Source organism: Benincasa hispida, chromosome 12 (assembly GCF_009727055.1).
Source record: "Benincasa hispida cultivar B227 chromosome 12, ASM972705v1, whole genome shotgun sequence".
NCBI lineage: Eukaryota > Viridiplantae > Streptophyta > Magnoliopsida > Cucurbitales > Cucurbitaceae > Benincasa > Benincasa hispida.
In genome coordinates, this window is record NC_052360.1 from 75851994 (window position 1) to 75921066 (window position 69073).

Below are 69073 nucleotides of genomic sequence, written 5' to 3' on the forward strand. Positions count from 1 at the left end.
TCCCGACAAAAATGACTTTAAAGATTAAAAAATGCTCCTGAACAATTTGTTTGGAATTTTTTAAGTTCCAAAAGAATCAATATTCAATTAAATTATATAGTTATCCTTTTTTTTATACAGATATTCACATATTTCTCTTAATTTTTCAATTCTTAGCTTACATCAATATTCTCGATAACTAAAATTTTAAGTTAAATCATAAAATACCACGAAAGTTCACAAAATCCAAAATCAAAATCTCCTATTGAAACCTACCAAAACGATAAATAGTCAAATAAAAAATGAATCAGTCTAAATCATGTTGATTGTTAGAAATTTAATCTTTATTTTAGATCTTAGATAGGTTATTGAGCAAAAGAAGTCGTCGAGACGTTCTGAATACAATTCGGGCTTAAATGGAGCAATTAACAAGCAACGAGAGGCAGAATGGTGAAATCATGCAAGAGATGCGATGACACTTGTGCCTTGTACCATTCACAGGGACAGTGTGCTAGGCAAACGTTGCAATGTTGTCCTGTGGTGTTGTAGCACTCTCCATTTGATATGCACGCACGAAGAGGCACTTCTTCCAATTTGCTCTCCAAGGCGCTTCGTGAGGGAGCTTTCAGCGATGCAACATTTTAGTATGGTTTGGTTATTGAGAAAATTTGTGAAAATTAAGAATTAGAAAATTAAAAGAAATATGAAAGTTCTATATATACGATAAATAGTCAAATACTTTTTTTATTTGACTATTTATGTTTTTGGTATGTTTCAAGAGGAGATTCTAATTTTAGAGTTTTGTGAAATTTTGTGGTATTATATGTTTTAACTTAAAATTTTAGTTTTTATTTTAGTTGTTGAGAAAATTGGTGTAAGCCTAGAATTGAAAAATTAAGAGAAATATGAGAGTATCTATATGTAAAAAATGAGGATATCTATATAATTTATTTTAAAATTAGTTCTTTTCGAACTTAAAAAAATTTCAAACAAATTGCTCAGTAGGAGCACTTTTTAAAAAATTTTAAAGTCACTTGTGTCACAAGGAATTAACGGTTTTTATTCAAATACTAACGGTGAAGGTATTTTTTAACTTTTATTAAGTTAATGGTATTTTTTAAACATTTTGAAAGTTCAGGAGTGTTTTTTATACAAAACTTTTATGATTTTCATTTAAAACTAAAGGCAAGAGTATTTTTTGAACTTTTTTTTTTAAAAAAAAAAAATTAAGGGTATTTTTGAAACTTTTGAAACTTCAAGGACATTTTTGACACAAAGTTTAAAGTACAGAGGCATTTTTTTATTATTTAACCTTAATTTTATATCAATTTTACTGCTAAAATGCTTTTAACTTTTTACCTAGGTGCCTATGTCAGGGGAAGACTTTTGAATTGTGTGATATGATTTACACCCGATCATTGTCAACTTTAAGGGAAATCAAGTTTCAATCTACTTGTGCTCTATTATGGGTGAATAGGACTTGAATAAATTGGCCAAAGGCCTAAAAAAGATCGAAGAAGATAAATTTAAAATAAAATGGACTTGGGATCAAGTAAGTCCAGATGATATAAGCAAATCAATCATAACTTATGTAGGATAAGAAAAGATCCATCTTATCATCTAAACATAAGAGGAAAAGGTAAACTTAAAGTTATTTTCTCCATAAATACGTTATTATAACTTCATATAAGGGATATAGAAGTTAAACTAATTGTAACTTTTTCTCCACTCTATAATTTTCCTATCTTTGACTTAGGCAACGAAGCCCTTTTTCTTTGTTTTACATATCATCTCTTCTCCAAACTACAATTTTACCATTGTTGTCTAGTAAGGTCAAGTGCATTTTTCCCTGTACAGATTTTGGCATCAACACATTTGATTCTTTGTGGCTTCATCAAACACATTAGGTCGGGTACTTTCATCCTCAATTGAACTTAACTCATGCAAAACTAAACTTTATTCGGCCATAAACATTACTTGTACGCATATTTTCCCTTATATGCGACTCTAGCTTACTTGCCTCTACTTTAAGCCAAGTCCCATGACTAAACTCATATACTAGGTTAAAGACATTACAATGCAACGTCACATCTCCCTTCATTATCTTTGTTTCTAAAAACACGATCCCCATGCTTTTACTTTGCATCAAAACTTCATTGAGATGAGTTTAGACTCTTCATTGGATCAAAATAGGCTTATAATACTTTACCAAGGTTTTATTGAGTGATTCAAGCACTTATTGGGACTTATGGGGGCATAATAATGCTTACTGAGCTAAATCGACTTACTTTGATGCCTACCACGCTTTACCAAGTCATTACAATACTTATTGATACAACTCGAGCAACTACCATGATAATTGGAAACTTTCGAGTCTTAGCTGATATTTTTGGATGCAATCTCCAACATCGAGATGTCATCTGCTTTCTCACTCTTACTCAAGCACGCTTATTGAGAATAAAATCATGAGCAATTTTCCAACTTGAGGTTTCCCGAAACATCAATCCATCTAGACATGTCAAGCCATGAACTACTCTCGTGTCCATGTGGAGTCATTACTGTATACTAGGTGCTAGCTCGTAGAATGATAAAACCTTTGGCCTAAGGGAAAGGTTGCCATTTTGTCCGACATCGTCAATGAGATCCAATTCTCGATGGACGATGCCTAAGACACTTGTCATACAACACTCGGCCACGCTATGACATACACATGTGCCATGAGATAGCTCGTTTGGGCCATGGGCATAAGGTTGGTGGTGGGCTGACACCATGTCTCCCCCCGTAATACATTATGAGTAATCTTCCATCTGTAACCTCTGCATTTGAAATTGGCAAGGATCACTTACTAGTGTAAAGCGCTCGTCTGATCTCAAATTGACACAAAACTTGACGTGCTTACATATCTCATCAATATGCATCTATCTCTAGAACCGATAGTGAAAACTCTCGAAGGAACTTTTCAACTTATCTACTCGTGGCTCGGGGTCTCATTTTGGCTCACACTGAGATTGTCACTGACACCACCGCTGACATTGTTGCTTATCTTCTTACTTGTCACTCAGCTTGACTTATTTGTACACTCATCTTGGTGTAATGGATGATGCATCGTCCTTCTCGATTGCATCCAACACCTCCAATGAAATGGTCACTGGTACATTAAAGTCACAATCTACTATCCGCAGGATCAGTATGAAAATACTAGAGGGAGAGTGAATAGGGTTTAATCAAACTAATTAAAACGTTTACTAATGTGAGCCCAATTAAACAAATTAACAAACTTTTTTGCTAACAAGTAATTTAAACAATAAATTTATATAAATAATTTCACTTTGAATTAAACAAAAAATTAACCATAACACTTTAAAGCACAATTTTTAAATTTAATAAAAGGATTGGTAAAGGATATATAAATTTGAGAACTACCAATCAAAGTAAACATATATGAGCAATTAAATGTAAGAACAAAAATTGCAAATAATTTCAAGCAATAAAATTTAAGAACAAATTAATTGCAAAATTAAATAGTTGACAGATAGAGAATTTGACACCGAGAATTTTAGAGTAGTTCGGCACAATTGGCCTACAACCCCTTCTCAAGGTCTTCTTGGGTTTGTAACTAAAACTTGACTCTGTCCACGGCTTAGAGTCGAACCATTACAACATGTTTTTTTCGGACGCAAGAACAAATTCAATCCTTTCCATGGTTGAAGATCAAATTGTTACAACTTTTTTTTCGGGATCAAGAGCAACCCTCACAATGAATTTGAAATGAAGCACAATATGAGGAAAACTCTCTCAAGAAGTAGAATTACAAATTAAAGCACTCAACAAATCAAGAGTTACAAATTAAAGCACTCAACAAATCGATCCTCACACACATATAATATCTATCTCAAGAAGAAGATGAAAAAAAGAAAAATTAAAATTAGAGAGCAATAATGGAAGCTTTGTATTTTGGAGAGGATTGAAAATTATGAAAATTGATTTGGAGAAAAATATGAGTTTAAATAAAGAGAAAAAATTGTTGGAAACCACGTTTAATTTGGGTCATTGGATCTTTGAAAAAGAAAATTAAATATTGAAAATTTAAACCCCCCACACACACACATATATAAATCATTTTCTTTTATGTTCCAAGTGGCACCTTTTAATTGGTCCATTTCGATGAAAAAAAATATGTCACAACTCGAGATTTTTCGTTAGACTTATTGTGCTATATCTTATTCGTTTGAGTTCTGATTTTGGCCATTCAAAATTGCATTGTAATCATTATTTCGAGTTCTATGCAATAGACACTTCAAAACTCTCAAATAGTCAATAAAAGCAAGCATGTTTGTTATCATAAAAAAATTAATTATATTAATTAATTTGAAATGAACTAATTTGAGATTAAAGGCAAAAAAAAATTGATACTATCTTCAAGTACAATTATGACTCCCTCCATGAATAAAAGAGTTCATATGTAAGTCAACTTTGATTTGATATGTACTAAAAAAACAAATGCTTAGAACGCTACTTTACTAAGGTACATATTAAACACTACTTTTAAACTGTTAAAAATCTATTAATCACAATTCTAAAAGTTCATAAACATGATGGAACCAAGATTAGAACTTAGTCATAGTTAGAAAAGGTAAGATATTGTGTGGGAATATATAAAAATAAAAAAGAAGAAGGGCAAAAGAGAAATTATTGGAATTTGGTGGAATCTTTTTTTTTTATTATTTTTTTTATTTGTGTGTGTGTTTTGGTTAATTCAAGTTTTGGTCTGAAAAGTTGGGTACAAAAGTTTCTGACACCATGAGCTTCTCCCTGTTTCTGCACTAATATTCCCCTGTCTCTTATACACATCTAGATGTGTATAAGAGACAGCCCCAACCCCAACCCCAGCACCTTTTTTTTCTTTCATTTTCCCATTCACGTGTAATTTTTCTTCTTCTCACTACTTTTTTCTTCTTTTTATCCAATAAATCAGATTTACCAAACACAATATTGTATTTTATGGACTATATTTATATTTTAATCTTTTCTTTTTTTTTTTTTTTTAAAAAAAGCAAATTTTATTTGGTTTCTTATTACATTTCAACCACACATCAACTTTTTAATCTTTTTCACACCCCTTTCTTGTACATTTCATCTCTTCTTGTTTTTGTTCATCACAAAATTAGGTTTTTATATAATATTTAACGCATTGTTTGATTATTTTCTGTTTTAGGATCCTTTTTCCTACTTTGTGTCTTGAAAACTAGGTATATGTAGAAAAATAACAAAAAAGAATAAAAGAATAAAAGAATAAAATTAGAAATACAAGAATTATCATAAAAAAAAACTTCAAACCGAATAAAAAACTATGGACCGAAAAATTCTAGGAGGATTTTCAGAAAGAGAAAAATAAGGGAAATTATTTACATAAAATAACAAAATTTTAATCTTCTTTAATAGAGGCTGATAGAAGTCTATCAATGTCTGTCTGCCATTGATAGACATTGATAAAAGTCTATCCATGTCTACTTCGATGTCTATCAGTATTTTTTTTTTGTTATTTTTATAAATAGTTTGAATTTTTTTTTTCTATTTGTGAAAATTTCTCAAAATTTTACTATTAGAAAAATTCTTTCTTCTGATCTCGATTACAAAAGCGATCTCTCAAAATTTTTATATTACTCATACCTTTTCCCATTCTCAAACTAGTGAATACAAAAAGAGAACTTAACTAAAATTAGTACGCCTATGCTTCAGTGTTTCTAACTAGAATAAATTGAAATGAAAGACGACTTTTTTTTATCGTGTTTGGAGTTTACTATTTTCTTGAACTTTTTTTACTTGGGATGGTACAATTCTAATATTTTGCTAAAATCCAACTAGATCTTCCATTTTCTCATTCAAATGCGTGTAATAAATAGTAACTAAATATTGTAACAATTATAGATTTGAAATAGTGATACTGTAAACACCAACCATTATAATCGAAATCGCAAGCATGAAGTAGGCTATAATAATTTCCTCCACACCGAATAACTTTGTGTACTAATATTAAACTGTTTTTTTCACTCCCATTTATCTCTTGTGAAATTTAAAAAATAGAAGGATAAAAGTTTCCAACTTCACCCCCCGTAGTTTGGGACAAAAGACTGCCCCAAGAATCTTCATCTTTCTATATGACTTTATTCGTAAGAATCTTTACTGAACTACGCTCTCCACCAAACATATATATGTAGATAGTATTTCCACATTATTATGCCTTACTTTACTCTGCTTTAGGGTAACATTTATGTCATACTATAAGTTTCAAAACGTTGTAGTTTTATTACATTTTTAAACTCGACTTTTTTTACTATTACTAAATTTTAGTTTTTTTTATATTAATATCTATTAATTAGTTTAAAATCATTGTGAAATGGAATTTTAGAATTAATATTAATAATGATGAAAAGATAGTGAAATTTAATTAATCATAATTCTTTAAAATTAATTAATAGACATTAATACTAAAGACTAAAAGTGAGGATTTGATGAAAAATGGAAGACTAAAACGAAATCAAACTCAAAACTGAAGTTTTAGAAGTCTATCATTTTGTAACCTAAGGATCAAATGAAAGCTAGACTAAAAACCTTAAGAATCAAAAAGATTTTTTTTCCATACTTTCTTTTACCTTCTAATATTTAAACGTCTTTTTTTTTCTAAAAAAAAAAAAAAAGAATATTTAACTGTTTTGTTTAGATAATTCATACACACTGCTTCTAAATTTTAACGTAAGTTTCTATTGTATTTTCAAACTTTCAAATGTTTCATTTTTAATTTGTACTTTAAAATCTATTCCAAAAAATATTTATGGAGATTTTTTTTTTCTATTATTAAAATAATATGAAAATTAACCGAACAATTAATGTGTTAGAATTGAAAGATATGTGTGACATAATATCATTCAGATAAATTAAGATGTCTTTTGTGATGAAATAAATTGTAAATAATATCATATACACTTTCTAATTTTTATACATCAATTATAACGTCAGTTTTTTTTTTATTTTATAAAAAAAATTAGAACAATTTCAAAGTTCAAAATTTATTTCTTTTGAATTTATTTGGAATTTCAAAGATAAAACTAAAACTTCCTAACTAAAATCTATTCCAAAGTTTCTGGATATTTTTTTTGTATAAGTTAGCCTTTTTGTACCTAATATTTAAAAAGGTTTCTCTTTTTTCCTGACGTTTTTTTCTCTTCTAACATTTTTTTTTTAAATTATACTCTTTAGTTAGTAAGTACGAAATGATAGGTTTACATATGATGTTATGGTATTTAGTTAGTGGATAGAATTTAGTGGAAAAATATGCCCACGTGAAAGAGGAAAACTATATTACCTCTCGATTTACTAGAAGTTGGTAGAAATTTCAATTTATTAAAATTCTCTTAGATTAGCCTAATTTACCTTCTAATTTTGTGTCAACTGATGTCATGTAAGGTTATCGTTAACCAATTTTAACATGTGTCAACGTGCCATAGGTATTATACAATTGAAACATTCTAAATAATGTTAGATTATTTCTTTTATTGTGAAATTTTATATTGTACTTATTGTATTGTATTTGTTGTATTTTATTCTTTCTTTATTTGTAATTGGATATTTCTTGTATTTAAAAAACTCTCTCCTCCTAAGATTAATAAGAGAAAGAATAATGGTTTTTAGCATGGTATCAAAGCAACAAAATTTTTGAAACCCTAAACCCCCTACCCCACAAAAAAATAAACCCTACTTTTTTCTTTTTAGAACCCTAGAAAAAACCCAGCCTTCTGCCAACCAGTTGCCACTGTTCGCCAGCTATAATTTTCCTCGTTGCTGGTTCGGTTAAGCCTTTGTGTTGTTTTTTTTTTTTTTCCAGATCTACTGATTTTGTATTTTGGGTTTCCTTTTTTCAACGATATGTCAGACACTAAGGTAGTCATCATTCGAGTTTGCGATAATCGTGGTTATTCAACCGGTCCCACTGTTCAAATAACTACCATTCGACTCAATGGAGATAATTTTCTTCGTTGGTCCCAAAGTGTTTGGATGTATATTCGTAGACAAGGGAAGATTGGTAACATCATAGGAGAAAAAACCATTCCTAGTCCAGATGACTCTTCATTCGCCGGATGAGACGCTGAAAACTCCATGGTTATGACTTGGCTTGTCAATTCCATGGTCGAAGACATTAGTTGTAACTACATGTGTTACTCTACTGCCAATGAATTATGGGATAGTGTAACTCAGATGTATTCTAATTTGTGCAACCAGTCACAAGTATTTGAGTTGAACTTAAAATTGAGTGATATAAGACAAGGAACTAGCTTTGTTGCATAATACTTTCACTCATTAAAAAAGATTTGGCAAGACTTTGACCTCTTTGATACGTATGAGTGGAAGTCTACAGAGGACCAAAAGCACTATACGAAAATTGTTGAAGATGGTCATATTTACAAATTCCTTGTTGGCCTCAATGTTGAATTCGATGAAGTTAAAGGTAGAATACTTGGAAAAACTACTTTTCCAACTATTAATGATGTTTTTTCTGAAGTTCGCAGGGAAAAAAGCCACAGGAATGTTATGATTTGCAAAATACCTATTGACTCAATTGAATGCTCTGCATTGATGATTGAAAATACTTCAATGAAGGCTTATAATCAATCCAATAAGCTACATGAAAAGCCTCGTGTTTGGTGCGTCCATTGCAATAAACCTCGACATACACATGAAGCTTGTTGGAAACTTCATGGAAAACCTGTGAATTAGAAAAGTTTTAAGCAACATGCCTCTAATGCTAATGTTGTTGACTCTAGCCCGTTTAATAAAGAGCAAATTGATCAAATTCTAAAGCTGCTACAGACCAATTCATCATCTGGTAATCCTAGTATTTCCTTGGTACAATACTTGTCCTCAAGCTCTCTCTTGCCTTAATTCATCTCCATGGATTATAGACTCTAGAGCTTATGATCATATGACCAGTTCCTCTTGTTTATCTGAATCATATTCTCCTGTGTATTGCAATGAAAAAATTTGCATTGCCGATGACAACTTCACCTCTATTGCAGGAAAAGGAACTATTCCTTTTACTACAAAACTTATATTACGTTCTGTCCTTCATGTTCCAAAATTAGCCTGTAACTTGTTGTCTGTTAGTAAATTCTCTAAGGATGCTAACCGTCGTGTTATCTTTTGTGAAACTCATTGTATCTTTTAGGATCAAGAAATGAGGGAGTGGACAATTGAACGTGCTAGGATGATTGATGGTCTCTATTACTTAGATGAAGTTTCTGCTAGTCATAAAAAAGTTTTGGGTTTGAGTAGTGTTTGTTCTCCTTCTGTTAAAGAAACTATCATGCTTTGGCATCGTAGATTAGGGCATCCAAATTCCTTTTATTTAAAGTATCTGTTTTCCGATTTATTTAAAGAATTTGATTGTTCAGTTTTTCAATATGAAAGTTGCATTTTTACCAAACATCATCGATCTACCTATTTGCCTAAACCGTACAAGGTTTCATCACCTTTTTCCTTAATTCATAATGATGTTTGAGGTCCGTCTAAAGTCTTAACTCATGGTGGTAAGTGGGTTTGTTACCTTTATAGATGACTACACTCGTTTAATTTGGCTTTATTTGTTGGCAAAAAAGTCATAGGTAAAAGAGGTTTTTGTTCGATTTTACAATATGATAGAGACTCAATTTCAAATTAAAATTAAAATTCTTCACTCTGACAATGGCATTTAATATTTCAAGGAACAATTAACCAATTTTTTGCAAGAAAAGGGCATTTTTCATCAAGCTACGTGTTGTGACACGCCTCAGCAAAATGACATTGCTGAGCAAAAGAATAGACACTTACTTGAAGTTGCTTGTGCCCTTATGTTCTCTATGAATGTTCCAAAATATTTATGGAGTGATGCCATTCTTATAGCTACATATCTGATCAATCGAATTTCGTCTAAGGTTTTGAATTTTAAAACTCCTCTTAATCACTTCAATGAGTTTTTTTCCTAATAACCAGTTGTCTTCTGATTTACCAATTAAATTGTTTGGGTGTACTGCATGCTTATGTCCATACTTCTCCTCTTTCTCGAACTAAGCTTGATTCTCGAGCTACTAAATGCATTTTTGTAGGCTATGTTTCTCATAAGAAAGCTTGCAAATGTTTTAATCCTTTGACCCACAAGTATTTTGAGAGTATGGAGGTGTCTTTTTTGGAAAATCAACCTTTTTTTTTGCCCAAATTTTCTTCAGGGGGAGCTATCTAACCTTGAAGATAATTATTGAGATATTTTATCTCTCCCAAACATCAGTGGTTCTGCAATTATGAGCTCTAGTCCTTCGATACCAAGTATGGAGAGTTCTTCTTTAGGGGGAGAAACACTGCAAAATGACTTTACAAGGCAAAATCCTGAACTTTAAGTTTATACTAGAAGAAACTTGACTGAAAGAGTCCGAGCTCAGACAATTGACTTATCACAGGACCAATCAAATACTCTGATGAATGATCCTGAAGATCCAAATATTAGACACTCTACTCCTAGTTCTCCTAGTTCTTCATCTCCTTCGAAGATTGTCTCTGATCTTGATATTCCAATTGTCCATAGGAAAGGTACTCGTAAATGCACCAAATATCCCATTAAAAACTATCTTTCTTATCATAGATTGTCTGACTACCATAAAGCCTTCACATCCAAAATAACCAATCTATTTGTTCCAAAGAATATACAGAAAGCCCTAAATGATTTGAATTGGAAATTAGCAGTGATGGAAAAGTTCAATGCACTAAAACAAAATTGCACATGGAACATAGTCGAACTACCAAAAGATAAGAAGACGGTGGATGCAAATGGGTGTTCACTGTAAAATGTAAAACTGATGGTAGTATTGAAAGGTACAAAACCAGATTGGTTGCCAAGGGGTTCACTCAGACATATAGCATTGATTATGAAGAAACATTTGCTTAATACAATAAGACAATAGTACATCACATGCATGCCACATGTTTGATGGCACATTTGGGATGATATTGTTAAAGTCACTTTTATCATTTTCAAAATCACTAAAAAAAAATAATGTTTTTAATGATTCAATTAATAGTATGAAAAATGCGTTTAAAAGTATCATATTAAATATTGAATTGATTTTGATTGATTAAAGGTTTGTTTCAAGAAAGTTGTTGATGCCAAAATTTAGTAAAAAGAGTTACGTTGTTTATGAGCAACCATTTAGAAGGAAATCTAGTAAATTAATGGTTGGATTTCCAGTTATCAAATTCAAATGTTGAAATCTGGAATAATGATTATGGATGAATAAGTAAGCAGCTGCATCCAAAGAATAAGCAAGCAACTGACTCGTTGAGATACGCAACGACGCGCATAGGCATGAAGTGAGGATTTACATAAGCAAAAATAGTTGTCGGGTAAGGTTTGCTCGACGTGAGTCATGTGACTACACGAAAAGGAGTAGTAGTAGCCGAGGCGCACTAAGTAAGACTCGTAGTGGATGTTCATCACATAGGCAGGGTGGCGTGTCTTCATGACTTTTTAGCACTTGTAATCGAGGGTTGTTATTCTTCAGCCAAGTCAAAGGACAGACACAATTAGGAGATATTTACAGACCCTTGGATAAGTAGCTTAGGACTGTGAGTGACATGTTTTATAAATGATTTCTAATGAGTAGTTTTATAAATGATTTTCAGTGCATAGCTAGTATAACATATTTTATACTGTGATGCATGCTTTTAATATATGTTGATCGCATGATGCATAGTTTTAAAGAGAGATTTTATATGAGAACTAGCATGCGTTTTCAGTAAACTCATGCCCATGTTATGAAATGTGATGATTTTCTACAAAAAAAATTTATAAGCATGATAAAAGTTTACAAGGCACTATGTGATGACATGCAAATTATGAAGTTTGATCATTTTACATGAGAATGCTGATTTATGTTTATGAAATGTTTGAATGTTTTGTGCCTTGTACAATACTCCAATGTTTTGTGCCTCCACAGCTTTTCATCTTTCTCACTCACACATCTTGATATATTTTATACAAATCCATCAGAAAATTTGACTGATTTCATCCACTTACATAATGCAACCTTGTTACTAATAGTCAATGTATATACAACATGTGGCTTTACAAATTTATCCCATATCTTTGGCAAATGTAGTTCTTTCGTATATTTAGATCTTCTAAATCCAAACGAGCATTAGTTGTATCCTTATTCTTTCCCTCAATATTTAACAATGTGCCTATCAAATTATTACAAATATTCTTTTCGGTATGCATGACATCCAATTTATGTCTCAATAAAAGTTTCAACCATATGGAAATTGAAAAATATACTTTTTTATTCCAATTTAAACTTTTTTTTCCACTTTTTATCACGTTTCTCTACATGTTTGCTAAGCATGGAAAAGTTTAACAAGTTCACCTCTCGTAAGATATTTTGTCCATCCATGAAAATAGGAGGAGGTCTACGTTCCATTTTTCCATCATTTTGTTTGCTCTTGCGCAAACTAGGATTATTTGGAAGCTAACGTTGATGCCTCATAAAACATTGCTTTCCTCTTAGCCTTAATAATGATGTATCCTCTTTACAAATAGGGCATGCTTGGTAACCTTTGGTACTCCATCCAGATAGGTCACCATATGCAGGAAAGTCATTAATGTCCATAATAAGCTCGTGGTAGTTAAAAGTATTCACTGCTAACACAATCATAAGTGTGTACACCATCATTCCATAACTCCTTTAACTCTTCAATCAATGGTTGTAAGTAAATGTCAACTTCTTTTCCAAGAGAAATCGGCCCGGGTATAAGAAGGGAGACAATGAAATTTGTCCCTTTCATGAATTTTCAATGTGGAAAATTGTAAGGAATGAGCACCACTAGCCACATACTATACGAAGTACTCATATTCCTGAACGGATTGAAGCCATCTGAAGCTAGTCCTAAATGACCATTTTATGGGTCTGAAGCAAACTGAGGAAACTCACAATCAAAATGCTTCCACCATTCAGCGTCAGCTAGATGTTGTAACACTCCATTAGTTTCAACACGTTTATCTTTGTGCCACCACATTATAGGTGCAATATGTTTAGATGCAAATAGTTGCTTTAATCTTGTTATTAAAAGAAAATGTCGTAAAATTTTATGTGGAATCTTTTTACTTTTTCCATTTTCAACTTTGTACCGAGACTAGCCATATACTGGACACTGTTGCCAATCAATAAATTCTTTCCAATATAGGATGCAATCGTATTTGCAAGCATGAATAGACTTATAACCTAGCCCTAAGTCACGTAATTTTCTTTTAGTTTCATAAATGAACTAGGTATAGATAGGGGTGTTCAAAAAACCCGATGACCCGAAAAAATCGATCATGGGTTGGGTTGGATTCAAATAAATGAAAATAAATGAAAATTTTAAGGGTTGGGTTTACTATATAAATTGAAATTGAGTTGTTAATCTTAATTCAATATATGAAAATAATTAAATTAGATTCTTACATATTTACATTTTGTTTCTTTTTAGAAAAAAAATTTAAATAAATGATCCGATTAACCCGAACCAACCCAACCCAAATATTTCATGGTTGGGTTGGGTTGGGTTATTTTTTAATAAGGGTTATTTGGGTTGAAAAAATTTGCAACCCGAACAATTGGGTTGGGTCTAAAAAGTCTTTCAACCCAACCCAATCCAATCCATAAACACCCCTAGGTATAAATGCTCCAATGGGAAATGCTTCTTTTAACAATTCAAGTAACAAATCAAATTATTTGTTAGTCCAACCATTAAGAAACTTGATATGCATCAACTTCACCAAGAACAACAATGAAGAGAATTTTGTACAGTCAGGGTACAACTGGTTACATGCTTCATTTATTAAGTATTCAAATAAGCTTGAATTGTTATCTCTTTCTTGGGCATTGGTGTGCATCTCATTCTCGTTATCTTCTTCATTTACATCAATAATTGGACATGGTACGTAGATCATTTGTAATATTTAAATTTTCATTTTCTTCATCTATAACATTCATCTCTATCGTACTTAATCCATCATCATATATCGATTAAGAAGTGTGAATCTAGTATCCTCTAGACAAGTCGACTGGGTCTTCATGATATACTCATTGGTGATACGATGGAGAAATTCTATTCATGAATCAATATCATTCAACTTCATCTATTGACTCCCACATTGCATTCATACATTTTCTGCATGGATATCTTGTTTTTTCCGAGTTATTAACATGAAGTTTTGCAACTTTAAAGAATCGGTATACTCCTTCTACATACTCAGTTGATAACTTGTTCCTAATCTTAATCCGCTTGTTATCCATTCTTAATAATACATGTGATAAGTTGAACATGTATGATTTAGACAATTAGTTGTATTAGAACACATAGTTTCAATTTCTAAGTATTAATTTTTTGTTAGAAGAGATGTTTTCTTTAAGAATAATATTCTTTCTTGATTGTGTTTCTTTTTTTGGTGAATTTCCCCAGTTGACCTTCAAAATAAAATTTTCTTTTAAGATTCTCTTTCTTTTATTACAAGGGATTGTCATTTCCTTGACAATCCTTTATAATCCAATCAAACAAAAAAGGTTAAAATGAAATAGAAAAGGATGATACAAGAAGTAGCCGAAGTAAGAAACTTCCAAGTGTTTGGGCAATAAACAAGTTCGCAACTATTAATGAATTCAGACAAAAAGGTAATATAAACAAATGTGGAGTTATTGAACTTAAATCTGAATTTAAACTTAAACTTAAACATAACTATGCATTTACCTTTAACTCTAATGTTATGCTTTCCCATAGACTTGTACACATTCTTCCTTTCTAATGAGTATTAGACTTTAATTAATTGCAACCTTAACAATCATCTCAATGTGATAATTACAATGTCAGCTCAAAAAAAATAATATCAAACCATTCTCCAATGTCATAGGAAATAATAATAAATACAAGCTAGATGTTTTCTAAATATTATATAATTAATATAAATTAGTCCCCATAAACACACATAAATCATACCCATAAAGCTTTTTGCTCGATAATAAACCATTAAAATCAATACAATAAACCAGATAAAACATAGTTGATTCATAAAAAAGATACATTCCAAAAATAATAGTTTTCCAAACCAGATCGTATGTGTGTGTATACATATATATATATATCACTCACAGATTTAAGCCAACTCCAGTTGGACCATAACTAATCAACTTTTCTTAAATACCTAAATAACTACTTAACTTCAAATAATTCTTAAATAGTCTATTGTTCCAATTGAAATCACCTTAACTTCAATTATCATAAAACATCCTTAACTTAGGGTTCTTACCATTTAATCCCAAATTATCCAAATTTATCCTATACATATCAACTTTTTCTTAACCTATATTTTCAAAGTCGTGAAATCCAAGCTGCACCAAGCACCATCTTTATGAATCAAAGATAGTTAGGTTATTATGGAGTTCAACTGAAAGTAGGAGTTAACCGACTTAAACCTATGACGAAAATTTATAACTAAGACCAAACCAATGTAACTTATAATTATCAACAACCACATCCTTTATCGGCATCAACATCTATGAGTTCATCAACCAAATAACTTCCAACAACAAATCAGCAACCAAAAGTGAAGAAAAAACATAAAACTCATTCCTTCCAGGTATATGGGATATTCATTCCAAATATTGCAGTCACTTAAGAATAAATAGACAAACAAACAGTCCTAGAGCTCAAAAAAAGTTCAAGCAGCCACAGAACATTACATTATGATAATGAAAAAGAAAACCATGATATAGTTCTTAAAGTCGTTCAATTGTGAATTAAAATAATCACTTAAAGACATGTTAGCATAAGTAAATACGAACCATTTTATTTTTATTATTTTTCAACAAAATGGTTTCAAAACTGTGTTTCTTATTTTATAGAAAGTAAAAAAAAAAAAAAAGGTGTAAATAATGATTTTACAGAAACTATTAACCATCCATAAACCATCCAAAATAATTATCGAGTCATATTTTTCAAAAACAATAATTATCTCCATAAGTTTTAACTTTTGAACAGTCGCTTCAAACCTATACTACTTATGAATAATAAAATTACTGCAGTAAATTAGGTCCAAATTCTTGTTCTCTTGTTTGTTTCAACCTAAGAAAAATTAGTGGAATTGAGTTAAAATTAAACTATGTATAATGTGTAGTTCGTAGTTGTTCTTTTGTTGCTTCAAGCTGATATATTTGTTTTTTTGTTACAATAAATAAAGTTGTGGAAGTGAATCAAATGTGGAGAGTTCGTTCAGCATGACATTCCCAATAGTTCAAGCCCAACTAATACAAATTGCACGACACTCTTTAATTCCTTTTATAATTTGAGAGAAGGAAATCTAAAATGTTCAATTTATCGTATTTAAATTATAAAACTTATATTAAATTTCAAACATACCCTATTTATAGTTCATATTTTGAAAAATTAAAAAAAATATATGTATTAAAAGGAAAATATATGAAAGGTTGAAAGTAACAGAGAGAGATAGAGACAAAGTAAGGCAATTGTCAAAGTGATGGAAGGAACCAAGAAAATCCCAAAACAAATTGGAAAAATACTTACCCACTGCACAAATGGCAGAGACAAGCGGCAACTAGTGGTAAACAGCGGTTGTCGACGGCAGTGGCAGCTCGATCTGTGACGAAAGGGAAAAACGGGTGTGAGGGGAGGAGAGAAGAGAAATCGAGGGTTAGAGAGGGAGAGAAGCTACAGAGGCAGTGGGGAAAATGAGGGTTTTAATTGACCCTCTCCTAACGCTCTAAAAAACCATTGGGCTAAGTAGGTTCTCCCGACGATCATTTGGACAACCATCGGGAGAACTCTAATAAAAATTTCTCAACATTATTTTTTTAAAAAAATTGACCCTCTCCCAACACTCGTAAAATCATCGGGCTAAGTAGGTTCTCTCAACGGTCGTTTGAACCACTGTCGAGATAACTTTAATAAAATTTTGGCAACCCTTTTATTTAAATTGATCATCTCTCGAACCTTGCAAAACCGTCAGGCTAAGTATATTCTCCCAACCCTAGTTTGAACCACCGTCAAGATAACTCTAATAAAAATTTTCCAACCTTTTTTTTTATATTAACCCTCTCCCGACGCTTGTACAACCGTTGGACGAAGTATATAATCCCGACGGTAGTTTGACCCATTGTCGAGATGACTTTAATAAAAGTTTCCCAACCTTTTTTTAAATCTAACACCTCGTCTATACCATCAAGATAAGTACTATCTCCCGACCCAACAATTTTAGCATCGGGAGAAGCAAACAAATTTTTTTTCTAACGTGGTTTATGCTGACGGTCCAAGAGAACAGTGTCGAGAGAGTTGACTTAGCTAGACGTTATTCAAATTTTCGTCAGGAGATTATTTTTTCCCAACGCCACAAAAAAAAAGTCGGGAAAAATTAGCTTTCTCAATGCTTTTTTTGGCGTCTGGAAAAACCATCCTTGTAGTGGCTGCAGGAGTCCCTATATCTTAATAGTGTATATTAATTGTCAAAAGTTCTCATGAACTCCCGATGCAAAGGCTATATGCATCAGGAGTTGATTCCCCGACTATTCTCTGAACGACGTTAACAACATCAGGAAATGATCTTCTTATGGGTTTTTAGTTAATTTCTAACGATTTTAGGCGTCGAAAAACTATTGATTTCTTATAATGTGCCCTAGGTTAGGATTTCACAATAAATACATCATTATGACTTCAGAGGAAGGAAGTCCATTCTAATATGAAACTATCTACTTTCTACACAGTTACACTTTCTAACTTAAGTATCGAATTCTGTGTAACATGCACCACACCGGTGTGCAAATCTTTACATCTTACAAGTCATGTTCTTCCCTAAATTATAAATTTACTGTTGTCACATGAAAGTTGAGGGTATTTTCTCCATTCCAAATTTTGGCATCAACAACTTTTTTGAAACAAACCTTTAATCAATCAAAATCGATTCAATGTTTAATATGATACTTTTAAACGCATTTTTCATACTATTAATTGAATCATTAAAAACATTATTTTTTTTAGTGATTTTGAAAATGATAAAAGTGACTTTTACAATATCACTCCAAATATGCCATCAAACATGTGGCATGCATGTGATGTACTATCGTCTTATTGTATATATATATTGGGGAAAGAAAATTTTGTAAGAACACATATGATTGTGTTATGGACTGTTTTAATTTCTTGTTACGTGTCTTGTCTCCTTTTGTACCGTCTTATCCTATGATATTATGCTTTTGAACAAAAACAAAAAATCAAAGAACATTAAAATGTAGACTCCCCCTCGAATCTTTTAAGATATATTGTCAACAAAAACTCTTAGATGTGAAGACATATCTTATAGAAAAAAAATGTATATAGAAAAGATAAAAGGAACTCTAGGCGTATGGTCATCCCTTTTGGAAAAAAATTATCTAAAAGGTACTTTTAAATAATGTGTTTTTAGAAATTTCTAATATTGATTATATGGTTATACTGTGTTTTGGTCCAATGCTGATTTAATATTGTGTCATAGTAAGAGATCTTATCTTCGAATTACTGTAATGTAATTTTCTTTCCAATTACTAGTGATGAGAAATGTTGAAATATTTTTTTAAATGAGTGTTGAAACATTGATATAACTAATTTTAGTAACTCATCAACTCAAATTTTTAAATTTAGCAGTAATTCAACATAGTATCAAAGTAATAAGTTGTGTGACATTAACGAGATATTTTGAAATATTTAAAAGAGGTTTTAAATTCATTGAAAAATACTTTTTATAATAACAAAAGTCACATCAAACTCATTCTTGCTAAATGCCCACTTTTCTTCCTCATTTGTCTATTTTCATAGTTTTTTTTTTCTTCTTGCCACTTTTTTTAACCACCATCTAAGATGAGAGGTTGAAATATTTTATCTGTTTAAGCTCATGTTGGTATATTTCAATTAATTTACGCTTTTTAAGAGAGATACTTTAACTCATATATATAAAAAAGAAAAAAAAAAGAAAAAGAAAAAAAAAACTTGGACAGAGTCTTGACTGCAATCCTCTTTTGTATAGCGAAGTTGCACCCAATAAAAATATGTCATGTGATAAATTTTTTTTTATTTTAATTTTATAATGTTAAAAATAGAGGAACATTGGATTAAGTGCAACATAAATCATTGCTATGTATAATAATAATTTATATCACATAAATTGTAATTTTATATATAGTTAAAATGATTAAAGATAAATGTCGTGATCTCGAAAGTTGGTAGTACAAATTTATGCTGAAAATAAATAGAATAACAAAAATAATATTATATTAATTAAGAAGATTACAAAAGTGGTTTATATAGAAACTGAAGAATAGCAAAAGGTAAGATACATGTCAGCTCACCACATAACAAACTGTGATGGAAATAAATATAATAACAAAAAAAAAATAACGAAGCAAACAAATCCAAAATACCTATGTTGTCGTAGACGCAAGGACATCATATTCTGCTTCAATGAAACTTCAACATGTTGATGCCCAACTATTCTAATTGTTGGTATATTTCAATTATGTAATTGTATAGAAAATCGATATCAAATATGTATTTGAGATACATACGTTCACATATGTGACCATATTCTATATGTAATTTGAAGTATTTGTTTTTTTTTTTTTTTTAGATACGTGTATATTCTTTGGGATAGGGATATGTTTGGGTTTTTTTTTTTTTAAATTTAAGCCCAACTACTTAAAAAAAGAAACCCACAACCTATTTTATTTAAAAATCCACTTAAATCTAGCCATCCAAAACAAAATAGATTAAATAAAAATAATAAAAATAGAAAAAGGTGAAAGAAAATACTTAATGGTAGTTAAATCTTTGTTCTTTTTTTTTTCTCTCACCATCTAAATCATGATTCACACCTCCTCTCCCTTCATCCTCAACTTCATTCTTCAATCTTCATCTCCTACCTCACGATACTAGATTGTTTTCCCATTCTCTTCTTAAATCCACTTTAATCTAACTTAAAATGAGTATTATAATAATTAATTGGGCATTATCATTAAAAAAAATATATATGCATATAAAAGATAATAAATTTGTATCTTAGTTTTTTAAAAATTTGCGTATCATATCCGTATCTTGTATTTATATGTGTGTCTGTACTTAGTTTGCATTCCAAGAAAAAAAACAACAAAAATCCAGTTGTAGAATGTGGATGTTTATTATTACGAGTCCAATGGAAATCATAATAAGGAATAAAGATTCAATGAAGATTCTTAATCTACAAAAAAACATACTAGAATTTTTCAACGAGGCTCAAGAACAGAGTGTGGAAGGCCCTCCAAGGGTGGAAGTCAAAACGCATAAGACATTCCGAGTACCCCACAGGCGAATGCGCCCCAGATGATGAGATTGTGTGGAGTTTGGATTCAAAAGGCAATGTCTGTCAAAAGTATCTACCAACTCGCTTGCAACCTTCATTCATTTATGAAGCCTTCAAATTTTTATTCTATTATTACAAACACCCCAATCCGTGGATTGCTAGCAATTGGATGCAATTGAAATATAATTTATTTGTCTCTTAAATATATATTTGAAGAGAATGCTTGAAGAAGAAAAATAGGAACAAAATTTGAAATCGTAAAATACAACTATCATAATAACTTCTCCAAGAAGAAGGAGAGAGAAAGTGTGGTTTTTAGAAGCCGCCCTCGTAGATATGTCTTACGGTAGTGTTGTTGGAATTAATTTAATAATTAGATCATTCATAGGCAGCAAATTAAACAACAATGTTCAACGTAGAATCAACGGTTGACGGAGGATCGTTTGGTAACAATAATCCGATGATTGACATTGAACAATATACGATTTTAGTAGCAAGTGGTGAACCCTGTGTCAAACGTAACAAGAGGAAGCGTATTGAAAAATTAATGGTAGGGACCATCGTTGTTAAAGGGATTCGATTTCCTACACGGAAGCGAGTGGTCGCTTGTCTTTGAAATCGTTTTATAGAACTTAATGAAACGGAGGAAAATGGAAACTACTGATAACATCCAACCTTAAGCATATTTCTAAGAAAACAGAGAGGTATAAAGGAAGAAATTAAACTTACCCTTGAAGACGAACAGTGAAAGTCTCCTCCTACTTGATCCCGAACATCAAAATTTAATTGTATTACATTTATATAATTAAATACCATATATTATATCTTATATAATATATAACCTATAGTTTATTATATAACACATAATATAAGCTATGGTTTATAATTTTCTCATATAACTATACTATTAATATGAATCATATTCACATTAATATTAACATATAGTTGTTATATGAAGCTCATTCATGTAATAAATACTTGAATCATATTCAAATACTTATCTTTTTTATATAATGTATCAACATACATTACATTTTATAATATATCAATATACAGTATAGTGTATCAACATACATTATATTAATTGTATCTTATACAATTAGTTCTCTTTAATTAATTTGAACAATTTAAATTAAACTAAAATTAAGTTGATTCTCTTTAGCCCTTATTAAGCTAACAAGGAGACCTTATGAACCTATAAATTGAAGTTTTAATAATACGAGATTAATTGATTAAACTCTTTAATCAAATTAATCAACATTCATTAACTGTCGGCCACTTCACTAAATATTGACAGGTACGCTCTTTGCACTGTAGATATATTACTGTGTCCATTAGATATAACCAATCAACAGTGTGTTGACCCTTCACAAATTGCTCGTAAGTATAACTTGATCAAAATTATAGTTTTACCCCTGTAGTTACATCTAACTCTTCCTTAAGTACCACTTATTCATTTAATGAACAATTAGTCATAGTCCCGCTATAACTATAAAGAAATTGAATTCCCGCAGAAACATGTGAACACCTTGCATTTAGATATTCGTTTTTATAAAAACAAAAAAAATTAAAATAAAACATGCATTTATAGGATAAACATTCAAACAAAACATAAGCATGCTAGGAAAGAGGAAGAAAAGGAGAAATGAAAACTCGCCTTTGTAGATTCCTCTAGCTTTCCTCTTCCATTGTTATCTGCGATCTAGCTTTCCTCTAGAATTCCAAAGAACTTGGAAGAGTGATTTCCAAGAACTTTTGAGAGGAAAAAGGGAAGAGAATTTATAGAAAGAAGTTAGAGAGAAGGTAGAGGCTTGAAGACTAGGAATTTTTTGTGTAATAAAATCCCTTACCCTAAATGGGCTATAAGGATATATTTATATGGAAACGGTTAATCCTTCTCCAAGTATTTTCCTTTATACCTTTAGTGCTAATTAATCAAATAACCCTTATTTAATTAACTGGCACATTAATTAAATAACCATATGTTAAATCCTATTTAATATATACATAATTAATTCTCATAATTATTTTATATTTATACTAACCTCCAATCCTCGTTATATTTCTTAATCAATTAATTAACCATTAATTAATCAATTAAATAACTATATTAAATAATATTTAATATGAAGTTAATTAACATATAAATATCACATATTTATATGTATACATCTCTTTATGGATCCAATTCATATAAATCTAATATTTGAATATTATTCAAATATCTCTCTCACATAATTTAGATTATAGATAATATCTATAATTAACCATTCTATATTAATCTCATTGATGTTAAATTCCCTCGTTTCATTTGAACAATTTAAATCATTCCTCATTACTATCCTTTTGTGAACTAACAATGGACCTTATGGACCTACAGATTAAAAGCTCCAATGATATGAGATTAATTGAATAAACTCTTTTAGTCCAATAATCAATATTCATTAACTACTGATCACTCCACTAAAGACTGATAGTTGCATTGTTGGAACTGCAAATATATTTCTGTGTCCATAAATATAACCAATCAATAAAGCGATGACCCTTCACAAATGTTAATAACTACAGCTAGGTCAAAATACCGTTTTACCCTACAGTTACATCTAACTTCTTAAGTACCATTGGTTCCTCTGATGAACAAACAGTTTATAGTCCAAATATAAACTAACACCTCTCGGGCCAGTGAGAAGTTGAGGATTATTGTTCAGAACCCGGAACTAGCTATTAAGGGAGTAATTTATCTACTTTTCCAATGAATGGGAATGAGTTAATTTCATCTTGTGTAGCTGTGTTTCCAGCTCCCTAATCAGAAAAATCCCCAAAATGGTACACTTATTGAGTCGACTATCATGGCCACTCTCACCCATACAGATCAAAGAACTGTCGTCATAAACAAGAGTTCACAACTCACTTAAGATTAATTAAGTCTCTTATGGTCATCCTAATGAAGTGCAAGTCTCTTTTACTAACGGTGATATATAGAGAGTCTATTCATTTCATGGTCCAGTCTATGTATAAACTCCTTTATATATGATACCTCCATTTACATATCTTTCATGGCCAGATCGCCGACTCAATAAGCCTACCATTTTGAGGATTCATATTATTGGGGAGCTGGGAAAAAAAATACACAAGACGGAAGTCACTGCTTCCCCAACGTCGGAGAAAGTAGATAAATTGCTCCCAAAAGAACTGATTCTGGGGCTTGAACAAGGTAGCGCCACACCCTCTCCTAGTCCGAGAGGACTCTTGTCATAGTTGGACTATGATTTATTGTTCATTAGAGGGATCAGTGGTACTTAAAGAGTTAGATATAACTACAGGGGCAAAACGGTATTTTTGGCCTAGTTGTACTTGCGAGTAATTTGTGAATGGTCATCGAACTGTTGACTAGTTATATCCGACACAAAAATATATCTATAATCCGAAAAGTGCAGTTGTTGATCTTTAGTGGAGTGTCCGACAATTAATGAATGTTGAATAATTTAATTAAAGAAGTTTAATTAATTATTCAAGTACCATTGGAGCTTCAATCTACAAGTCCAGGAGGTCCCCTCTGTAGCTCAACAAGAATTAAATTAGAATTAATTTTGGATTAATTTGAATTGCTCAAGTTAATTAAGGAAATTCTACTTAATTATATATAGTATAATTACTATAATGTATTTGATACATTATTTAAGAGGAAGTAAATATTTGAATTTTATGTGAATTGGATTCATATAATTAAGTTTAATATAAATAGAATTTATATTAAGTATCACGCATTGCGAGAGAATGAAAACTATAGGTTATATTGTATTTGATACAATATTAAGTTATAGGTTATGTGTTATATTAAATATAATATATAGTTTAATATATATTATATGATAAGGTTGTTTTCATATTTTTATATATTAAATTATTTTAATTTATTTTGAAAATGATTTTGGGAAGGAGTTGTAACTCCTTTCTCCTTATTTCTCTCTATTTTAGTACATGTGTGGAGCTAGTGCTCAAGAGACTTACGGAATTCCAAAAAGATATAGAAGTTTTTCTCTGGGAAAACGGTTTCTCCTCTCAATCATTTTCTCTCTTCCAAAAACCTAAGAGCCCACAACTCCTTAATGATTCTCATCCCATTAGAGAATACAGTAGGCTTTTCGTGGTGGTTACCATTTGGATTGAGTTTGTTCATGACAAATTCAGAGAAAGGAAATACGTGAAGAAGGGTTCTTCAAGGGTAAGTTTTCTCTCACTCTAATTCTCTTATTTCCTTTTTATTTGCATGCCGTAAATTTATGATTATGCATAACATTTGTACTCTGTAATTTTGATTCTATGAATAAATTTTGGATCGATTTTCATGCTTCCACTAAAGGACCTTCAAATGTTGCTTTAGATCCAACCACTTTTTATCATGCTTTCATGTTATGTATTTCATAAGTTAAGTTAGTTTGCTTTCCTTATACTTTTTGTTGTAAGTGATCGCTCGCCCTTTTGCATATGCAAGGGTGTCAGTTGGCTTTTTGTTCTGAATGCACTATATGGGGATAAGACTAATGATCATTTCCTCATACCCGGAGTAGTATGCTATAAAATCGTTGTTGTTGCTTATTGCTTTCTGGTCTACTACAAGCTTTCTTTACTTAAATCATATTTTCAAACTCTTGTGAAAACCTTTTCCTCTAAACCTGTTTTCTAAAATCATTTTCCCAGAAACGGGGTAGAGGTTGTTAGAGGCACCCGACGTGCCATCGGTATCCAAATTCGAATTGGCTGACTTGTTCTTGAGCGGGAATAAGTGTCGTACAATCGTTAAGTGAAGCTTCTGAAAGAACGATTGTGACGATAGACATATATTAATATTAGTGATAGATATTTATCACCGATAAAAAGTGACATTTTAGTATATTGAAAATATTTTCGGGAATTTTAGGATTTAAAACAAATACTCCTTTTGATATGTTTAAATATTTAATACTCCATTAAAAAATATCTTATTACGTGTTTCCGTGTGGGGCCAATATAAATAAACCAATCACAACTAAGAATTCATTTCTTTTCTTATTTTCGTTATTTTTAAATAATATTTTGACGAGAAATTTCGACCTTTTTGACTTCGCAACAGGAAGGGCTTCTCGTTTCCGTTCTCTCTCCCAAGTCCTCTTAACAATTTTCATTACTTCCATTTCAACAACTTTCTCAATCTCAGGCAGAGCAGAAGAGATACAAAGCTTACCGATAATGTCCAAGAACGACGAGCCGGTCGTCGGAATTCCTCTCTACGACGGCAACAACCCCTATCAGGCCGGCCAGATCCCTTCCAACGCCATTTTTGGCGATCCCCAGGGCGTTCCTATCCAGCAAACCATGTATCGCGACACTCCTGCTCCTTTCTACTGTGTTTATTGTGGAAACTCCGGCCTCACCGACGTCAGGTGCCTTTTCTACCTTCTCTCTAGCCCTACATCTACGTTCTTTTTCACCTTTCTTTGATCTGTTTCATATTCTGTTAATTCTCTTTTCCTTCTGTGTCCGATTGATATCTCTATTGTTTGTTATCTTTAATTGAATTGTGAAATTCATGTACGGTTTTTGGGTATTGAAATTTTCGATTTCGTTTATTGAAACTTGTATTTGCTTGATCGATCAATGGGTCTTCCCCCTTTTTTGTCTTTGACCTAATTTTCTTCTTTAAGATTAGAATCACTTGTACACGACAAAATTTCGTGACTTTCCTTACAACATAAGGCAGGAGTTGTCTGGTTGTTGCCGCTATGCCTTAACAATGAATTGATTTGAGTGACGTTTACCCAATTTACTCAAAATGTGTTAGAAACTGTTGTTGCTTGGATGTTTAAATTACGTGATTCTGCTCTACAAACTATACTACTTCGTTTATATTGGTTTCATAATCGTTTGCCATCAAACTTTACTGTTGTCTAATAATGTTTACCTTCCTGCTTGTGTTTGGTATCTTACATATAACTAATTGGATTCACGGCAGTTACTTTGTTTTCGAATTTTTATAAACACTAAGTCAGGATGCAGGTGTAAGGTACATAACAAATTCAAGGGCTCCCAAATGTTGTACGCCATACAAAGTTCTGTTTGGCTGTAAAACATTCAAATGATTTACTTTTACATAAGGTGCTCCCTTCTTTAGAAATAGCATTATGGGGAATTTGAAATTTTACTATGTTGGACATGTCAATAAATCTAATCTGTTGGTATTGCATTGAAATTTATGTTTTGTTTATCAACAAAAACAAAGAAAATTACAATAATAGTATAAATAATAGGTTACAATGTTACAATGATAGTTTTTAGTGAGAGCTGCATACTATGTCCAAATCTTAGGATTGTTTATAGACAAGATTGTTCTCTGTCATAAGCTCAAGACTTGTTGTAGCAGGACTCCAATATGATTTATCTTGGTTGTGCTGCAAAAGTTGGTGTATAATTATTTTGACTAAGAATAAATTGGAAGCGAAGAGAGGTGGGTATTGTATGTTTGTGTTAACAGTGGAATAATCTTGCGTCTTCTTCATCTGGTTGTGATGCTTTCGTGAACTCCCCAGATCAAAGATAAGTTCAGCTGCTGTCGTTGGTTGCATGACGCCATTTTTGTTGGGAGTATGCTTTCTTTTTCCTTCAATGGACTGCCTTTGGCATAAGTATCACTATTGCCCCTCCTGCAAGGAAAAGGTATAACTATTTCCAGTCCTTGTTCATTCTCTCATTTGCTTCTTGTAATCTACATATTGTTTATTTGACACTTTGCTATTGGAGTAATAAACTCTACTGTCCTTTTTTTATTTAGGTTGGTGATTTTGAGAAAATGGATAGGTGTGCTGTGATGGATCCTCCAAACTGGACACAGCCAAGCTTCGCATTGCCTGCTTGATTTTGATGAGCTGCTATTTTTCCGCGTGGTCATTTTGCATCGTCTGCAGTCAGTACTTGCAATACTCGTGCTATTTTTGTGATGTTCTTGTTACACTTAGGGATAGGCATACTGTGGATATTGCTGCACATATACAATTGTGATAGAACCAAGTACATGGTTTTTTCTTTTATATCTTACTGCTTGTAAATACCTTGTTCTTACATTGGCATTGCTGTTTATATACAATACTGCTAGCCCAATTTGGACGAATCATTTCATAGACCTCTTGATCTTGATCATTCACCTCATAAGTGGAAATGGTATGCATTTGTTCAATTAATTTCCCTGGCTATTCACTTTCTGCACCTCCTAACATCACTTGTTTTAAATTCTCAAATTACATTTTGAGCATCCACCTCACCGTTTTGGATGAAATCATCCACGGGGTTTTCTTTTTCTTCTTTATTTGATTATCGAAAGCAAAGATGGATTGCCATGGCCTGCTTGATTTTGAGCAAACTTGAATTCTTATCAGTGATGATACTATCTGGTACCACGCAAGTAAACAATGAAGAAACATTTTGGAAAAGATAATATACCTGAATTCATTGGGGTCTTGCACAGAAAGCAGATGCAGGGAAAAAGAATCTCAAGTCAGACGCCGAGGTTTTCAATGTGGAAGCGAAGGTTTGGCATGAGAAATAAGAGCCGGTTTCGATAGCCAAAGAGACTGCCTGCATGGATATGGCACCGCAGGGCTTGATGGCAGCCTTTTTACAGATCCTTTCATGAAGTTGCAGTCTGCAGGCAAGTCATCCTTGGCTACAATACATGACTCTCCATTCCCATGTTGAACCTTCCTTCCTCATAAATCAGGTAAGAATTAAAACCTCCTGTTCTATGTTGAATGCCAAAGTGGAGTCCTTTTGAATCAAAAGGAGAGTTTAGGTATGTTTGTTTGTATGTCTTTTTGTTTGTGCGTTGGAGTTTGGTTTTTATAAGTTAAAATTAGCATCAGCAGCAGCTCCACAACAATAATACTGCAGTCTACACTCATCGAGGTTTCTGTCTCCGAATATATTCTTGTATAATTGGACTTATAAAATTTCTCTTGGCTATTTCTATAGATCAAGCCCCCCAACACCTATTTTCAGAGAATCTGCTAGAGAGGACAATTCACTCTGTCCTCATTTTCAACCTACAAATACACTTAAATTATAAATTATAAGTTGGAATAAAAGTTGGTTAAAATAACATTTTGCCAAGATATTTTGAATTTTGTTTCATTTTAGTCCATGTACTTTCAATTGTCTAATTTTAGTTTCTTGGTGCCTTTATTTGTGGTTAGTTTCTTTTTTCTTTTTCTTTTTCTTTTTCTCTATGAACAACTTTATAAATTATGAAAATAAACTTACCATCTTTTCTTACATGAAAATTATTATTGTATTTGATAAAAAGAAAAATCTTTGAAAAACTAAATTTAAGATTTATTGAAGGCACAGAGACTAAATTTAAGATTCATGGAAAAAAAAATAGATACTAAAATTGTACAATTAAAAAGTATAGAATCAAAATGAAACAAAATCTAAAATACAAGGATCAAGATGATGTTTTAGGTCTTGTTTTGTAACTATTTCTTTCTTTTTTAAAAAAAAAATTAAGTCTATTTCCTCTCCGCTTCTCACAATGATCTATATTTTTTTAGGTATAATGATTGAGTTTTTAGTTAAATTCTAAAAACAAAAACAAGTTTTTTAAAAGACTTTTTTTAGTTTTCAAAATATGTTTTGGTTTTTTAAACCATTGGTAAAAAGTAGATAACAAAGGAAGAAATTTGAAAATGAAAGTAGTGTCTATAGTCTTAATTTTCAAATATAAAAACCAAAAATCAAATGATTGTCAAAATTTAGCCGTGTATTTTAAAGTTTGTACCTATATTAATCCCTAAACTTGAAAGTGGAACAAGTCTTTTAGTCAATTGTTAAAAACTTTATATAAGTCAAGTCATTTATTAGACTCAAACTACTTTGTAAATTGATCGCTAATTTGAGCTAAATTATATCTAAGATCGTCATTTGTAATTATTTAAAAAGAAAGCGTACAAATCTAAACAATTATAATAAAGAAAAGAAAAAAATTGGGAAGAAGGTGGTTGACTCAATGACACTCTCGTTTATATGGTTTATATTGTTAATCAATTATAAAAGCCAAACTTGAAACAGACAATACCATAATATATTTCTTAATCCAAAAGGATCTATTTCCAATTATGTATACTTATAATTATACATCCCAAATAATAGAGATTAGAGAATGCTTCTCAATATAACATTCTGAGTGGGAATGGTATAATGATATTGTCTAAATTAGATTAATTTTTATACCTTAGAAAGGTTTATGTCAATCATTTTTAATTGACATAAGAAAGAATATCTAATAATTGCATTAATAGTAAATTAATTAGCAAGTGACTAAAAATGGAAATGATTAAATATAATCTGGGTTGCACATAATCTCATAATATCCGTTTTTATATAAAAAAAAATTAAAAAATAAAATTTGAAAAATAAAAAACTGTGCGGTTTTTTTATTGGGCAACTCTCTATATTTTTTTGGAAAAGAAAAGGGAAAAAAAGACTATTTAATCAAAGCATTTAATATTGTTTAATTTGCCACAAAATTCAAAGAAGGAGATGGAGTGAAGTATACCCAACAAAAACGACAATGTGCTTCTAGACTTCTCGCGATAAATTAATTATCTCATTTTATTGCTTAATCTTTGAGAAAAGTATTAAGAAAAGATTTAATTACAAGAGCTTCCACTTCTATGAACACGTATTTATTGAAGCAGTCAACTTTCAAATTTGTAGGCCTCAAGAAAATACCTAACTAACTTAAAACAAAGTTTATTTTCCTCTTCCACAAGTTCCCATTCGACGATCTGTAATTAATTTGAATTTTAGAAGAACAAATGTTTGAGTTTGACTGTTGATAGGAGCATAATCGTTTTTTTTCTAAATATTACTTCACCAATAATTTTCTTCCTTTATTACTTTATGAAGATGATGTTGGAAACTAAAACATGTTTGCGAATCATTTTATTTTTAGCTTTTAGTTTTTAAAATTTAGGCTTGTTTTCTCTCTCAAATTCCTTGTTATGGTTTTCACTTTTTGGGAGAAATATTTGCATTCTTAGTCAAAATCTACAAACAAAAACAATAATTTTTAAAATCTTTATTTTGTTTTTTGAAATTTTGTTTAGAATGCAAATGAAACTGTTAAATACATTTTAGTCTCATATTTGGAATGTTATACCATTTTAGTTCTTGTACTTTTAGTTGTCCAAATTTAGTTTTTGTATTTTCAATCAATCTTAAATTCAATATCTATCAATTAGATTATCGTTGATTTTTTAAAAAAAATAAAATAAGTTTGTATAAACATTCTTTTCATAATTTTTGAAAAATGTATTCATAGTCTCTTTTCTTGAATGAGAGTTTGTTGTTATTATTTTATCAATTTCAATAAATTAACTCTAGATGATTAAATTTAAGATTTCTTAAAAATAGTAAGACTAAATTTGGACAATTAAAAGTACATTGATTTAAATAAATAAGAATAATATTCCTTTAATATGAAAAAAAACACATTTGGTCATATGTTTGTATTTCTTGTAGTGAGGGTGATTTGGGAGACATATTATTCCTTCTTGAAAATTGAAATGTTGTTGTTATTACGAAGCTTTTGTGACTTATCTTAGTGGAGGCCTTGGTTGGAAGGGGACATTGTTCTTTTCTACTATATAGTATGGTGGTTATTTTAGATGCATATAGTTTCATGCACACCAAAGTTTCTAACCTGGTCTTGGGCCTTGGCTTCTTGCTCTAACGTGCTGGTAAGTAAATATCTCAAAGAAGGTAAATGAAGTGATGGTAGAGGTAGTTAGGAAAGATCGTGTGATTTAGCTTCCTTTTCATTCTAGAGTTTTTTTGGTCGCCAATATTTTGGAGTCTTGGCTTCCTAAGCATTTAGTGGTTACCTTGGGTTGACCTCCTTTTATTTGGAGGTAGTATTCTCTAACACTCTTTCATAGTTTTGCTTGTTGTGCTAGATAGGCTACAAACACATGACCCGATTAGATGTTGGTATTATGAAATCCCAAACATATGTATGCTTTGAAATGGTGAGATTGAGTCTAGAAATAATTTATTTTTTGATTGACGTTTTAGTCCAACTATTTGGGGGTGTTATTGTGGGGTTGTTGGTCTCATAAAATTCCTGTGAAACACGGAGCTTGAATGCATTTTTTATTTTTAATACATATCGTTTGCAGTAAAAAATTTGGAGAGTAGCTTAATGTTTTGTTATCTATCGTCTTTGGAGGGAGCATAACCTTCATATCTATATGGTTTACCTCACCCCTTGTTGGGAATAACTTGGGCTTTTGGCCCATAGCAAAAAGCAAGGAAACGTTTCGAGGGAAAAGTAGTTGTCCCACGATGGAATATTTTGATTGTTTAAGAGGTTTTTTTTAACAAAAGCTTGCAATAGAGCTTACAAATTACAATACTTGTTCTACAAAATGTTAAAGGAAGAATCGACATTCTCCATTCTACAAAATGTTCAAGGAATAATCAACATTCTCCATAGTATTAATGTGTCTGAAAGTGATTTTGAAATCATTAAAACCACTTTTGTCATGCTAGTTAAGACTTATCCATGACACTTATTTTTAATCGTTTCTTACTGTTTTGTTCTTGACAAGGGCCTTACATGACAATCAACCAGCTTTAAGTTTATTACAACTTTCACATTCCAAAAACATTAAGAACCACCAAATTTTTTTAGTGATTATTTTGTTTCACTTAGAATTAATATCATGTTTTGTTGTGATTTTGTACTAATAAAATTGCAACTTTAATAAAAATAAATAAACTGAAAATTCATGGTGCGTTCTTAGGTTTTGCTTTTTTTCAAAACATGACAAAAAACTTCAGCCTAAAAATTTGATTGCTATCTGATTTCTATGTGATTGTTATGTGATTACTATCTGATTTGTATGTGATTGCCACACCTGTAATTACAAAAAAAAAAAAAAAAAAAAAAAAAAAAAAAAAAAAAAAAAAAAAAAAAAAAAAAAAAAAAAGTTGAAGTCATGACTTTGATTTCTTAAAATGTATTTGTCATACAATACATTTTTCCTAAAAACAATCTTGACTATTTCAAAATCACTTTCAAATATGTTATAATTTTTTCCACGGATTTGACTAGTAACCATTAAGTCAAACAAATACCTCAAAAAATTTCATTTAATAATAACATTTTTCCTTGTAATGATCATTTGACTCACTCAAAGCTTAGACCATTTCTTGCAACAAAGCTTTCAACTTACAATCTCTTTCATTTCTTGTTCAATCAACTACCATAATTTAACAAAATTCATATAAAAAGAAACCCACCCATCACCAAAAAAGAAGAGATTTGGGTCCAAATATTAAGCGCTTCCAATAATATTTACTTCAACCCGATGGCCATTTTCAAAGATATAGTTTTCTTCCTATCATTTGCTTCATCCATTGCTGCAGTCCTCTCTAACTCAGAAGGTAACATAAAAAAAGAAAGGCGCACACAAGAGAAAATTTGTAGCTATGTATGAGAAAAATGAAGTTGTTATTTATTTGATATATCTTATAGGGGATGCTCTGAGTGCATGGAAAGCTCAGTTGGTTGATCCAAACAATGTCCTTCAAAGTTGGGACACCACTCTTGTAAATCCATGCACTTGGTTCCACATCACGTGTGACGCCGATAGCTCCGTCGTCAGAGTGTAAGACGATTTTAGTCTCTTCGAAAATTTATGCTAATAGATTAAATGTTTCATCTTCTTCTTTTCTATGTCAAGGGATCTTGGCAATGCTAATCTCTCCGGCCGCCTTGTTCCCCAACTCGCAAACCTGCCAAATCTTCAGTATTTGTAAGCTGATATTACCCATCGTTGTATTGCTAAGTTTGAATCAGGAAACTTTTGATATAATGATTGGTGGATTTGCAGGATGGTATATGACAATAATTTGAGTGGTTCAATTCCAAGGGAGATTGGGATGTTAACAAATCTGAAGAGTTTGTTTCTGTACAATAACAATTTCTCTGGGCCTTTACCACCTTCCTTAGGAAATTTGAGCTCTTTGTTATTTTTGTAAGTAGTTGAAATTAATGGCAAAAACAAATGGGGTTTTTATAATTAAGTTTATTTATTTTCTTTTATATATATATATATATATATATATTTAGTGAAGCACAAGGCAACAGTTTTAGTGGAATGATTCCTGCATCTTTTGGGGCATTGACATCTTTGAAGACTTTGTAAGTCTTTGCATTTCCCAATTTCCCTTTGAGATTTAATTAAACTAACTGCTTCTCTAATGGTGATCAACTAATTAATTAATTGTATTTACAGGAGATTAGACAATAACAAGCTTAGTGGCATCATCCCTTTCACTCTTCTGCAACTGGTTGAGTTATCCAATCTTCGGCTTCTGTGAGTTTGCTTCTCATTAACTTTCTACAAGGAACAAAGAAACAAAAAAGAATGAAATTTATTTAATATAAATTTAATTATATCACCAATCGCTTGTGGGCTCAAATATTTGTAAATGGCCCAACAAGTCAAGTACGTAACTTTCTGTTTTGATACCATATTAAAACCTGGAACACCAAAAAGAAAGACAAGAACTATTCAAATTCTGGAGGGAAAAGAACACAGAAAACTAAAATAAAAACCAATAGCTATGAAAACTCGATTTAAGTAGTAATATTGCTTCTGTTTTCTCTCTTTTTTTTTCTTTTTTTTTTTTTTCTCAGGAATGTTTCGCTAAACTCGTTTACCGGGACGGTTCGTCCGACAAATTCATCAGGTAAAGAAACAAATTAAGATGTCATAAGTCAATATGAAGATAAAGATTTTGTTATTAAAAAAGTAAGAGAAATGTGGAATATAGTTTTGAAAACATGTTGCTTGTGAACTGCAGAGTTGGCAGTGACTACAATAATACAAGACCCAAAAGCTCAAATTTAAAGTTGAAGGAAGATGAAGAAATGGCAGAACCTTGAGATATAAAATGTGGGATTTCTGTTTGAATCTCAAAAACTTTCTTCATGGATTTTATGTAATAAATAATAATAATAATGTCTCGAGGTACAGATGTACTTTGGTTGTCTTTCTGGTTGAACACTTTATAAAGCAGTAGAATATGTCATTTCATTTGATATCAATAATATTTATATATAGAGAGAGAGAGCAGCTTTGATGAGTAAAGGAAGATGAACTTTCTTTGCAATTTGAGAATTTGGGGTGATGATTGATTTAGTAAGTGGAAAACAGGGTCAATATCAGATATATTTATTAGAAATGATGTCCATACTTTTAGAAGAAACTTTCTTCTTTTTTTTTTTCAAAAAAAAAAAAATTGAAAATAGATAAGAAGAAAAATCAAAAGGAAGGGAAAGGGGAATTCGCTGTTTACCTTTTATCATCAACTCAACTTGAACCAACTGCTCCATTTTCATCATTCTTTTTACTTTTTAAACTTATGGTTAATAATTTTCTTATGCTTTTGCCCATGTGTGCAAATATTTATTTATCTCTACATTATTTTGTTGTTTTTTTAAAAAAAAAAGAGAGAGACAAGAGTATGATTCATCTCTATAGTTAACATTTGTTTAATAAGGTTGATAATTTTGTAATTTTACTGTCTTTTAAAATTGTATGTGGTACATACATACATAAATATATATATATAGAAAAATACCTTTTTAGTTAATACATTTGGTCTTTTAGATTTTCTAAATGTAATTTTTTAGTCCTCGAGTTTTTAGAATATATTAGTGTATTTGATTCTTAAATTTTTAAAATATATTTTTCAAGTCCCTATGTTTAGTTCCTCGGGAACTAAAAAGGTATATTCTGAAAACTAAATGGTCAATTGTCAAATACTTTTATTGTTAAAAACTCGAAAACTAAAAAAGTATATTCTTGAAACTTAGAACCAAGTTGCACATATTCAGAGACTAAAAATGTAACTTTTTTCATATATTTATGTGATGTTTATTTTTTAATATTAATAGAAAAGTTGAATTTGAAGAATAAAATGCACAATTTATTTTATTATTATTATTTTGTAAAGAAAACAATAGTAACTTTTAGAATGTTTAATCTTTGATGTACCTTTATTGATAAAGGAGTGAAGATGATTTATCCCTTAAAGACGCATCCTCGCTAGATTAGAATCTTGAGACTAAAAAAAAAAAGATAACATATAGATCTTTAGAATAAGTCAATGGTCAAAGAACGTGTGACCAATGGTGTTTGCTTTTCTAACTCCAAGAGGTAAGGACTTTTTAAGATGAAAATTTGGTGTTTTGTGTGATTAAACACTAAATTGGGGTCTGATGAAGAAGAACAAAAACTTGTCTTTGGGATGTCTAAACAAACACTAGAACAAGGGGGAAGAAAATGGACAACTTTTTCCCATCATTATTTGTTTTTATTGCATCTTTTTATAAAGAATTTGAAAAGAAAATGGAGGGAAAACAAAAGATACAATTAAAGCACTCTTTCTTCTTTTTTTTTTTAGTTTCTTTGGGTGAAGCTTAGTCAAGTCACTTCTTTTAAGGACATATGTTTATCATCATTAATATCCTACCCAACTAAGGTCTTATTTTCAAATGGTTGGACTTCATTTCAATGATTATTACCCACCATTTTTATTTTAATTTCTTTTGGGTGTGTTTGGTATCTTATTTTAAGAACATTTCTCTATTTCTAAGAAATAAAATTATTTTAAAGAAGAGTAATTGAACCTATTATTATTGATTTTAAGATTACCATGTACTTCAAATTACTATTTACAAGTGCAAGTGCATAGTCTAGTGTAAATAAAATCATTTCAATCATTATCCGTATGAAAAAGTAAAGAAAATTAAAATTTTAAAGGGAAAAAAACTTTAAAGAATGTACTAGTAATCAAATATATTTTTAATTTAATTTTTATTTCTAAAAGATATGATTTTAGTGCAATTTTAGTCTTTGATCTATTACAAACTTCTTTTAGCCTCTAAATGATTGAACGTTTGATTTTAATCCTTATATTCCTCTCTTGTTTTATTTTAGTCTTTAAAATTGTAGAATTTAAAAGTTGACTATTCCCTTTTATTAAATCTCATATTTAAAACCTACTGTATCTAATTTTTGATTTTTTTTTTTTATATATATATATAATTTTAGTTCTTTTATTTATATGTCACGTCACAAATATATCATTTTTTGAGTAACTAGGCGTTGGAAATACATTGTGTGTTTTAAGTACAAACAAAAAATTACATACTTTACATGATTAGATTCGCAATAATTTATCCAACTCATCATAACTTAATCTCTTAGTTAGAAGAAGAAATGTTATAAGAATATGATGAAAGTAGAAATTTGGTGATAATTTTGATAATTGAATGGAATGTATTGAGAAGAAAAGCATTGGAAATCCTTGTCAACATAGCACTCTTTGATAATATGTATAGATTAGTTATCCGGACCTTTTTATATGATTGGGAATCTCTTGTGAAAGTTTGTTTTGAAAGCAAAAAGAAGCAAATTTGAAAGTTTTGTTATGGGTTTATGTTTGATAAGAAGATGGGAAAGTCAAAAGAAAACTAAGAGATGTGGAGGGACCCCTTTTGTTGGTGAGAGATGAGAGAGCATTAGGCATCAAAAGAAGAGTCTCACATGCTTGCAATGTGCAATCACACTTCCCTTTCTTCACACCTCTAAGTGGGCCTCCCTCAAAAAAGCCCATCTCCCATCCAATCCTTCCAACTATTTCTTTTTCTTTTTTTTTTAATCCTACGTTTGAAATCCGTGTCTATTTGATCTTTGTGCTTTTATAATTAACTTTTTTTAATCTCTAAAATTTGAATAATTATTCTAAATGCTTCCTAAGCTCATTTCAAATTGTTGATTGAGCTATTAAATTTTAGTTATATGAAAAAAAAATTAATTACTTTATAGAATATGGCTATGCTATTTAGTTTGTGTTGTTTATACCATTAACAAAATATTACAATATATTTTATTTAATATGTTTTTTTCTTTTTTCTTTTTTCTTTTTTCTTTTTTTCTTTTTTTTTTTTTTGAATTTGTGAATATATAGATTTGGAGATTTGAACATCTAACCTTTTGATTGATGGTGTATATTTTATGTTAGTTGAACTATGTCTATGTTGGCGTATGCATATATAATATCACACCAATTAAGTCCAAATTTATTTAATAAACATGTCATGTCAATCTTGTGTAATAGTTAATATAGTTTGGTTGAAACCAAATAAAACCATATACAATTTAAAGTTTAGTAACCTACTTAGAAGTTTTTAATATTCACTAGCTTAATAACCATTTATAGTTTATCTACATATGAGTAAAAGTGAATCATTGAACTAAGAATATTTTTTATAAAAAAAATAAATAAATAATAGCCCTAAATTTTGGAGGTTATTGTATCAATTAAAACCCTAAATTTTTATGGGCGTATTAATTTATATTCTCAATTATGGTAAATTTGATATGTATGAGACTTATAATTTTATCGATCAATCAATGACATTCATAAGCAAATCAAATTGAACTCTTAGTATGATTATCTTTGAAAATTATTCATGCATCAATTATATTCTTCCATTTTATTAATTTGATATTTGAAGAAGTCTACACTGTAAGAATTGGTGCACTTAATAAAGGGTCTAAATTGATTCAATTAAGAGATTTTTAGAGTTTATTAATTGAAACAATACAATTATACGTCTCATATTTTTCGAATGAAATCAGAAGGATGATGTAAATTCATCTAAATTGATAAAATTACTAATTCATAATTTTAACGGATACACCAATGGGTATAAATTGATATTTTCTTTATTATTTTCTATTTAAATTTTACAAATTTACATATGTTGGAATATTTGATTAAAAAATTGAATATAATACTCAAACAGTCCTTTTTTCTACTCAAATATATTTTTAAACTTTAACTTCATATTATACCTATGTGTAAAAGGGGGAAAAACTTTATTTTCCTCTTGTAGTCCAAGAACAATAAATGTAGATTCTTTGCCTCTAAAAAAAATTATGTGAAAGTTAAGTATTTCCATTATTTGGTTTCAGTTGACTTCACTGCAAAAGTATATATATATATATATATTCCTTTCAAAGTAATTCCATATCTATTGTTTTTCCTTTTTTAAATCTAATGTCAAACAAAATTTAGGGTACTAGCTGTTAATGTAACCCTACAAAACTTTTAATAATAAATCTTTTACTTTTTACATGTAATATTAATTTCAATATTTACCTATAAATGTGGATGTTGACTAGTTAGAAAAATAAAATTACAATAAATATGATGAATTTCATTACAAATTTATTTAATTTAATTCGAATAACCTAGTAAAGTATGTAAATATAGCTCTTGTTGTCCAAAGCTAAATTATAAAAGACAATAGTTAGTTCGTTAATAAGAATATAAGTAAATTTTATAAAATGATATTATTGGACTTCAACCAAATAAAAGAAACCTCGTGAATGTATAAATATTAGATATTGTAGATAAAAAAGTTGTTATGAATGAGAGATCAAATGCTATAAAACAGGACAAAACTATAGGGTCGTCACAAGATGAGATTGGTAAGAGCCTAAGACTCAATGCGGTTTAATGCTCAGTCTATGACGGGTAAAACCTGCCTAAGTCCAATCTAACTCAAGCTTATACATATTCCCTATGTGACAAGTAGCATGCATGCTGAAGTTCTCTCTTTGTTTTACAAGTAGCCTCATCTTGTTTCTTTGTCGAAATTATGCAAATCCACGTAGGGTGGATTCGTGCAACGACAAATGACATGAGCGCTAATACCTAATATAAACAATATGTTATAAAGTAAGAGTCTCGAAGTAAAATGAGAACACTCTGTAACGTAGAATCAGATAGAAACTTGAGTAAAGTAATTATGCCTCTAAATACTTTTTAATTATTATTATTATTATTGTGAATGGACGTAAAACATATTATTCATAGAATGAAAAAGAAATGGATGGAGGAAAGGGAAATAATAAAATTGGGTTCCGACAGCCCACGAATCTCAAAGTGAGACATTATTATTCGAAAACTCCATTGGTTAAATAAAACTATAAATTATAATATGCCCACTCGTGCTTTTAGTTTTTGGTGAACCAAATCAAAAGAAAACATAAATCCATATTCTTTTTAACCAGTCAAACACTTTTCTTTCTCTAACCAAATTATTTTCTTTTAATAATTTTATTCCTAAAGCTTCCTGCTTTTTTTTCTTTTTCTTTTTTTGCTTCCTTTTTTTAATAATAATCATTGAGAGTGGAAAAAAAAAACAGAGAAAATGAATAAAGAAATGTCAGTGGTGGTCAGTCTGATAAACCCTATTTTTGGCCCAATAGATTTTAAAAGATTTTTTTAAGTATGGGATTCTTCGTACCACTCACCCTTCTTCTTCTTCTGCTTCTTCTTCCAAAGTGCTTTTTATTATTTTTTTTTAAAAAAAAGTTTTTCATAAATGATGTTTCAAAAAGAAAAGTTATTCTTTGACATTTTGTTAAGATATAATAGAGGAAAAAAAAACTTTAAATTTACCCTTGATTTTTTAGCTTAGAGATGTAATTTGACGTGATATTATTATAGGTATTTCAAATTTTTAAATTTGATAGATGTTACAAAAATTGATTCAGTCTAAGATGCACTTTAAGTATTTCTTTTAGTATAAAAAATTTTTAAAGAGCGTTTGAGGCAAAGACTTTCTAAGACTATAATGATCATCTACTTAAATACTATTTTGTAATCCTTAATTAATTACAATCAAAACTATTTCAAAATTCCTATTTGCTACCGTTTTTACTATTTTACATTAATCATTTTTTTATTCTTTGTTACGGTGTTTACTATTTCCTTTTCAAACTAAAATAGTTTACATTTCAAACACATACTATTATAACTCAAACTAAAATAATCTACACCATAAACACAAACTATTATAACTCAACTATAATAATCAACTCTTTGCCTCAAACGTCCTTTTAAAGACATATCGAGAATTCATTAGATACAAAATTATATTTATTGACTATAGTTAATACAATTTTTTTTAAAAAAAATTTATTATAAAAATGTTGGTGGATTATGCATCTGTTTTGATTTTCTTAAAATTTATTTTATTTTTAAAAAATTTAGGGAAGTGCTTAGCAATTAAGAATAAGTTCAAAGTGATTCATAATAGTGTAACTAAGAATCTCCTTTCTAAAGGAATAATTCAAAATATCATTAGAAAAAAACAGAAACACTCAAACAGAATATCATTGCTCTAATGCTCTTCTTACAATATTAATGAGTATTAGTTGAAATTTTGTTGGTTTTAAAAGAAAAAAAGAAAGAGAAAGAAAAGAAAAGAAAAGAAAAGAAATTAGGTGGGTAGGAAAAAGTAGGGCATAGAGATAGGTATTGTCACATTCCATTGAAAGGACCACATTTTACAAACATATCCCTTTACCAAATTTTACCTTCCCACCATATGCCCTTCATTTCAAATTTAATTCCCTATTTGTCCAATTGCAACTTGGATTGGAACATATTTTTTCATAACTATTTCTTTTACTCTTTCTTTTCGAATTCATCCATACTCTTCCCATTTTATTTTAGTCCTTACTAAACCCAATAAAAATTAAAGTTTCAAAAAGTCATTTTGTGGGTTCTTTTTGGTTGATTAATTGTCTAACTCCACTAGAATTAAACTACTCATTTAAATTTTTTTGGGTGTTTTTCAACCCGAAAGTAGGAGTTTCTGGACTTCATTTCTTGTTTGGTCCAAAGAGTTTGTAAGTCTCATGACTAAAAAAATATCAATTTTATATCTTATCAAAATCTTAAACCGTTGACCATAAGAATCCACCACTCATAGACTTGGTAACTTCTTACTTCTCACTATTTCACTTCTTACCCCAAACACTCTAAATTTATGTCCAACAACATCTCCTTTTTCACCTTTTTGTAAATTGTCTCTAAAAATCTCATAGCTATTTTTTAAATGAAAACAACAACAAAAAATTATCTTTTTTTTTTTTTTTTGAAGAGGTATTTTAATTAAAGTGTGGGGTGGGGGAATCGAACCTCAAACCACGAGATTGATAGTATAAATATTATGCTAGTTGAGCTATCCTCTTATTGGCAAAAAAAAAAAAAATCTTCTCTCTCCTATATTTGTCAAGGACTTATAGTGATCAAATTAGTCGAACCTCTGATTGAGGTTTTTTTTTTGGCTAGTTCATACTTTATGTTATTTGAACTATGTTCATGTTACCTAATAAGTATTTATTGTTGACCCTATTAATTTAATCCTTATGTAACATTTAAATGATTTGTCATATCAACATTAAATTCATAGAGCAAATAAAAAAGGGTTTCTAACACATAAAAATTGAAAGTTAGATCATTAGACAAATTTAAATAGAACTCTAGTCACTCATGAACCAAACTTAAGACTTAACCTTTTTAAAAAATAGAGGAGATATTTTTTTGGTCCTTATATTTTAAAATGTTGTATTTTAGTCCTTAAATTTGAGTTTAATTTGAATTTAGTCGCTAGGTTTCAAGATATTACAATTTTTCGCTTAAAATTTGAGTTTGGTCTCTAGATTTCAAGATTTATATTTTTAATGTCACTTTTTTTTTATTATTATTATTAAATACTCACTTCAGTCTTTTGCACTAATCTTTTATAATTAATTTAAAATAATTATAAAGTGAAATTTTAAAATTAATTTTAATATTGATGAAAAAATAGAAAAGCTTAATTAATTATAATTCTTTTAAAATAATTAATATATATTATCTTTATAGACTAAAAATGAGTATTTAAAAAAAATTCGATGTTAAACACTGTAAATCTTGAAACTTAAATGACCAAATTGAAACAAAACTCAAATCTGAAGGTTAAAATTGTAATATTTTGAAACCGATTAAATTGAAATCAAACTCAAAATTTAAAACACTAAAACCATAACATTTTGAAATATAAAGACTAAATAGAAAATTTAAATAAAAAAAAAAACTTACGAATCAAAAAGACACTTTTTTTTTTCTTCTTAATATATATATATATATATAATAGAGAGAGAGCATTTGTGGAATGGTAAAATAGAGTTATTGTCCACTTTTTTGTGGTACCAATTAGAAAAAATCCAAAAAATGAGAGAGAGGAAATAATATGCAACAAAAACAAGATGTCAAGATTGGTACATAACACAATACAATATAGCAATAGCAGCAGCAGCAGCAGCACCCTCTTCCCTTTTATGGGCTCTATAAATTCTCCAAACCCCTCTCATTTTCCCATTCCCTTATGCTCTCTCACTTCTCTCTTCTTTTACCATAAAAAAAAAACTATTTCTCTCTCTCAAATAAATATATATAAAAATTTCATCTTTTTTCCTCACTACCTTCAAAAACTCCTTCACAATGCCAACCTTCCCTCTTCTTCTTCTTCCTCCTGCTCTTTTTTTCCTCTCAAATTTGTTTCTCTCCATTACATCCAACTCTGAAGGTAACTAAAAGTTTCATCTTTATTATTCCTCCCACACTTTTCTTTTTAGCAAAAATAAACTTATCAGAGGGCAATGTTTTTGGATGAACACAGGTGATGCTTTGTATGCCTTGAGGAGATCAGTAAAGGATCCAAACAATGTCTTACAAAGCTGGGATCCAACTCTTGTTGATCCTTGTACCTGGTTCCATGTCACTTGTGATTCCGCTAACCACGTCACTCGCCTGTAAATACCTTCATCATATGTCGACTTTGTTGTAAGTCTTGTATTCGAACTCTTGTAATATGTCTTCTTTGATGTAGTGATCTTGGAAATGCAAAGCTATCGGGCAACTTAGTCCCCGAGTTGGGAAATCTCGAGCACCTTCAATACTTGTAAGTGATTTTAAATTATAATGTCTTATTTACTTAACTATGTTCAAATTTAGAGATAGAAAAGGAGGAGGTTAGTAATAATGAAGAATTGGTTTAAGGGTGGGGGAAGTTGAAGGGTTTATTTAAGAAAGAGTCAGCAATTTCAATTCCCAAGTCAATCAAACAACTATTTAAGGGATAATAATAATGAATGTGAATTTTTGGATTTTGGTGGTTCTGTTTTTGCAAACTTATTTATTGCAAACTTTAATGTGGGATTGGGTGTTGGGTTTGGTTGTTGCAGGGAATTGTACATGAATCAATTGGTGGGTCCTATTCCAAAAGAGATCGGACGGTTGAAAAGCCTCATCAGCTTAGATCTCTACCACAACAACCTCACTGGCCCCATTCCTTCTTCCATCAAAAACCTCTCCAATCTCAACTTCCTGTCAGTCTTCTCTTTCATTAATCTCATTCTTCAACTTTCAATTATGTATTAGTCTACTAAATCTCTATAGTTAACTTGGTCTATTTTTATGTACTCGCACTGTTCTTTAAAGAATTATATGACAGGTTGAATTTGAGTAGGTTTGAACATTTGGTGGCTCATTAAGTGTTAAAATTGATTGATTAGACATCAAAGTTGAAAGTCTAGAAACCGACTTTTATTTTGTTATTTGTGGACCGTTTGATTAAAATCAAATGGTTGGTTCATGTGAAACCACAGGAGATTGAATGGGAACAAGCTCAGTGGAAGAATACCAAGGCAACTCACAAAACTTGGCAACCTAAAAATCATGTGAGTACATTAAATTTTTTCCACATTATTTGTCTTTCGTTCATTGTCATAATAGCCTGTGATGATCTAACAATTTCATCTTCATAGTGATGTGTCGGATAACGATCTGTGTGGGACGATCCCAACATCAGGCTCCTTCTCCAAGTTCTCGGAGGAAAGGTGAATGATCAAACTTATTGGTTTTTACGGTGATCCATTTTTTTTATATAGATGTTTGCTTGATTTTCGATTTACGGTTCGATTTATGCAGTTTCAAGAACAACCCAAGATTGGAAGGGCCAGAACTAATGGGGTTTGTGAGATATGAAAATGGAGGAACCTGCTGATGTTTTGACTTGATGTGCCTCAGTTAAAAGGAGAAAGGGTTTCTGTATTGTAAAAATAGTATCACTTATAATACTCCATATCAAAATATTGTAATGTAAACTTTTGGGAGGTCATTCTGGTTAGCACTTTCTAAATCATTCAGGCAGATGTTGAACAATATTCAAAACAAAAGTTTGCACAAATTCTAGCTAAATAAAGAGAGAAAAAAGTACAAAAGGAATTTTGAAGCTGAAGAGTGTAGAAACCATTCTTTACCAATTTGAAATAAGAACAAACCAACTTAACCATACCAAAAACTATTTAACTTCTATTAGATAGAGAGCAGAACCCTATTAAAAGAAATATCCAATGAATGTATATTACGATTCATTGGGGGAGATGTTTGCCTCACAATCGTCATAAATCAACATATGTGATAGTCTAAAATTAAGAAACCTAGATTTTTTTAATGAAAGAATAGGGACTCAAAACCTTTGCAAATTTGTAAGTTGTAAGAGTAAGACAACTTGGGTAATAGGTTCAAAAGTCTGAGAGTTTGTTTGGAATGACTTTTATAATACTTAAAAAATAGTTTATATTTTGAAGGACCGTTTAATCTCTTTTTTAAAGGGTTTGAAAAGTCATTTCAAACAGCCTCTAAGTTTATGTAGCCAAAACATGTATGGTGCGTAAGATTGGTAAACCAGATTAAAAAGAAACTCACTGGTAAACTTTAATGTCACAATTCAAATCTAACTAATACACCAGACACTTCAAATCCATAAACTCATATACAACTAAAATACCAGTAATACAGGTTAACTGTAAATAAAAGTAGCATCTAATGAGGAATTTGTATACACAATCCTTCCCATATCAATTGAAGAAAGGTTACTTGATCCATGAATGAAAGAAGAAAATCACAATACATTCAACATTTTGGAGCATTGATTTCTCAACCTAGAAAATATAAACTAAAGGGTACAAAATTGGAAGGGAAAATCATTTTTTGTTATTCTGGGTTCTTTTTTTTTTTTTTTCCTTTGCTGGGGGTGGTTCTTTTTTTTCCATTAATTGCTTGAGGAGATACAAAACTCGTTCGGTGATGAACGCAATGGCAATTATTTAATTAATTACGTGCCAAAGGGTCACCATGAAACGAGAACAGAATTGATGAGGAATTATTTACAACATAAGACCTGTGCTCGAAGATGGTTGGAAATGACTACCTTTGGCCCCGACCATTTTTTTCTTCAATCGACAGACTATAATATCCACATAAGGCTTCCTCAGTCTGCACCTGTTGCAAAATACATCAACGTTGGAAAACAGGACAGACATGCTCAGAAACAGAAGACAAATCTAAGGATGTCGTCATGAGTTTGTGTACCACATAATTAAGAAGCAATCTTGTTGGTTGATTTGTTTCAGGTTTTACCCACAAGTCAACCTAATTCTTAGTTCTAACTCAACTCAGCATAGGTCAACAGTTATGATTTAAACGAGTTTCTCATATACATTACCCATGAGACCACCCCAAAATGAAAAATCTTCTCAACCTCAAACAACCCTGCAGCATTGATTACTAAATGTGCTCTGGTCTCTTTCTAACTACAGTGGTTCCAAAGGGTCTCGTCCCGCCTTCGTTATCAATATCCATCTCAATTGATTTTCAACATATATAGTTAGTATAGAGGGAAAATAATATCCAAATCTAAAATCTGTCTAAATCTATGCGTGGACCGAGGTCGGACAATAATGAATGTCATAGTTATATTGTATTGACTTTCACTGTTGTCTCGTGTCATAATTTTACGGTAGGTGCAAATTAATCACAATAACTGAATATCTTATCATTGGAATCTATGTATGGATAGGCAGGTTAAAAGACTCAAAAATAAATACCATCATTTATCAATGTAAAGCAACATGGATATTATCTACTTGTAAACAAAATATGGTAACACCATTTATCAATGTCACATTCTAGCATGAGAAACATAAAAGTTGTTGAATCTAGTAACAGAGCAAGTAACGTCTTTTGAAAATCAAATATCCAGATGCCCCGTGCATCCATCGATGAGATGGTCATGAACACCTAACAAATGTAAACTGAAACTAATATCACTTCTCATATTCATCTAACTACACGGTAAGGCACCCCATGCTTCAATCTAAAACCCCAGATGTTGAGGTTTACCTGAATATTCACAATTTGTGTAAAACCTAGTTCACGAGATATCTTAAGAGATTAGGAAAGTTAACTTACAGACATGGAGAATAATCAACAGCGAAGGGGTTTATTACCTTTAACTGCAGGACCATTCTCTGAACCTGTTGACGTATGACTCTGGTTGTTAGATAAGGTAAGTGGTGATAAGGGAGGTGAAGATGTGTCTAATACCATTTCAGCAGATCGAACAGTTTCCAAAGGTTTCGGCTCGTGAAATAAGGTCTCTGTCTCCCTAGGACTCCTGGATGGAATGGAGAAACTACGTGTGATGGTTTGGAGAGGAGGAATTGGCAATGGAGATGCCGCACTCCTTACAACAACTTTAGTTGCAGCAGATTGTCCTTGACTTTTGGATACCAAAGGAGCTGAGTGACCAATTAAACCTGAAGGTCTTGACGACTTATATGTTGAACTAATAGGAGGCCTAGGAAGCTCATGGAGCTCATTTATTTTAGGTGAGGAAATAAAAGTAGGGGAAGCAACTGGGGACACTTTTGGTGATGATGACAAAGGTTGTGGTATTGGATTTCGTAAGAGAGGTCCTGAAAACAACTGAGGGTTTTCGACTGGAACAGGCTTGTTAGTTGATGGCTTACCTATTAGAGGGCCCGAAAAGGCTAGTCTCTTAATTTTTTTAGCATCAGAAGCAGCAGCTAAACTGTGCCGTGGCAAACCATCAGACAGAGGAGGAGGCAGCTGAGTGGATGATGCGTTAGTGTTGTTATTCTCCTTGAGTATAGACTGCGCCTTTGCAGCACCATGTCCTGCCATATTTTCATCTCCCACTAACTTGTCGTACTTCCTTGGTTCCAATGGTGACGAGTGCCGCAATAAATTTTGCTGACGTATTGTCTGTATGGTACTAGGCACAGGATTTCCAGGAACCCCAGAAATTGAACCCTTTGTATCAGCTGGGGTCGGTAGAACATATGTATGAAACTTCCGAGTTGATGAAGGATGCATCTGTCTTATTCTTTCAGCAGCATCAAATTTTTTATCAGGAAAAAGTGGAGCAGACTGACTTACTGTTCTACCACCAAAGGAAAAGGAATTCCTACGATTTCTGTCCAGATTCTCCTGCAAGGAGCCACATAGAAACATAAATTTCTGAAAATGGAAGACTGCATTTTCTTCGTACTTTTCATGTATCAAAGATGTTAAATGTGAAACTGATATGGAAAAGCAGCTATTGCCAAAGTCCAGCACTCCATCGAGGAAGGAAACGTGACGCATGCAGTGCATGTACTTATACACTAACCAACGTTATAAAAATAAGTGATATTTTGAATCTACATAACCTACAAAATGATCTCTCTCCAGGATAATAACACAAAGGAAGAAATTTCAGATTGTAGTTATAATTAATACATAAACATAAACACAATAAGAAAACTGTGTTTACCTTCAAAGCTTCCACATGATGAAATGTAAGATCTGGCTGGTCCAACTGCATCATTGATACACTTACACAATTAGCATATATTTGAGTGCTTAAATTCAACAACTAAACCATGTATGATGCCTTCTCTACTACCCATACATCCTGCTGTTCCAACACACTGAATATACATAAACACGGTGCAGAACAGATCATTTTCCCAAATGCCAAATCACTAAAAGATAGAACTCCAGAAATGTCCAACCCTTAGAATATATGACATCAAGTCCATACGACATTTCATATCCCATATAGGTGACTACCATGATTTAGACCCATGACCTCAAAGATATAAATTTAGGTTTATAGCTTATCGCTTTAATCAGTAGGCCAAACTATGGTGATTACAAAAGAATTGAGTTCAACAGACAAACCTACAGAGACCATATGCAATTAGTTGTTCTCTTTAACCCTGTTTCAAATGTCCCCATGAAATGCACAGACGAAAGGAAAAAAATTCAGAAATTATTGAGTCGTTGTTTTAAATTAAATGATAACCTCTGAATTCCGTAATGTTGAAATAGCTTGATCATGATCATTTTGCGCATAATCAAAACTTAGTTCCCCATCATCACCCTCATCATAGCCATCATCATCATCATCGACACTATCATGATGTCCATCATCCATGTTGTCATCTTCCAGTCCACTGAACCGGTAATCTATGTGCTGCTGCTCTGTCAGTGATTTAACATGTGGTTCCACTGCTTCAAGAGATTGAAGTGCCTTCTTGAAGAAACACAGCTGTTTCCAAGCAGGAGATGATGTAAATCATCAAAAATAAAATGCAGAGTAAAGACCTAAAAAGGAAAAAGGAGAAGTCCCATGAAATGGACAACCGAACCTGAGCAGCATGATGACGTGCAGCCTGTGTGAGAAGACTATGAGACTGTCCTTGCTTCAAAGATTTCAACCGGAAAACAAACAATGTTGCCTCATCATCATATTCTTCTCGGGCTGTTTGCAACTGTTGCAATGTAAAACTTTCTCCTTTGACAGTTTTTGACCTCCCCTTCTCCTTGTGCCTCTGTCTCATGTACTCATATACTTCCCTGTGAAATATACAATGACGTAGAAGAACATCATCAGAAAGAACATTAACCCACAAACCAGGTTTTTCATATGCATGTGGGTTTAAGTAAGAACAATTATTTGCAACAAACCTTTTCTCATCACATTGCCTTTTCATCTCCTGCATCCAAGTGAACGCCAGTATGTTAAGTGCTTCATATCAATATTCTACTCAAAATATAGTCAAAATTGAGACAATTATACAATGAAAACACACACAATATTGTTACCTTACAGTTGTTAAATGCAATCTATTCACAAACAAAATGAAGTTAAATGACATACAGGAAACAGTACAAAACCCAGAGCGAAATCTAGATTGCAGTAGTAATATAACATAGCCAATCCAATAATCATGTGCGGATTTAAACACAATCCAATAACCATGTCAAGCTTTACACACATGCACGCAGAAAGAACTGAAGTTGCAACTGCGGTAAATTATAGGAAATAAACAATCAAACAAGAAAATAGCAAAAGGATAACAACTAAAAACAAGAAAATAAGCTGTCATCAAACTTGCACATGCCGGACCCTTGATCATGTGTCAATTTGAGAGAATTAACTACAGTAAACAAGGTTTTCATTACTTCTTTAAAAAGTTAGGCTTTCTAATTTCCAAAGCATCTATCTCAGCCTTGGGTGAAGAATTCTCTGTTTCCTGTCTAAACCAGGAAAAGAAGAGCAAAAGACATGTTTCTTAGCCTTCAAGACTTCTGTTCAGATTATTCCACTATTCTATAGATATCATTCTCCCACAAACAACCAAAGGGTAGGGGATGGGGACAGCAGCCAACTACAAACCTTCAACATTTAGAAGTAGTTATGCAGGACATTCTTAATCCTCAACACAGATTTCATTGCTGGGAACTAGATGCCCATAGATGCATGACACCCAAACAATATCAGGAACGGTGATGGAGGATGTACAACAGTAATATATAATGAGCTGATTCCCAAAAACATGGTAGTATGGCAGTTTCCTAATTACTAAAAAGGATCTGAAGAACAGTTGCCATATAAATTAGATAAAAAATCCATCAAGGACATACCTCAACTGTTCGAAGTTGATTCAAAAGAGATTCAGATGGGCGTGTTATTGTTTGTGAAATATGAGAGCGCTGAAAAGTTGAAGCATACTGAATTTAGCACTCAAAACCCAAGAGCTTTGACATTAGATACATAGGTAGATAGAATGTCAAATAGAGAGAGAGAGAGAGAGAGAGAGAGGAGAAGCCAACTCACATATCGATCAACAAGTTTCTGGAGCTCAAATTGCACCTTTCCGAGCATTAGCAGAACCTTGCCTGCATGGGGGTGAGAAGACACATAACTCATGATTCGCAAGTTTGAGTAGTGATAATTGGTAACAAAGCCAACCACACTTGGAAAATATTTAACTAATAAAAAAGCTTCAACAGAAAGTAGCTTCATGCAATTAGCCTTATTGTTTTTTTTTTACTGGTAACAGAAAAATTATTAATCAGCAAAACGATTGCTATAAGTCAAGAGAACGAGGCATCCACCAAATTGAAATTGAAAGAAAAAGAAGTTTATAAAATAATCCACCTAAAACAAATAAAAGCAAAATGCACCAAAATCTCAAGACTCGACAATTAGCACCTATTCAAATAGGAGGAATGCTTGAGAACAGAACAGTTGCACGTATATAGCAAAAGGAAATGAGCAGATATCCATTCATAACACCCTACTCGGAAAACATAGTTCTGGATATAAATATGACACCAAGAAACCGTATGTCCTTAAACTAAGTTAATTAACAGGATTTAAGATACACCAATGCAATTATTAGTGTATGGTCATCACTCATCATACACACCCATTGTAATTAATGGCATCGAGAGAAAATTTACATTTAACATACCACTATCTTCATCATCATTCTGGGCGGTTTTCTCAAGAAGGCATGCACCCATTTCTTGTAACGAGACTGAGAATTCTAAAAATAAGGCATAAGAACCACAGTTAAATGATGAAGTTGCAGAACCAGCTATGCCAACGGTGTTAGAGATCTTAAGATCTGACATCCCATATAGATTTAGAAAGGCTCAAATTCAAGATTATGTATCATGAAAGTAAAAGAGCCACGCAGCATTATGCATTCAAAGAAATAAATTTAAATAAAGCAGAATCTCCTTGTGGTAGCAAAACTTTAACTCTTGCATTCATATATAGATACATCCAAAGTCAGTGAGTACAAAAGCAAGAAGTATTGAGATATTATTAACAAAATCCACAGGGAAAAAGGTTAGAACAAAAAAAGAAAATCCACAAAACCACTTTACGTGGGAATTGAAAATTAACCTCCCTAAATAACAATTAAAAGTGCAACAACATTGGCTAAAAGAGCCATAGAGTTCATATCATTGAGCATTGTTTGTAAGAGCATCCTATTTAGATCGTTCATTCCTTTGCAATTGTATGTATACCGATATCAACCTTATCCTTAAATCTACAATCAAAATAAGATCACGGCAAACATAGCATTCATATCTTATTGCATTTTATTTGCAGAGAAAATGTAAGGGGAAGCATGTAAATGAAGTAAGCCATGATCATAACAGCCTCTTCATTCAAGCTGCTGATAAGAGATATAAAAGACAGTTAACTGAAACTCGATAAGTTAGAACATTGATTGATCTAAACATTTTACCGTAAGCACTATTTTCTGTAGCGGCAGCTGCAGAAAGTAAGCTATCATAACAGTCTCTCATTTCTTCCATGTCCTGAAAGCACAATACCACACTAACCAGTAAAAATTTCACGACATCAACACTTAAAATAATCCTGAAACACTCCTACGAAAAAGGAAAGAAAGAGAAAAAGAAGAAAAAAGGGGAAGAAATGAGAATCCAATCTCTTCCCACCACTTCCAAAACCCTAAATTCCCATTTCCATTCTTCCTCGTGCATCTAAAACATGTAAATGAATTGCCAGAAACAAAATCCCAATAGTAAGAATTGAGTTACAGAGCTAAAAACTTCAGGAGACTGAGAAGATTAAAGGAAAAAGCAAAAACAAAAAGTGGGGATTAAAAATTGAAGAAAACTAAAACAACCCTGGCATAGATTGCGCAATTCCCTCTAGAATTGGCAATTCCCCAAGAGGATAAGCGAGAAAGAGCAAAAGAAGATACCCGAGAAGCCTGAGCAAGCTCATCCAATTGAGCCAAAGGACGAAGATCTATACGGTCCCTAGGTTCGTGCTTATGCAGTCCAAAACCCCTCAACTTCCTCAAAGAAGTCTTCATTTTGATGCTCCTTTTGTTCTGGTATGTCCCTTCAGAAAATGGGAGAAGGAAAGAAATCGAAGAAATTGGTGAAGTCAAAAAGGGGGAAAAGAATTTTTTTTTAAAAAAAAAAAAAAAAAAAAAAGTTGCAGAGAGTACGAGGAAGAGGAGATGGAAGATGAAGAAGAAAAGCCCTCAATCTCAATGCCACTTTTTTCTTCGTTCAAACTCCTCCATTCTCAGCTTGCGTCAGGCACAAATGGAAGACCCAAATATCAATAAATATTTTTTTTATCATTATTATTATTATTATTATTATTATTATTTTCCCCAATTTGATACCAAAAATTAAAAATTAAAAATCTCACAGCTCCTTTCTCCTTCTTCTACAATCTACATCTTGACTTCAATTTTATTTATTAAAAAAAAAAGGATTTTTTTAAGAAAAATTGAAATTAGTGTCTGAAGGCCACGTAGTAGTGCGCAAAATTAGTGGAATTGATCATTTCAGTTTGACTGCATTCCCATTGATTAGCGGATAGAATAACTTATTTTTATTTATTGTTACTTAATTAAAATATAATCTTCCAATCATTTTTTAATTATTATAAATTCCTTTTCTTTGTGTTCCACAATCAATGGTCAATTGCTGCTCTATTCATTTTCCATTCTATCTTTAATTATTATATTAATTCATGAAACACTCATTTCCTTTTGTTTCATGATAATCCGGTTCTTTTATGAATATAATTTCTCATATATTTGCTTTTTTTAATCTCCGGCTAAATTCTAGCAAATCCTAGCTAAATTCTAGCTACTAAATATCTGTGGGTAATGGGTATGATGCGGTGAAAAAGTTACACTATTTTTCATTAATTGTGTCATATTAAATTTTTGGCATATTGTTGGTGTTGTAAGAGCTATTCGGTTTTTTTCGATGGAGATTCATCTTTTCATCCATATTGTGATAGTATTATGAAAGTAACACAATGGTCTTGTTTTTTAGGAGTCTCAACATGCGCTAAAGATCACAATTCAATGGGCTTGTGATTATCTGGAGGAATTTGATCATGGTTTAATTTGTCAGTCAAACGGTCGTGTAAGTGGTTGAGATGTCAGTGTTGCTTTGGTGCCCCCTTCTAGATTAGGTTCCCATAGTCCTGGCACAGCCACTGATGACCTCATTGCGTTCTCTTCATGATAGCTTCCTCATCCATTGCACTCATATAAGTCAATTCAAATGTATCAGTTTTCAATAGTTCTGTATGGTTGGGTGCTATTGCTCAAAATTTGATGGAAGAGATGCTGCTTATGTTTGAATCTTACTAGGTTATTGTTGGATCAATCGAATTATCAAAAGTTTTAGCTCCTTTTAACGGCATTACTACCTCTATTGAAGTTGGATTACACCCTTCTTTGGGTTGAAGTTGATTCTCAAATTATACATAAGCTTTTAACAAGTCAAGAGATGTATTTAAATGAATTACAAGGTTTTGTTGATGCTCTTCGTTCAAAACAGCAAAGTAGTTTCATCCTTGGGATTCTTTTTATCAAGCGTGAAGGAAATGTTGCAACTCATGAGCTTGCAATTCATGCTAGTCACTTCAAACACTCGAAGATTTGGATTGAAGACCATCCAATAGATGACTTTTGTTGTTTGCAAGGACATCCAAACCTTTTAGGGGGGTTTGTTAATCCCAACCCTTGTTTGGGGTATGGATTTAGGAACCCTCTACATCCCTTTTCCATAGGTTTGAATAGAACCCATCGCTTACTCCCCCTTTTTTTATATATAATTTGATTTAGGAAGTATGTCGGTCAACCTCTGGACACCACTTTTGGCGACCACCACCACCCAATTCTGACTGCCATCCTCTGGCGATAGTCGACCGCCACCCTCTGATGACTACCAATCACCACCTTCGATGACCCTTGTCAAGCAACTCCGGCCTCCACCCTTTGGCAACTATTGTCGGCCAACTCCGGTTGCCACCTCAGCGATTGCCGCCGGCCCATTCTGGCCACCACCACCACGACCGTCCCCGGCCAAATCCAATCGCAGTCAACCAACTCCAATGGCCACCTCGACAACCGTTACCACCCTCCGACGACTACCATCGGTTAACTCCGACTACCACCTCGGTGGCCGTCATCGGCCAACTTCTGGCCACCACTAGCCAACTCTGACCACCATCGACCAACCTCTGGCAACCTCCTTTCCCCACACTGTCAAAATTTCGGCCAACCTTTGATTGCCACCTTCGGCGACCAGCCAACCTTGAAAAACATTAATAAAAACACTCTTAGTATATAACAAATAGACAAATTTGTATATAAAAACACTTTAAAGAAAGAATTGCAATACATGTGTGTTTTTTATTTTGATGAGTTTTTATCAAAAGTGTTTCAATGAAAATACTTTTTTAGAAGATATATTTTTCTAAGTCATTTCAAACATCCCATTAGACTGCAATTGTATATGTATATTTATTTTGACTATATGGGTAGAAAGCCCTAATTTAATTTAATAACATTTTCATTTTTTCGTTGGTTTAGCTGGAAGACTTAGAATTATTTTCTAAACGTAAGGATTTAAAATGTTTAAAACTATTAGAGACCAAATAAAAACTAAAACTCAAAACTTATGATTTTTTATTTCTCAAATGTAATTTGATTAAAAAAAAGTATATTTTTTCAATAATTAAATTTAATATTAAAATATTAGTTTATTTCTAATTTAAGCTAGTGTATTACGGTAAAAAAATGATAATTTTCAAATTAGTTAAAATGACAAAAATCTAAGAAATTTTATTTAAAAATTCTAGTAAAATTAAAATATCAAATTAGTAAAACAATAGATTAAATAAAATGTAATTTTAATCAAAATCTTTATTTCAATTTTTTTAAAAAAAATCTAAATTTTATTCTAAACTTAACTATATTAAAATAATTAAGATGACAAATTTAAACTAATCTAAACTCTAACCAACTATTAAATACAATAAAATATTTCACAAACTAAAGATTTATAAATCTAAATTTCATTCTCATGCAGCTAAAGATTTATAAATCTAAACTTCATTCTCATGCTACTTAAGTCTGTAATCCAAACACAATTCTTTTAAATTCAGGCTACCTAAACCTCTCAGTCTAATCTTAGACCTAACATTCTTAAGCTTAAGATTCCAAACATGCGCATCAAAGCCCCTTATTTACCTTTATTTGTTTTATTTTGATTTCAATACTCAAAATATACATATACATAATATACAGGGAGGTTGTTTTTTAGTCCACCGTATTTACCTTTTTTCTAGTTTAAATTTATTATTACTGTTATTATTACTGCGATTAATTCATAGTTTAAAGTTCAATAGTTTAGTAACTTTAATAATTGAAAGGTTTTAGTCATATGATTGAATATTTATCCTTAATAGGATATTTAATAAAGTTTTCTTCAAATGAAGATTATTGGTGGGAGTTGACCACCTAAATGAATTTCTTTTTATCATAATGAGAAATTAACTATTTGATTTTTAAAATTCCATAATAACTCATTTAGTTTAATTGAATTAAAATAAAAACTAAACGGAAAATTTTAACTAATAATTTCACAAGAGGGAGAATTAGATAGGGGTGAAAAGGAGAACGGAAAAAAAAAAGTTATCTTTTCATTGTTCTTCTCCATCAACATTCCTAATTCAAATATGAACAATTTTTTTAAGTATATATATATAATCATCAATTTCGCTATATTTTTAGTAAATATATTTTTTTCCTTAAGATTAGATGTTTAAATCTCCATTACTTCTAGTAATTTTGTTTTGGTACGTTGGCAATATGCAAGTCTCCAAAATCCATTAAATTGGCTACCAAATAAAGTAATGTCATCTAAATTTTAATACATGAGCATGGATCAAAATGTTAAAGTTTGAATTATCACTCTCACATTATTCTTTAATTAAATAAAATATGTTTAAATATTATTTTGGTACTTATATTTTAGGTTAATATTTTCAGATGTTTAATTTTAGTCTTTATAATTTAAATAAATTTGAAATTATTCCCTCCTAAGTTTATTGTTGATTATTCCAAGAGCTTTTATCACCTAGAAACATATTCACATATAGTGTATTTTATTGTATGAAAATTATTTTTTTAATGACCAAATTCAATAAAAATTAACATCTAGGAATTAAATTTAAAAGATTGCATTGAAAATATAGAGACTAAAATTATACATTTTAAATTAGATGTACTAGATTTAACAACAAATTCTAAAGCACAAGAATCAAAATAATATTTTTAGAAAAAAAAATAAATATTAACTAGTATTTTTTCGACCAATGTCATTATCAAAAGCCAAAGTGAACGTAATTTAAGTCTAGATACATAATCGTGACTAAGAAAAATAATACTAAATAGACACAGTGTTTAATATTTATTATTCAAATTTGATAAAATAAATAAATATCTAATTTGGTGGAGAAAGAATCTCAAGCAGCATTCATTAATGCCATAAAAAATCAAACTTAAAAATCGGAGTCTTGATTTAATTGTTTGGAACCCAAAAAAGATAAAATAAATAAATGTTGTTGGGACTATAAAGTATAATAATATACCAATAAATATGCGGTGGAATAATAATTCAATATAATAGTTAAGGAAGTGAAGCGGAGCCGAATTTCCCTGACATTGTAATTCATTACCATTAAAAATCATATTTACTCGAGTTCTTTCTTGTAAGCAAAATGTATTTTCAAAATCAAATAAAATTTTTTAAAATATTAAATCACACATTGACTATTTTAAAGGTTGAATGGATCATTATAGTCTATTGATTATAATAATCTTTATTTGAAGTAACATGTGTTTAGGATACAAATTATTTTAATTTTAGTTTTGAATAATGGTCTACAATTTTTTTGTAATTAAAACTTTTTTATAATTTAATTTAAGAAATGGATTTTATTACATTTTCTTATGCTTCATTATCAATAAAAATTATGTCAGAGGTTGAAACTTTTTCAAAATTTTTTGTAATTACTTTTTGTGTACTTTAATTGAACTTGATTACATTTTTAAACTATACCAAAGCTTAAAAAAAAGTCAAAATTGAAACCTTTTCGATTTTTTTTATATAATCACATTTTTTATACTTTAATTTAATAGAGAAGTTTGATTACGTTTCTGTATGCTTCATTTTTTTTAATATTATATTTAAACTAAAAAATGTCAAAGTTGAATTTTTTTTTTTTGCATTACATCTTTTTATATTTGTTTACGAAATGAATTTGATTACATTTTTTTATACTTCATTTTTTATAACTATGTTAAAGCTAAAATAAGGTCAAAAGTGAAGGTTTCCAAATCTTTCTTTCTTTTCTCTTCTTCTTCTTCTTCTTTTTATTTTTTATTTTATTATTATTATTATTTATTATTATTTTTTATTTGTGGATACATTTTTATACCTTAATTTAAAAAAGGAATTTATTATTTTTTTTTATAACTATACTAAAGCTACAAAAATGTCAAAGTTGAAATTTTTTTATTTTTTTTGTAATTCCGATTTTTATTCTTTAATTTAAGAAAAGAGTTTGATTACATTATGTAGGTTTCTTTTATATATAGATAGATATATACACTAAAACTAAAAAAAGTCCGTTATATTTTTTTCAATTTTTTTCGTAATTACATTTTTGTACTTTAATTTATGAAAGAAATTTGATTATATTCTTTTATAGTTGATTTTTTCCCTTGTACTAAAGCTAAAAAGGTAAAAAATGAATCTTTTATATTTTTTAGTTACATTTTTATTTTTAAAATTTAAGAAAATATTTTTTTTTTAGTTTTTAAATTCTCTATTATTTTATATTTAATTGAAAATTCAAAAATCATTTGTAGCCACTTATTTTTGTCCGGCTTTTTTAAAAATAAATTTAATTATTAATTTAATTTGCCTTAATTTTTTTAATTCTAATATGAAGCTTTTCCACTTTTTTATGCTAATTTTTATCTTTTTTTTACTTTTATTTTAATTTGGTTAAAGCAACCAATTTAGTCATGTTAAAACAAAAAAAAAAAAAAACAAAAAAACAAAACAAAAAAACAAAAAAACAAAGCAAACATGGAAAAAATTTGAATTTGATTTTAGTTGTCCAAAAGTTGTCATTCTTTTTTAAGGATAGGACAAGTTTGGTAAAATTTTAAATTTGAAATTAATAATAATAATAATAATAACTTTTGGAGTAAGATTTTTCGGTTTTAAATACCAAACTTTCTCTTAGAAAAACCCAAGCCACCATTTCATACAAACAACTTCTTTTTCCTTTTTTTTTAAAAAAATAATAAATCTCTCCTCATTCTCTAGAAACCTTAGGGAGTCTCAAACCCAAAAATCTTCGTTTTCTCTTCCGAAAAGAAATCTAGCAACTATATCCCAAATCCTCTATTCTTTAGAAACCCTAGGGCCTCCATCTTTACATACATTAAGGGAGCGTTCTACAAAAAAAATAAACAAATAAAATAAAATAAATAAATCTCTACAATGTCAAAAATCCAACATACAAGAAAAACTCTTACTTAGTTGGAGATGTATTGATAGGGCCTTGGTCCTAAAAGATGTATACTTCGGACAATAAAAGAGTTTAGTGTTTTGGATTTCAACTTTTTTTTTTCCTTCAAACTCCCCTAAAAAGGAAAAAAATGCTTAGATATTTGGTTATTGTTCTAGTTCTTATATCTCTATTTTTCTTTTTATTACAATTATTTCTTTATTATATCGTGAGTCTCTTTTATTTGTTTATATATATTGTTTCACATCTTGTTGTTTGTTTTTTTATTCATTGTTTGTTTTTACTTCTCATTTCTTTTCTTCGTGAATTACTTTTTTTTTGTAATAAAATAAGATAGATGGAAAAAAAAAAGCTACAGTTTAGAGTGAGAGAAAAGAATAGAGTACAAAATAGATAAAAATTAATAATAATAATAACTCAGTTTAAAATATTCAATTTGATTAATATTATTATTTTCTCTATTATTTCTTTTCTCCCTAAGTTCACTCTTAAACTTTATTCTGTGTATATTTATCTTTATTTTATGTTTATAATTAGCATTTTTATTTTATTTTTCTATTGTAGCACTAATTATTGTTTCTTTAGTATTTTTTTATATACATATTTAAATATTATATTTTTCTTTTTCTTGCGATAAATTTAATATTTTCTTGCTAATAATTGTTTAAATTTGTTGATATTTTAAATTTTTTTTATAAAAAAAAATATTTCAGGATGGATTCTAAAAATATTTAGGAGTCTGATTTTCTAAAATCTTCGATATGAGAAAGTTGATTATTTGGGAGTCTAAGATCAACCTCTTTTATGCTTTATTAAATTTTTAATTTCTTTGTAAATATCATTGCTAGTTCGTTTATTGCTTTAAATGCATTGTTAAATTGTATCTTTTGCCAATGTAGCTTTGCATATTTAAATTAATGCTGGTTTTTTAGTAAAATTTCTCTAGCATTTTCAACACCTTTAGGTTTATTTTCAAAACTTTGAAAATAACTCCGTTTGAGTTTTATTAAATGAGTTTTAATCTCTCCTTTTAAATATTTTTTTGAATGATGTTCTAAAATTTCCGACGACAAAATCTAAGAAATTTGGGAGTCCGATTTTTTAGAATTCTTGAGGTGAATAATCTATTCTTTGAGAGGTCGAGATTGATCTCCAATATGTTTTTATTAAAAATATTAACACGTTATTTTATGTTTACTTAATGTATTATCATGTTTCTTAAGTTGTGTTTTTATTTGTGTAATGTTCATATTAAATCATATTTGATTTATAATTTAAATTTATCTAAGTTTTTAAAATATTTTCTAAAACTCTTTTTAAGTCATCTAATTTTTTTTCTTTAAATTACAATCTTCGGGTGTTTTTGAATATTTAAAAACTAATATATTATTTCAAAAGGTTTTTTAATAATTTGCTTCACCGTGCTTTTTCCTTAAAAATTCCTATGATATGATATATGAAATTTGAGGGTCCGATTTTCTAGATTCTTGAGGTGAGGGATCCCAACTTTAAGAGTTCGAGATTTGATCGTAAAAAAAAATAAATTTAATTAATGTTTGTTTTATTAAAATAAAAAAAAACTTTATTAAAGTGTTATTTCTATGACAGATTTTAATAAAATGTAATAATTCCTTGCATTATTGAGGGGGGAATTTTTTCACAATTGTAATATAGTCTAATTGATGGAATTTATCCCGATCATTATTTCAAATATTGATGAGTAAAATAAGATATTTGTTTTAGAACTTATTTTTTCAAATGAATTTCTTTGAAAAAAAAAAAAAAAAAAAAAAAAACCAATTCAAGATTTAAAATTTGACCACCATATTTTAAATGAGTGTTGTTAGGTGCTAACACCTTTCTTATATATAAACGACTCCAACCTCAACTCTAGTTTTCGCGGACCATTTTTATTGAATTTTATTTAAAAATTATTTATTTTATTTTGGTGTATAATCACCATAAAAATGATCGTCTCGAGCACGCATGGACAAATTCAAAAATTTTGTGAATATATTTCTATGTACTTGAACGTACAAAAATTCAACAAAAATTATTTAAGTGTCCATCGGGGAAAAAAATGCATTATATATTTACTGTAACTAACAGTGGGTTGGTTCATTATAGTTAAAGATAAATTTTGAAATAGTGTTTATGGTAACTAAAGTGGGTTTCTACACGAGTTAAAATAAAAAAATTTATGTTGGTGCATGGATATTTACCCTAGATTCATAAGTTGGAAAGTTTATTATTTTTTTTATATTTATATTAATGATATTTATATGTTTTTTTTCTTATGTTCCATCAATTTTCTTTATAATGCTCGATTCATTCATTTATATCGATGTCCAATTTACAAAATATTAATATGTGGATAAAAAATTAATATCTTAATTACATTATGAATTTCATTTTTTATTTTGAATATTATGCTCAGTTTTACTTGTTTTTTTTAACTTAAACATAATTTGCGTTTATAAACTTTAAATTATAGTTCGTGTTTAGCATTTGTCATACCACTAACAACAAATGATCTGAAATGCTAACACGGCAGTTCATTAAATTTCTCTCTTTCTTTCTTTCTTCTTTCTTTCTTGTTTTTTTTTTTTTTTTTTTTTTTTTTTTTTTTTGTTGTTAAAACAAATAAAGTTATAAGAATATGGAGCTTTGACTTTAAAAGAATGACAATGTTAATTGTTTCTTGTCATTAAATTTATTGGCAGTATTAAATTAATATCAAAAACATTAAAATTATGGCCGAAGTATATGACAATATTTTAAAGAATAGTAAACTAACATTTTGTCAATGGGCCCTAATGACAAATATTAAAAATGAGCAGAATTTCAATCATCTGGAATTAAATTTTTATTAAAGATGACAGAATTTAAAAATAAAATTAACCAAAAGAAAGAAAAAAAAAAAAAGAAAAGAAAAGAAAAGAAATTTTTTTCATAAATCATTCACGAGTAAATTGGAAAGCGTATTTTTTCCTTTACTTGCATTTTAGCTTTTCCCTTTTCTTTTTTCTTTTTTTCCTTTTTTTTTTTTCCTCCTTATAATGAGTTTATTTTTTTAAGGTGCTGCACGTGAGATCCAATCCACATGCATTTAAAGCAATTTGAGACTTGAGAGAAATATCAGTTGGTTTCTTTATTATTACAAGATTATCAATTATTATTTATTATTGTTATTTTTTAATTTGCTACTTTTCGCTAAAGTCTTTGATCCAACTAAAATTTTAACTGGGTAGAGATATTTCTAATCATTAAATGAGGTCATATGTTTTTTCTTTGTTTTAAACATGGGATCATTAATAAAAACGAAGGTTTGTTTAGTAATCATTTGATTTTTTTTTTTAAATTAAACTTATTTCATCCACATGTCTTAACATTCTTTGCATCTTTATTAAGTACAATGGTTGAATTCTTAACCAAATTTAAAAAACAAAAACAACTTTTTGAAATATACCTTTTTATAGTTCTCAAAATTTGGATTGGTTTTTTAAACCATTAATGAAAAGTAGATAACAAGGAAATGAATTTAGAGGTAAAAGTAGTATCCATAGATTTAATTTTAAAAAACAAAAACAAAAATCGAAATGATTACCAAATGACACCTAAGTATTCATTCTCCCGAGATTCAAAAAATATAGATTAGTTAGAAATTTGTTTGTTTGTTTTTTTTTTGTTTGTTTGTTTTTTTGTTTTTTGGGTTCTTTCCACTTAGACTTTTATGTTTTCAAATTAAATTATTTGTTTTACTTTTTATACTTTTTTTTTTTTTTTTTGTTGATGCCAAAATTTTGACCGAAAATAAAGTTTAACCTTCGTGTGGTAACAATAGTAAATTGATTTAGATGAAAACAAGTGGCATCTGAAAACAGTTTTTAGCATAAAAACATGTTTTATAATAATAGGACATATTTTGAAATATGTCTTTTGGTTTGAACATATTAGGGAGCATTTGGGACAATAGGTTAGTTATTATATGTTATTATAGTTGAGTTATGATAGTTTGCTTTTCGGGTGTAGATTATTTTAGTTTATGTTATAATAATATGTGTTTGAGATATAAACTATTTTAATTTAAGAATGAAATAGTAAACACGGTAGTAAATAATAAAAAAAATAATGAATGTAAAATAGTAAAAACTATAGTAAATACTGTAGCAAATGAGAGTTTTGAAATAATGTTGATTGTAGTTAATTTGAGGTCTTAAAATAGTTTTTATTGTACCAAGAGGTGGTTATTATATTTTGATGGTAACCCTTGCCTCAAACGCCCCCTTAAGATCCATAAAAAATGCAACATGAAAATGAAAATAGTCAACAAAAGCTTCATATTTAAACTAAGGTATTAAATATTATGGAATAATATGATTTCAACAAATTATTGATATTCTTTTCTTTTATTATTAATCTTTAGTCTAGTTTTCATAATTAAAAGTAATTATTTAAGTCTAGTTTAATAACTATTTTATTTTTGAGTTTTTTTTATCGACTTTAGATAACATACTTGAATTATGAGCCAAAATTCATAAACAAAATAAAGTCTTGAAAAACTATTTTGAAAACTAAAATAAATAAATTGATTTTGTTTTTAACATTAGGTTTAATTTCATATGCATGTTTCAATAAATGTAAAAACAGATAATTTATGTATGTTTGGTAACCATTTGATTTTTTTTTAAAAAAATTAAGTTTATATACATTACTTCTACCTCCAAATTTCTTCATTCGTTATCTACTTTTTCTAATGGTTTAAAAAATCAAGTCATTTATTTAAAATTAAAAAAAAAATTAAACTTACTTTTGTTTTTGAAATTTGACTAAGAATTTAATCATTGTACTTGAGAAAAATACAAATCATTAGAAGAAATGGAAAGTAAATAGACTTAATTTTAAAAAACTAAAAATAAAAAATGAAATGATTAAAAAAAAAAGTATCGTAAACAAATATTATAAACAGCAATCTCAATTAGTTTATATATAATTATTTATAGAATTGTTAGCCACGTCTGAAAAGAAACAATAAACTATGGGAGAAAACTCATTTTCTAAGTTATTGAAAATTTGAAGCTTCTTTTACAGAAATAATAATAGGTAAAAAAGCGGTTTTGAACCATATAATATTATAATTTACCAAGCACTTGTCCAAGAAAGAAAGAAAAAAAAAACTGTTTTATTATTACTATTATTATTTTAATGCAGGGAGAAGAAAAACTTTCAAAAGTAATAAAATAGAATTCAACTTATTTGGCCAAATAAAAAATAAAAAAATAAAAAATAAGGATATTTTTGGAAATGTTCAAAATTTGAAGGGTCAAGAGGTTGGAAAAAATAATAATAATGAAGGTAAACAGCGATCAAACCTTCTATACCACGTTGTCGGCCTTCAAACAACCATCATTACAATTATCGCTCAAAATTGTTTGAGACTTTTTACCTATTTATTTTTTTATTTTTATTTTAAAAAAAAAGAATCTTCAATTTTTAAGTTTAATTTTTAAAGTATTTAAATATTCTGTTTTGATAAACTTTTAAAAAAAAAATCATTAGAGGTATAATTTTTATTTAAGAATTTATTTAATACAAATCTAAAGTGAGCATATATATATATATATATATAAATAAGTATCTAAAGGCATTAAAAATTATTTTATAAAAAATTTCAATTACTTATCATAACAATATTGACTTTTGAAATTTGAGAGCAAGAGGTAAATTGATGGTTCGTCTCTTAAGGATGGGTAAGACAAGAATGACATTCTCGTGCTTTTCCTTATTCTCGTCCTGTACTTTATCTCCATCTTCACGAAGTAAAGAAAATTCTTGAACTATCTTAACAAAACTAAATAATATTTCATATGCCTATTAAATTAAGATGATTATCTAAAAATATAGTTAAGAATGTTCAACTATAAAGTTTAAATTTAAATATTGCACTTTTCAAGGAAAAAAAAAACATTACATCATAGTCTCAAATCATTTAAAATTCAACTATATAAAAATATATAAATCAGTAACTAAATCATTAAATTTAAATCTTACAAAACGTCTCAAATAGTTTCAAACATATATATTAAAATAATAACAATAATATGGCACGTAACAAAGAACGAAAATGGGAAATGCATTCCTTGTGGAAACTCTCTCCCGCACCTTTAGGAGTCGGTTCCACGGGGTCTTGCAGGGAGGAAAAAATGGACATCCCCCTACAAGGAGGACTTTCTCTACATTTTTTTTTCAAGTTAAACAATATACGAATGGTATAAATTTTGAACTTCTGACTATTTGCGTCAATAATATATATCTTAACCATTTGAGCTATGGCCAAAAAGAGCATAACTTGACTAGATCAAATCTGTACTATTAACCTTAAGGTCAGAGGTTCGATCTCCTCACCCCACATATTGTCCCAAAAAAAAATCATTTGATCTATGATCAAATTTGTGAAATTTTAATCTACTTAAACAAAGAAATTTGATTTAATCTACTTCAATAAGAAATCTCTCTTCCAAATGCTATTTTTAAGGAGAAATTATCTTCGTCTTAAAGTTTTAAGCAATGATAGGTACATTTTGGGACCTTCAATATTAATATTGTTGTTTTCAAAACTTATTAGAGAAATATTGTTGTTTCGAAACTTATTAGAGAAATATTGTTGTTTTGGGAATTCGAGGCTAGAGGTCGAACGTTGAGAACTCGACGAACAAAGAAAAACTTAGAAACAATACATAAGCCGAAACTTCAACCCTCAACAAGGGAAATCTAGCGATCTCGCTTAGGTTGTCGAAGGTTGAAGTTTTGACACACATCCACCCTCGAGATTGCAGGTTTATTACTTTTCTTTTTCCCTCATAGAGGAAATAAAGTAATGAGATGGTATACTATATGCATCTGTGTACTCGAGCTGCTTCTAACAACCTATGCATTTTGTTATCATTTCGAATTAGACGGAGGCTTGTGGGATTGACGTGAGGGGGTGGGGATGGCTATATTTCTGGGAGCGAACTCCAAGTGAATATGAAGCGCATGGATACAAGTTATGCCTTAGAATGAAAGACAATTCCGAATTAGCTTTGTCTATGAACAAAAAAGTAGATCCATAATAAAAAAAGTGTTTGTGATTGTTCCAGAAGAAATAAAAGCTAGTAATCATTAATGGAAAAATAACAACAATAAAGAGAGAGCGAGATATTGAGAGAGAGTGAGAGTGAGAGAGCGAGATCTTAGGAGAGAGCGAGAATGAGAGAGCGAGATCTTAGGAGAGAGCGAGATATTGAGAGAGAGTGAGAGTGAGAGAGCGAGATCTTAGGAGAGAGCGAGAGTGAGATCGAGAGAGCGAGATCTTAGGAAAGAGCGAAAGTAACAGAGCGAGATCTTAAGAGAGAGTGAGAGTCTTCACTTTATTTAAACTTTCCATAGAAATATATATAAAAAAAAGAGAAAAAAAGAGCTAATAATCATACTATAATTGAATATATTAGATTATTATACTATAATTGAATGAATAAATCATTTAGACAATAAATTGAATATATTAGATTATTATACTATAATTGAATAATCATTAGACAACAAATTGAATAATATATTAAATTATTATAATGTAAAACTTTATCGATTACAAAAAAAAAAAAAAAAAAAATGAATATACAGTAGATTATTATAAAAATTTTGAATATACAATAAATTATAATAAAAAAAATTAAATATAACAATAAAATGAATATATATAAAAAAAATTATTTATTATTCAATCCCTAACTATCTAGAGTCCATCTTAGTAACGAAGGACACTTTTCTTCGATTATGTCCTAACTGGTTACAAAATCCACTCATTGTCGAGTAGCTGGTTCTGTCTAATCCATCTTGTTGTGATAACGTGAACTTTTCGGGTGTCAGTTTATGTTTATCGTGTCGGGTGTCAGTTTCAAATTCAAAAGTTCAACAAAGGCAATAGAAGATATCAAAGGAATAAATCGGAGCTGTCTAAGTTTTTTTTAACAACATTAGTTTAGAGCAATGGACTTGCACATGATGGAGGATTCAGATATGGGTGGAATGACAACAAATCTATCAGAGTGCATAAATGGAGTCCTCAAAGGAGCCGAATGTTGCCTATAAATGCTCTTTGCTCAGATAACATTCTTCAAATGTGTGAACTATTTTCGAGAAAAGAAGAGCAGAAATAAGGGATGCATTGGAGCGTCAAGATAACCCCAGGACCTGTTGATCCTGATGTTTTGCACGACCAGTCCATTCATCGATCGTATGTTATATGGCGAGATCGTACTACTGGAGAAATATCTTGCAGACGTCGAGAGGCAGGATTTATTCAGTTGGACTGACATCTGATTACAGCCTTGGTCGAGAGATGGAGGCCCGAGACGCATACATTCCATATGTCTCTTGGAGAGTGCATTATCATTTCTACAAGACATAGAAGTGTTATTGGAGTTAATCTGTTGGCGGTGAGCCGGTCATCGGAGTGATGTACGATGACTAGTTAGAAATTTGTCAACTGTACCTCTGTGCGACCCCACTTGTCGACAAGATTAAAGGATCAAGGTTAAGTTTAATATTGTTTAGGAACACAATTTCGTTGAGCTCACCAGATGATGCAGACGAGGAAACCGTCATAAGATATGCGTGAGCATATACACTACAAATGATGGGTGGAAGTATGTTTTTAGATAAATCAAGTCATTTTTGTTGCACTTGATGTTCCTTGCCACTGTTAGTTAACCTCCATGATGCGGGCGGTTATTTCATGGGGTGGAGCATGCTTGGCATGGTTGTATAGACAACTATGCAAAGCAAACAAGACCTAAGGTTCGAGAGATAGCGGGGCCTCTCATACTTTTGCAACATGGGCTTGGGAGCGATTTCCAACAATGGCCTCCACAGCTACAATCATGTTAATTGACACTCAGTTAGTTGGACGAGCCTACGGTTCTCGGTATGTTGTTTTTAATTCAATTTAATTTTTATATCATTGTCCAGTTAATTTTAAATTCTAAATTATTAATTTAAAAATTTAGGTGGAGAGACAAAATTTGTGTGACTAAGAACAGCCACACATGTAGTCAACCAGTATTATGATATATGTTTGATCTGTTTCAACGCTGAACATGTACATTACACTAAACCTAATTGATTATTTTATTTCACATTTTTATTGTATTTGTCTTTAATATTCTCTAATATAATATTTTGTGTTTCAAGTTTATTTGGGAGCGTACAAAATTATTGTTGCATTACTTTGCCTATTTTTGTACAAATGGTCAAAACATTTGGCGACGATGAGTCATCTTATATGTTTTCACATTGGTGAGTGGCATCTTCCTGACAGGGTGATGAGACAATTCGGTTTTCAGCAGAATCCCATCGCCTTGTAATACTGAACCCTACTGCATTATATTGACCTAAGGACTGGAGATTGGTCTGAAAAAGTTGCACATTTGGTAGTCATGGCACTATCGGTGCAAGCGTTTATTGCAGTGTGGGTTTCATCTTGAACAGTGTGACACAGATGTCACTCCAGAATATATTCATTTGATTAATAATATCACAAGGTGCTACGTCACTCGTTCGGGAGCAACTGCCTTGGGTCATCTGGTTAAATGAATGAATATTTACTAATTTTTTTAATTTAAATTTATTTTAAATATTGTCTAATTGTTTATTAATTCACAGAGAATCGGAACAACAGTAGACTCCGGTGACAGTTGCGGAATTGATCTGAACCGGTCTTGCTATATGTTAGTGACAAAACCAAAGCTATATGGAGGAAATTCATTATATGTCATCGATATACTTATTGTTCTTCCACCAGCTCCTAGACGTAGAGAAACCTGTTCGGGAAAGAGGATGAGTTTGATGAAGTTGCACATAATGTGGAAGAGTTGCCCCTATGATGCAGACGCAGAGTTAAACTGATTATGTTAGTCCGATGATGATTGATGCCAGCATTTGGTTCAGGACATTATGACTCAGAGGCTGGTCCTTCGTCTTCATACGTGCATAGACATGGTCGGGCGTTGAAGAGCATAATGAATATTTAAATTATGAAGCGCCTGCAGAGGATCTTTCTC

The 69073-nt window shown here is 30.4% G+C and overlaps 4 protein-coding genes across 6 annotated transcripts; 3 read left to right on the forward strand and 1 right to left on the reverse strand.

Moving 5' to 3' along the window:
* The first annotated feature begins 25499 nt into the window (after positions 1–25499).
* Positions 25500–27577, forward strand: LOC120092429 (GSH-induced LITAF domain protein). Its single transcript, XM_039050517.1, has 3 exons — positions 25500–25833; positions 26977–27103; positions 27219–27577. Exons 1-3 carry the CDS (start codon positions 25640–25642, stop codon positions 27300–27302), a joined length of 405 nt encoding a protein of 134 aa, XP_038906445.1. The 5' UTR covers positions 25500–25639; the 3' UTR covers positions 27303–27577.
* Positions 27578–32695: 5118 nt separating this feature from the next.
* On the forward strand, positions 32696–34501 carry LOC120068235 (leucine-rich repeat protein 1-like). Its single transcript, XM_039019949.1, has 8 exons — positions 32696–32887; positions 32979–33111; positions 33187–33258; positions 33337–33480; positions 33576–33647; positions 33742–33822; positions 34146–34198; positions 34313–34501. The coding sequence occupies exons 1-8, from the start codon at positions 32812–32814 to the stop codon at positions 34357–34359; spliced, it is 678 nt and encodes a 225-aa protein (XP_038875877.1). The 5' UTR covers positions 32696–32811; the 3' UTR covers positions 34360–34501.
* Positions 34502–42657: 8156 nt separating this feature from the next.
* On the forward strand, positions 42658–44663 carry LOC120092876 (leucine-rich repeat protein 2-like). Its single transcript, XM_039051120.1, has 7 exons — positions 42658–42950; positions 43044–43176; positions 43254–43325; positions 43609–43752; positions 44032–44103; positions 44191–44262; positions 44354–44663. Exons 1-7 carry the CDS (start codon positions 42866–42868, stop codon positions 44427–44429), a joined length of 654 nt encoding a protein of 217 aa, XP_038907048.1. The 5' UTR covers positions 42658–42865; the 3' UTR covers positions 44430–44663.
* A 538-nt stretch (positions 44664–45201) lies between these two features.
* On the reverse strand, positions 45202–52717 carry LOC120092875 (uncharacterized protein At2g33490). 3 transcript variants are annotated; one of them, XM_039051119.1, is made up of 12 exons: positions 52561–52717; positions 52309–52451; positions 51826–51898; positions 51037–51111; positions 50397–50458; positions 50204–50272; positions 49244–49272; positions 48925–49132; positions 48579–48824; positions 48045–48089; positions 46717–47719; positions 45202–45703 (listed from the first exon to the last, which is right to left on the reverse strand). In XM_039051119.1, the coding sequence occupies exons 2-12, from the start codon at positions 52420–52422 to the stop codon at positions 45699–45701; spliced, it is 1929 nt and encodes a 642-aa protein (XP_038907047.1). In that variant the 5' UTR covers positions 52423–52451; positions 52561–52717; the 3' UTR covers positions 45202–45698. The 3 variants fall into 3 exon arrangements, with proteins under 3 accessions (XP_038907047.1, XP_038907046.1, XP_038907045.1); XM_039051118.1 differs by having other exon boundaries at positions 45202–45709; XM_039051117.1 differs by lacking the exon at positions 45202–45703 and having other exon boundaries at positions 46320–47719.
* Between the last annotated feature and the right edge of the window lie 16356 nt (positions 52718–69073).

Bases quoted from the DNA above. Each gene is read 5' to 3' on its own strand.
- LOC120092429 (XM_039050517.1), top strand. From the start codon at position 25,640: ATGTCCAAGAACGACGAGCCGGTCGTCGGAATTCCTCTCTACGACGGC. The intron at 25,834-26,976 runs GTGCCTTTTCTA...TGAACTCCCCAG, and splicing joins TCCGGCCTCACCGACGTCAG to ATCAAAGATAAGTTCAGCTG. The intron at 27,104-27,218 runs GTATAACTATTT...TTTTTTATTTAG, and splicing joins GCCCCTCCTGCAAGGAAAAG to GTTGGTGATTTTGAGAAAAT.
- LOC120068235 (XM_039019949.1), top strand. From the start codon at position 32,812: ATGGCCATTTTCAAAGATATAGTTTTCTTCCTATCATTTGCTTCATCC. The intron at 33,112-33,186 runs GTAAGACGATTT...TTCTATGTCAAG, and splicing joins GATAGCTCCGTCGTCAGAGT to GGATCTTGGCAATGCTAATC. The intron at 33,823-34,145 runs GTGAGTTTGCTT...TTTTTTTCTCAG, and splicing joins TTATCCAATCTTCGGCTTCT to GAATGTTTCGCTAAACTCGT.
- LOC120092876 (XM_039051120.1), top strand. From the start codon at position 42,866: ATGCCAACCTTCCCTCTTCTTCTTCTTCCTCCTGCTCTTTTTTTCCTC. The intron at 43,177-43,253 runs GTAAATACCTTC...TCTTTGATGTAG, and splicing joins GCTAACCACGTCACTCGCCT to TGATCTTGGAAATGCAAAGC. The intron at 43,326-43,608 runs GTAAGTGATTTT...TGGTTGTTGCAG, and splicing joins CTCGAGCACCTTCAATACTT to GGAATTGTACATGAATCAAT.
- LOC120092875 (XM_039051117.1), bottom strand. From the start codon at position 52,422: ATGAAGACTTCTTTGAGGAAGTTGAGGGGTTTTGGACTGCATAAGCAC. The intron at 50,459-51,036 runs GTATGTTAAATG...ACCCCCATGCAG, and splicing joins GAATGATGATGAAGATAGTG to GCAAGGTTCTGCTAATGCTC. The intron at 50,273-50,396 runs GTGAGTTGGCTT...TCAACTTTTCAG, and splicing joins AGAAACTTGTTGATCGATAT to CGCTCTCATATTTCACAAAC.